The sequence below is a fragment of the Platichthys flesus genome, chromosome 12 (assembly GCF_949316205.1).
Source record: "Platichthys flesus chromosome 12, fPlaFle2.1, whole genome shotgun sequence".
In the NCBI taxonomy this organism is placed as follows: Eukaryota; Metazoa; Chordata; class Actinopteri; order Pleuronectiformes; family Pleuronectidae; genus Platichthys; species Platichthys flesus.
Genome location: NC_084956.1, coordinates 20,824,810 through 20,896,898, shown reverse-complemented (window position 1 = coordinate 20,896,898; position 72,089 = coordinate 20,824,810). Strand labels below are relative to the sequence as shown.

The window sequence follows — 72,089 nt, the reverse complement described above, 5'->3', positions numbered from 1 at the left end:
ATAGACAAAATCTACCACTCATTGGTCGTTGTGTGGTATAAATGATAACCTTATGGCATCGATTTGAAATGGCATTATTCGAATATAAAAAAGTCAGCATTGTCTGGTTGGGGTATACAGGGGGCATTCACAATGCAAAGCCCCTTTTTCATTTAAAGTTTCTAAGGGTATTGAAACTTTGTATGTATGTTTGTATGTAGGGTCCATCTTTTTGTGCGTGTGTTCATAGAGTGTGTCCACTTGTACCACCCTTAACTACTGTTCAGTCAGGATCACTTTTTTAAATCTAATCTGCTTTCAATAGTTGCAATAATCTATATTTAGCAGCATGGCTCTGTTTTGGACCTCCCTGCCTTGCCATGTTCATGGAGAGCCTACGGCAGGGTAAACGTACCTCTTACTCTTCCAAGAGCCTTTGTGGAATGTGACACTAGGAGAGCAGCAGCTCTGGGCCCATCCATAAGCATATGTGGAAAACCTGAGGTAGAGAGAGCAGCAGCTGAAGACCCCTAAACAAAGCTGCTCAAGTGAAGCGCCAACCGAAACATTAATATTATTTTAAAATAAGGCCCATAGTGGGCTTGGGTACTGGCTATTCACTGATGCTGTGAATATAAGCCCTTCTACTTGCGAGAGCTGTGGCAGATGGATGGATTCTCCTGCTTCACATACCTGAATCCTTGATGCAGTCATCTGACAGTAATCTTCATTGAGGACAAGGGTCTACCTGCGGGAAGCAGGGCAGTTGAAATACAGACACAAACAGCTTGATTGTTCTCATGTGGGATAGTCTACAAAGTGGCTTGCAGTGGAAGGTGAAAGGCAGTTAAAGGGGCTGAAATCGAGCACACAATTTAAGCTTTGCCAATTGAAGCCATTGGAGGGGATCTGCTGAGCTGTCAGTTGATCTGGGCTAACACAGAGGTCTGCTGCTGTTAGCTGATGTACTAGTTATACACTGCTGTCCATTTCCCAGAGGCTCACCTAAGTTTAATATTCACTATTAGCTGTCTATACAGATGTAACGACAACACCACTGATATAAAAAAGTGGACCATGATAGAACATGTACAAGTTCTATCATGGTCCAAATCGTCTTGTGTCTCAGCCTGTATACTTTTTTTCGTATACGTTTTGACTTAATAATCAGCATAAAAGACCAGTATGTTTCACATGTATTCATCCTGACATCCAGCATTATGTTTTAGGGTTATTTTAGTTTTGTGTACAGGTGTATTTCATAGGAGCAGTTAAGATTTACTTCAGAATATGTTGTTTTAATTGTTGTTATTTCTGTAAAGTGAAAGCTTCCAGTGTCTCATCTTGTTACTTTGTGCTGCACCTGAAAAATAATGTTTCTTGATCTATCCTTTGTCCAGACTGAGCCCATAGACTTTACAATGGGATGACATCACACACATTAAAATAGTTTTTCAAGACCCTGGGCGAATGTTTCAAATATAAAACCTTCATGGTTTAAAAATTCAAAAGACAAACAATATGACCTTGTTTCCAGCTACAGACATCCCCTTTACCGCCGGTAAAGGGGATGGTCTATAGGGAAAATGTTTAATGGGTCACAGAGGATCTTTTAGGTTGAATACCTCAAGAGGCGCGTTGGCAGTGGAGCTGAGGGGTGGCATCGTATCCAGCTCTCTTAATAACTCAAAAATAAAGCTTAAAATCGAGAGAGATATCTTATGTTGCAAGATCATATGGATTTGGGACCTCACCTTGTCAATCAATGGACATAAAGACAGAGTTAAACTGCTGAGCAACTAGAGGTCTAGAAACAAGAGGATTTAAATATAATTTAAGTTTTCCTTCAAAAAGACAGGCACTCTGTTCAAAAGCTTTTCTTGAGGCTTAAGGTCAAACTGAAGATACTTAAAAGTCATGTTGTAAGAGTCCGAATCATAAGAGCTTAAGCTGAAATCTGTTGAAGGTTCCAACCAATTGTAAAGGTTGTGAAAAAAAATTAATGTATTGGACGAATGACTGAAAATCATGCAATCCGGGAGTGTACATAAGGTAAACAGGATAACAGTCCGGCTCATGTAGCGTAATCATCATAAAAATTGTAATCGTTAATACCCTGGCACAATTCTTTGGAGCATCGGGTAACCTTTTGAACATATCTGCCAAGTCTAGTGTCTCTAGTTGTTGTGGTATCTCAGATAATTTATAGCAGACAATGTTGATACAATGTTTCCAGAATGTGGGGAGCTAGGACCCCTAAATATTGTGATAAAATAGTCATTGACCGACTGCAATCCTGTATTGTGGTTACATATGTTACATATATTACCCAAATTGGGTGTTCTGAGAGTGACCCTCCCAAAGCAGAAAGGTAGTGGCCCATATGATAATCCATTTGAATATTTTTTTTTTTACCTTAAATCACTGCCACACACAAACACTAGTACTCACACAGACCATAGCACTCCACTGTCTGGGGATTATTCGAATAATTATGAATAATACATGAGTGTCTCCCCTCCCCCTGGCTCCCACCGCAGCCTCTTATTGGCTTTGGCACACCGCCACTCATTCACCACTGCCTGCCGGTCTGTCTGTCTGTGTAGCTGTAGGACCTCGACACAAGACGCGCCCTCAACAATCAGACCTCATTTTCCCTCATAAAAAGAAGATCAGTGCAGGCCCATGACCACATGATCACATTAGCGGGGCCCTTTCTTATGGAAACAAGCCAGGTTTATGGTGAGGGGTGAGAATCCGGGGATTGGTCAATCACTGAAACAGAAAGTTTTTGTTCCAAGACTTGGGTTGAGTTTGTATGGATTTTTCAAGTCCATGATCTTTACTTTGTCACTGCACCTGTTATCAAAAATGTTTTACCAATTAGTATTTTCTTTGCAACTTGGTCTGATTTGTAATGGGATGATTGCATAGTTATAAGACAAATTGGTCCATGAGGTTAGTTTTTGCTTAATGATTTGAAGCCTAGCTTTAGCATCTTGCTTCCCATCAGCAGCTGACCTAGTGTACAGGCCAACTTGCTGCTGTCTTCATCACCTCTTTATAACTCCAAAAACTCTTAGCCTTGAGAGAAACGGAACACACCGTGATCTGTGTACAAATGTCCTTGATGACTAATATTGCCACATAACCTCTCTTTTCATACAGTTGCTTGAATGAACAAGTTCAAAAGGAAAAAAGTCTGACAAATTCCTGTCAGTGGCTCTGTGGGGTGAGTTTGTGGTGCTACTTCCGCTTAGTCCCCCATTCAAACATCTGGAGGAAAGAAAGACTCAGATTAAAATGTTTTGGTGTTGAGTTCTGTGCAACGTTTGGTTCAAGTATACAGGAGAGCACTCCAGTGACTTGGGTGTTGACCTTAGCCCAGTAAGCTGGACCGTGGACATTTTAATTTACATGACTCACAATAATCACCAAACAAAAGTAATAGAACCTGACAAAATCTGATAATGCCCTAAATTATACTCAGTGACTTCGGCTCAATTCCATTTGACCCTTTCTCCCTACCCCTCGATTTAGAGAGTTATCTTTTCCCTTGAAACAGGGTGGTAAGGGGTAGTGGTGGAAATCTCCACCCCCGAATGGGGACAGCGCTTCAAGTAGCCGCTATATCATCAGTTGTCTTTGCGAAAATCCACATTTTTTTAAAGTTTATTGTCAAAAAAAGGACCATAATACATTGTTTCATGTATTATGTAATATGGACCTTTAAACTAAGATATTACAATTATTATGGTAATTTTAAATCCTTATTAATGGATAATATACTACATTTGTGGGTCTCCCAGCTTGCCGGTGATTTGCAAGGTATTCTGGGAAAATTCTCATCGCCCTCGGTTTGAAGTATGGGTCTGAAAAATCTCCATTTGAGGGCTGTACAGCAAAAAAACTTTGCCTTACCCCTTCATCCAAATAAGTATCGGGACAGCCTACCCCTACACATGAACGTGCAAAATAGAGACGAAGGGCTAAGGGGAGAAGGTGTGAAATGGGTTAGAGCCTTTGAGTGTTTATCATTCAATGCCACTTTTTGGGGGTATTTTTTCAAACTATATCTGTAAATCTGACACAATTTGCAGACTAGCAGGCTGGACAAGTCACTGGGAGCTTGACATGGGCGGGTTCTTCCTCAGTGGCATGATCTAAGGTTATATTCTACTAGTCACCAAAACCTAGCTGTGTTTTTTGAAGACATCATGTTCAGTTTGCTTAAGGTTAAGTCATCATACGTTTTTATATAGTAATTTATATTGGACCTGATGATAAAATGTTGTCCTCTGTTGGTAATTTTTTTATGTTTTGCAACCCTTTTTAAATTTAAATTTAAAATATAGTTATAGGCACATGTAGTTCTGTGGATTTGTCATATTTGATACTGTCTCAAGAAAGAAGTGGAAAACATTTAGGATTAATAGGAGGCCAATGCACTGCATGATCTTGTTTCAAATAGGGTTTTACCAACTCCACCAAATGTATTTCAATCGACATTTGCTTTGTTGGCTACATTTTCTTTCTAAAATGTACTTTGGTAAATGTAAACCCAACTATGTAACATTGGGATGGAGTACCACTTTTCCATGAGCGCACAAAAAGATGTGTTCAAAGATTCTTATTATATTTGTCAAGAAAAGACGGTGTGTGTGATCTACTACCATGTTGGAAACAGGCAGGAGGGAGGGATGAGAGGTTGGAGGGGAAATCAATAGCTCCTCTGAGCACATCGCCGGACATAACCTTGTCAGACCCGGGGAAGGATACACCAGAACGCTAATGGGAAGGAAAAGGGAGTGCTTTGTAAAATGTAACTAAATATACAATGTACGCATTTGAAGCAGAAAGTGGGGAATTTATCTTTTCTACTGCCCATGAAGAAACGTCTCCTTTTTAATGACCACATTAAACATAAATCCTGCAGGGTCTTCTGGCAAAAGGATTTATGCTGCCTTGGAAAAATTGTCCCTATGTCCCTCCACCATCTGCCACGGCCTAAAAAGCTCAGAGCTTGATCCGTGTTCTCTCTGAGAAGCATTAGCGTCTTCTACTGTGAATCATTCTTACATGCTTCCCCTCAAACTTATACATTTTTTTTACATGTGAACAAGGTGCGCAGTCCTGTGTATCAAACTGTATATTTCCGTAAGTACACTTACATGGAGTACACCGTGCACACCATATACTCACTCAAGTGGTGCAAGAATTTGGATAGAGTTTTGTTGTCCCAATTTAAACATGGCTGTGGAACATTTAGCTGAAATTATAATAAGCATAATTTGAACACAATTGTTACCCACCAAAATATCTGCTGGCAGCTTTGCACACTTTACAATGGTGCAGAAATTGTGTCCTCCTTCATTGACAGATTTATTTAGCCAAGATGGCAACCGATTTGGGTAAATATTGTTCATTGTTTCACACGCAACACTTTCACCAATTTGAGTGCACCTCCTGACATGAAGACAATTATACACTGAAAGTAACAAGGGTACGTACGGAAGTAGGCTACGGCAATTCAAGCAAAGCACGTTTCTTGTCCTCTTCTGTGTCTGAGAAAGTGTTTGGTCAAATTAACTAGTAGCCTCAAACTGATAATCTGTTGGACGTCACTGTACTACTTCCTATTGCCTTGTTCATGAGCACACACACACACACACACACACTACATAACACCATTGCACACAGTTTACAGTCCTACTGGTCAAGGACCTGATATCACTCCCACGCCTGCTCAGACAGCACCACATGGGGGATTTGGGCCAAAATCTTGATCGAGGTGAAAGGTGAATTAAGGCCATCAAACTGTCTACACACATTGTGTGCTTGTGTGTCTGTGCTGTGCGTTGGGGACAGAAGAAGCTTGTATACAAGTTTGCACTCCCTCAGAAGGTTAACTCGGAGGCTTTAGGAGGCAAATCGGGTCAGCCATGTGACCAGGGTGCAGGCAGCAGTCTGGCGTCTGACATGGACACACACACACACACACATACACACACACACTTTGCTGCTCTCCTTTGTGTCTCTCTTTCTTCCTTTACACCTACACTACCTTCTAAGAAGACATCATTATGCTGCAGGATCCATCTTTTCCATTGGCAAGACCATGCAATATACATGGCGCTTGTCTTGTCTTAATGTATTGCTATGGAAGCAGAGGAGACCAGTTTAATGACCACATGGCTTCATTATTTCAAATATTAATGCAATTTCCCTCCTTTGTGTCTCATTCACATTAGGCAGCAGACCAGTGCCCCGGAGTGGGACTGAGAGGAATCAGGCCATTTACTGAAACTTCTCCAACTTTCTTATGTGGGTCAATAAATTCATGCTGCACCTCCATCAAATAAAGAAAAAAGAACTGGTGATCGTTGTGACTTCACAAGTATCACCATGCAAAAATTATTATATACATTTAATTATCTTTTAAAGCTTCTGCCCTCAGTCACCACCATCTCATACTGGTGCATAACATGAATGTGTGATTTATGTGGCATTTCGCTGATTTTAAAGAGGCACTGAACTCTGGATAATCTCCTGATATGATCTAGAGGGGCTGTATGTGAAAACCGAAATGTCTGAGGTCGTTGCTGCAGAGACTCTCTGGAGTTCTGTCTAACAGCGGCTGAAGTACAATACACACACTGCAACTAGAATAACTCTCACATCAAAAATCTTTGTAGTCCTTCCTCCGTTTTGCCTCTACAGTCTCATTATCTTTCTTTCTCCTTTAATTCTTTTGATCTTTTCCTCCTCTCATTACCTCTCCTTCTCCCTTCTCTTGCTTTGCTCCTCCTGCCTTTCCCTTACTTCTCCTTGTCTAGCCAACAGCTCCCCATGCCCCTGCCCGTCGCTCCCTCTTCTCCTCTTCTTTTCACCTGCACCTCTCCCATGTATCTGCCTCATCTCCCATCACCTTTCACCCCCTTCCTGTCCTTCCTTTCTTCCTGCTCTTCCCGCACCTCGTGACCTTCTGCCATTTTTCTTTTCCTCCTCATTTCCTCGCCAGAGAATCAATTTCTGCCCCAGGCACAGCCGACGCCCTCTTCGCTGCCACACAGACACACACACACAGACACACACACACACACCTGCTCACACTTGAATGCAAATAAGAATATGAAACACACTTACACAGAAAGTCATAAGCACTCAGATACACACATTCTGGTGCAAACTCAAACTCAAGCTCTCTCCCTCACACACACACACACGCACACACACACACACACACACACACACAAACACTATCACACCATCCCCTCGTTGTGGTCAGGCGACTCGAGCTGACCTTTTCACTGATTCCCGTTATTAGAGAAACTGACATTCAAACCTCCCCAGCCCCCAGGACAGTGAGACCACTCCTAAACCACGCACACATGCAAAGTATTGAGCTGAGGTTTTTTCCCAATCTGGCGTACCAATAATTTTGTTTATCTCATTAATGGCTTATAAGTATCTTTAAATAATTAGTTAAAGATGTAGTAATCATTGATATTTATTATCATTATTAAACCTTCCTTATTAGACAGTGGCATGTATATTCCTTAATCAAACAAACTTTTTGAAGATTGTGGTTTTCAGTTGGGAAATTTATGTTTTTCCATCCCATTGTTATGTCTGTTTTAAAAAGCTGTCAGTGTGAAAATAAACATGGTAAAGATGTATGATCTTGTATTGTTTAAGATCAGTAAGATCAGTGGGGAAACAACTCAATGCTTTCAACTCTAAATTACCGTTCCTAAAATATCAACACATGTGAACAGTGGAAAATGTGCTGGGTGCTTAACTCTCAGGCTCATTACAGTCATGTTTGGGTTTGGAGGTGGCACCATCACCACATCACATGCACACTTCTCCAGTGTTGGATGGATTTTTTTGTGCGTTTGTTATAATAACAACACAAGGCAAAGCGAGACCAGTTGGGAAATTAAGTACTTAGCATAAAAGTTATCTTCTCATATGTACTTTGTATGTAAAGAACTTCAAAATTAAAGATCGTTGCATTATCATATTGTAATAATGGTTTATTAGTGTAGTAGGGAGCTATGCTTTTATTAAAGAATGAAGCATCCAATGATAATGTAATGTATTCAGATTATTTGCTGCTTCGAGCTTGGCCTTTGTTTATTAATGTGTCTCTTGTGAGTCTCCTATGATTACAGAGCACACAAGTAAAAGACAGGGGAGTCCTAAGGAATTCTATTAAAAGAGATGCAACAGATTCAAAGGGATATTGATGCAGAAAATGCAGATGGATGTCGTAATGAAGTGGATCTATTACAGGTGCTGGCATCTTGCTATTTGTCATTGGTTTTGAATTTAGTAGCCAAACATTTTGTTTTAAATGAATGTCACTGTCATGTGGATACAGCTTATGTTGCTTTTGGGGAAAAAAAGAAGTTTTGTCTCTATGATGTGTTTAACCTCTGTAGGCCACTCGGTACCCACCTTTGTGATTTACATTTGCAAAAATAAACAGTTGAGTTCTGCCATAACCCTCACATTTGAGCAGCAGATTAGGCAAAATGCATAAATACAGCAAAGGGATTAAGCATATATACTGTAGGTATATTTGTTTTAGCACAATCAAGTCCCTAACATTGATTGAAAACTTACACTTAAATGTTATTACAGTGGAATGGGGCCTGGAATAGTGGAGCCGGCCTCAGCTAATTTGGAGAACAATACACACTTACACTCACAGATGAAAATATACACAATCAACTCAGGCTGCCTTCAATCTATCATTACTTTGTTACTGTGTTTAATAGGCTGAATTGATAAATGGATGGAAGGAAGAGATGAAAGCAGCGAAAGATCATATCCTCCCTTCCAGTGTTTGTGTATGTGTGTGTGTGTGCGTGCATGTGTGTGTATGAATGTGCACTAACCTGTCTATATTTTTGATAATCCCAACAGTTTGGCCCTTAGCAGCATAATAGATGCAGATTAGAGCTGTCAGTCATCTAATAGATGGCAACACAACAATAACCAACCATAACCTTTACGCACACAAACAATTCTTGGAATGACAATAAAGCACTGACGTACAGTACCTGCTCTTGTAATTATGAGGTGAGGCCAGTGTGTATGTGTGTGAGACCTCTTTCGAATGATACTTGTCCAATTAGAAAAAAAAAACATGATATTTTGGTAGTTGATTTTTGTCAGGAGTAAACTACGTCTCCAGAAAAGGAATGGAAGTGTCAATTCCCAAAAATTGCCTGTGTGTGTGTGTATGTGCAGGCGGGCGTGTGTATGTGTGTTTGTGTGTTTGCTTTACAGAGAGGTTCTCAGTATCCCTGTACAGTCACTCAACACTGTGCTCACCTGTGGGTGTGGTTGATAACAGGTCCGTGTGTGTGTGTGTGTGTGTGTGTGTGTGTGTGTACCCTGCCGTATATGTCTGTCTACAAAGGTGTGGATGGACCAGGAGAACAGGTCAAGCATAGGACCACTGCTTAGGGGCATGTGGTGTGTGTGCATGTGAGTGTCTGTTTGACAGTTTCTGGGAACACAAAGAGACGACTGGCACCAAGCCAAGTGCGTGTGCATGGGTGTGTATGTGTGTGTAAGCATGTGGAACTTATCCAGCCAGAGGAGGTAGAACAGGTAGCATACCATACATGTATACCTCCTCTCGCTCTATCTCTCTCTCCTTTGCACTGACATTGTTTTGCTGTTTGCATTTGTGATTTTAATCATTGACATCATATAACAGCTATAATTGGCTTGATTGGGTCTTTACATATGGTGCTTAGTACCACCTTTAAACAGTGGAGATACTGTGCAGATCTTTCTGTTGAAAAGTTGTCCGTGCCGCATTGACCTTGTTCTATTGTAATGTAAGTGTCACATGACTGTAGAGTCGTGTGTCTACACATACAGCACAGTGTGAGGAGCAGCTTCAGCAGCTCTGGGTCCTCGTTTGTGTCTAAAGGGGGCATCCAAGCACAACACTGAGTTTTGTCCACCAAATTTAAAAAAGGACACTAATCACTTTACACAGTTCTTGTAGTTATTTACAGAAAATGCAGGGTAATAGTGTAAAACCCTTTTCAGGCCACAATTTCCAAAAAAGCCTTGTAACTGCTAATTCTCCGGTTGGCCTGGAAAGACCTGCATATGCACATTGGTTACTTATATTACAGGATTTAAGAGATATGCTGCGAGTTGTGAGCTTCTCTTGGAGGTGCCCCCTCTATGATTTGCTAAAGCCTAGTTCACACTGCACAATTTCAAGCCCAATTTTCCAGTTGCAGATGAGTTTTGAAGGTCGCCATTGAAAGCTTCAGATCACAGGCAAGTGGGAGTTATGTGTGAACTCTTTACAGGCACGAGTTGGTCGCAGATTTGTGTCAGACTCCGGATAAATATTTAGAGTTCTAGCAAGTTAGGAAATCGATACAACTACAGCCAATCGGAGCGGGGGGGGGGGGGGGGGGGGGGTTCATTTCTTGCAATGCAAAAGTCTGTAATTAGGGAAAACATGCATGTGCAAGACAGAGCAACACAAACTCCGTGCAGCTAACTGCATCGGGCTAGGGTCGGGTCCATGGAAAGATGCAGCCTGAGTTCTGTGTTCTTTACAACTGTGATGTCCTCTGAAGCAACCCTGAGCCTCTCACAAGAGACAAAGATGTGTTTCTTGAACTACACAGCAATCGGATGACTTTGAAAGCCATGTAATGTGAACTTGGTTTAAGGCAACAGAAACTTCAATAGAACCCTCACTGGCCAAGGACATATCTGTTCTGAGTACATGACCAAGCCAGAGGTACAACCACCTGGGTTCAACCAGGATGAATTCTGTGGGGATTGATAGGAAATGAAGCTATATCGTCTCTTAAATTCAAAAAGTAACATGCCAGTGTTCAAAACCATTTTGTCCTGCACAATTATAAATTGTAATAATAAATAGAATCTGTCAGGATTTTAATTTGTGTTAAACTCTGCTGGGGAAAGCTAAAATATTCTCCCATGTGCTCAATAGGGGGACTTGTTTTTAAAGTCTTGTAGAAGTAATACAAATGTTATGGTTGTTCCTTCTCCTATTCATGTTAATGTAGTTGTTAATGTACTCTTTTATTCTCTGTGCAGTTTCTCTGTTTTTGCCTGTTATACATTTACATAATGTTTGTTTTATTGTTGTGCTAATCATTAAGTTAATATCTGACATTAATAAACTGTTGCACATGCTATGTAAACGTATGTTTGACTATATGAATAAATAAAAATAGAAACAAAACTTTTGTTATAAAAATTACATCTTAATAGATTTTAATAAATCATTATTTGATGAAACTCTTCAAAAAAAGGTCCAAGATGTTGTGACATCTGTACTGTGATCACATTATTTGAGGATTTTAAATATGCCCTGTACTTTACCTGCAATTGTACAGAATGCAGGAAATACGTCCATGTTCATCAGGAGCTTGGAGACAGAGCCTATATATGTCAGGGTTCTTGTCAAACTCAGAGTGTTAGATGGATTTTGTTACATTTTTTACAGTGTGCATATTTCTCGCTCTCCCTTTCTCTCTGAACCAGAAGAGAAAACGCCACCTCATCAGCTCCACCCTCCACCTGTAGGTCCAAAATAGAGCTTGTTAAAAAGACAAATACACACACTACTAAACGAAAATAAAGAAAACTGCTAGATGAGGGGTTTTTCACCTGTACTCCAGCCAGCCAACAGGGGTCTATCAATACTCTTCACTCCACTCTTCAGGCATCACTTTTGGGAAGCACTCATTTTGTTCAGCTCCCAAGTTTTATCAAAGCAAAAGGTTTTGTCCTCAGGGAAACCTCGTGTCCACAGTGTGAAGCCTATGCTCACAAGTGGAGGTTACAATGGTTTGACGTTGTTTAATGTAACGTTTTTACCATTGGCACGTTGGACACTCAGACTGAAGCCAGACTCATGAAATTGTTGCAGGTGAGAGCAGCTCCTGGAGGCAGAGGGAGGCCGACTTCCCTGCACTTTACCAGCTGCCTCTCCCTGCAGCTGTTTGGAAAAAAAAAAAATCCCCAAATGAGGCGACTGTGTGTGACTACATGTGTGAGACTCAAAACTAGACACAACATACCAAACAAAACCCCACCCCACCACACACACACATTTAGTCTTCCCCTCTCAGCGAGCAACAAAGGTGTTCAGTCATGTGAAACCCAACCCTCAAACCCACAGGTTGACCTCTCACCTTTCGAACACACACACACACACCAAAGAGAGATTAAAAGAGAGGATGTAAGAGTAGTGTGTGTGTGTGTGTGTGTGCGTGTAGTAACACACTTTCAGACATGCAGGAGGGTCACAGACACATGAACACTTTGGTTCCAGCCATAACAATCTTACAGACAATGTATCCTCACCCACCGTGTATAGGTGGGTGTATCTGTCAGTCTGTCTTCTGTCTCTTGGTCATACACACAAACACACACACACATACACACACACACACACACAAACACACACTCACACCACTGTATCTTGAGTTAATGCAGCAGTTCTCTCACTTTCTTGCTCTCTCTCTCACACACACTTTACCATTAAAGGTGACCCAACCCCCTCATCTGTGTAGCTACAATTAACCTTCACAGCTCCTGTGTGCATATGTGTGCGTGTTGGAAAGTGCGTCTTCTGAACTTTGTTACAGATTACAATCTCAAGGGCATGTCATCAGACACATGCACACACACACACACACATGCACACGCACACATACACTCACATCCCTCAGACATGGCAACTGATAATCCATGTCTCTCCTGGACATCCTTTTATCCAGCTCAGGCCCTGGGGATTTTCCATTGGCCCGGCCAGGCGAGGCCTCTTACTGGGGTCAGAGATCAGAGAGAGGCCCTTCATGACCCTGGAGGAACCAAGCACGGCTCATCCCTTACAGCCGCCTGCCATCACTGCGCTGCGAGGTCACAGGGTCAGAATGCAGTCAAGGAGGATAATACAATGCAGAACATCATCTTGTAGTCGATGAGTGAGTATTTTTTTCCCCAAAAAGGATTCAACCAGGCAGTTTATATATCTGTATCTGGTGTTTAATGACTCTTCATTTCACCATGTTACAACAATGAAAGAAGACAAAATGACCAATAGATAACACTGTCCTTGGAGTGGCACTCATTAGACATCATAAACAGTTTAAAAGCACATTGCTTCCTGATAATTGTTATAATTAGAACAGGAGGTAATATACACAATGTTTATGGGTGTTAGATCATTTATGAGACAAGAGCAAAGTTAATGACACAAAGCTTAAATTAATTTCATCCTGTGACACTTGTCTTATGATTAGATTGTGTGGTTTTTTTTCATATGGGGTTGAATGGGCTTAAAACTTCATGTCAAATGTGTATAGCATAAATTGGCTTCAAATTTTAATTTCCCTACATTAAACTGTAACTCTAAATATCACAATTTAAGGGCAAAGATTTGAGCTGAACAACCACATACACACATGCACAGTGCAGGCCCATTTGTCACTGACCCTCCCCCACACCCCCCATTCATTCATTCCTTCATTCATTCGCACTCGCTTTGACAATGAATTTGAACTTCAGACCGAGTTCGGAGCAGAGGGACAGAGAGAAAAGAGCGGAGAAAAGCGGGAGGGCACTCTCTTTCTTCCTCTAAGCCTTCTCTCTGACCTTCTGACCTGCACAGGGCCAGACAGCCCTCCCCCGCCCCTGGCCTCCTCAACCCTTCACATTCTCTGTTACAAAACCGCACATACAATTCTCTTCTTTTAAGACTAGAGGATGTGAAAAAAACACAGGCATAAATCACCATTATTTGATTTGTCTTTATCTACACCTTACACTTCAGGACTGACGACCTATCAACTGACTTTGACCCCTTGTGGTTTTGTGTATAAGCGTGTGTGTGCTTGTCTGGGCTATAGGGGCTGCATCCCTATACTCCTACTACTGCTTCAAATAGGACAGGTAATCGTGACAGTGTATGAGTATCAGTATGAATATTTTAGCCACTGCAGGATGGATTTGATACAAATTATTTTTGCTTTTGCCTCTCTTTCGTGACCGAGAGACAGTCAAAGCACTGACTGCAGGAAAATGGTTTTAGGACACCACAACAAACAGACGTCAAAAGATAACTCCTTCATATTGATGTCTCACTGTGTGTTCTCCGAATAGTCTAAACAGATCATGTTGCTACACCATGACATAACATCAGCAAGGTCAGATTAGAGAAATAGAGCAGTAGACACATCAACTCTGACCCTTCCTGTCGTCACATCTCATCCACGACATCCGACAGTGACATGCACCCACTGACAACACACTTAAGCTCTGACTGTGGCCAAAGGATTACAGAACTCTACACAATTTACACAGTTTTCAAGCTTATGAAACAGAGAAATCCTCCAGTGAAGTCGATACTCATATCGAAACACAGCTTGTAGTTTCAGCTTGACTATGTGAAATCCGGCCCTTAGTGTTTTGGCTGGATAGCTAATCATAAGCGCACCATTGTTTTGTAACTTATGTCGGCCGATATGATGCAAGCTGTTCTTCCCACCTGTGGCATGGGTTTGTACGTCAGTCCACCTCTGACAAATGTCTTTGGAATTTGGCACCTTGTCAAATCGTTGCACTGGGTACTTGGTTACCAGAGCATTGTTTTTTTGCCATGGATCAAGACATATCAATCAATCAATCAATCCTAACTTCTTTGTGTAGCCCATATTCACAAATCACAGTTTGTCTCGTAGGGAATAACAAAGTACAACCTCCTTCATTCTTAACCCCCAGCAGGAGTTAAGGCAAAACTACCAAAAAAACTCAGGAAAAAAAGAGTAGAATCTCAGGATGTGCAGAAGTGCAATAGATGCGCCAATATATCCACTTTTACATTGTGACAGAGGGTTTAATATACCTGGTCAACAGTGCACTTATTTTAATAGTGACATATTTTAGTGTGTACGGCAACAGATTATGAATGTTTTCATAGTTTATCCATTGCTCTGATCAGAAAAGGTTATTTTCAGCCACCAAGTTGCGGCTCAGACTGGCAAAGACCTCGGCACAACTTCAGAAAACAGCTCAATAAACTGTGGAAAAAGAAATGTGAATACATTTTACCATCATCTGGCAATACTCAGTGACAGTCAAATTAAATGCAAGACACAGAGTGTTTACCTGATAACTGATGCAACAAAACGCCCAACATTTCATTCATCAGGATGACTTCTTTAAGGTGAGCTGGCCTGTTTACAACCTGTTCTGGCTGCTTGTGTTTCATGTCTCGTCAGATTTGATTGAAGCAATGTCACCATGCTCCTACATCTCAGCAATTACTGTGATGAGTGCAAGGTTATCATCCATCCATCAATCTATCCATCCATTAGCTCTACAGCTTATCCTTTTGAGGGCCGGGGAAGGAGGGGGCAGGAGCCAATCCCAGCTGACATTGGGTGAAAGCCATATCTATCACTGGGCCAAGTGCAAGGTTTTCACATCCCACAATAATGATGCCAAAGAGAAGCAAAAAATATGACTAAAAAGTTTCCTTGAGGGAACATTGCTTAAATTCCAAGAAGTTTGAGTGTGTACACTATGTTAGTCCTTGTCTGGACCAGTAGACATGATGGGGACCAGGGCTCCATCCTAATGATTCAAAATAACATTTCTGAGGTCTTGGTTAAGATTATGGTTATAATATGAATAGTGGTTGGGTTAAGGTAAGGATTACGTATGAATTGGTCATGGTTAAAGTTTAGGATACGTCTTTGGTGAGGTTGTCCACAGCTAATAGAAGTCAATGCAAAGTCCTAACAAAGATAGTTTTGCAAAGCTGTGTTTTCATATTTTTGCTGGTTTTCTTTTCCTTTTGTACAAAGGATTGATACCTGGTCAGAGATGCTGTTTATTTCCCCCTTCAGTTATAATTGCCCAGAAGATAAATCTGATGTTCTTAAGTCACTGTCTTAAACCATAACTTCTACACAGGGGTTAAGTGCATTGTGGTCATGTCCATGCATTATTCCTTTGCTGGCTTTGATTGGAATGTTTTACATGCCTTGTGGCCATTACATGTGCTAAGTAATGTTCAATGATTGTCCATTACAGTAAGAGGCATTTACTTTGCAGCTAGGTCCTATAGACCGCAGGGGTCAGCATGTATTAAACCACTCGATATGTATAGAAGTAGCTACTCCTCTGTATGGCTGACAGAAGCGAGACAGAATGTACTTCTTTGGCATAGTTCAGTATAAGCACAGATACCAAAGAACACTCAGAAATACAGACAAAACACACTCTCGCTCTCACACACACACATACACACACAAATTCACACATACATTCTTTTCCTTTATCTAGATTCCATTGGAACAATGTTGTGCCAAGGCCATACAGTGACAAAAGCAGTGGATAACATGCTTTCTAAAGTCGTTGGAGAATCTCTTATTGTTAAAACCCTGCCGGCCAAAGACAAATCCATGGGAGTTTATGGGGGACTGCAGGTCATGGTTGTATAGATTTTATAACGGTGACAAATGCATTATGTTTTTCACATAAACCAGCACAGGAGATTCACAGTAAAGCAGAAAGGCCTGAATGGTTCATGGGTTTATAACATAATGAATTTATCATAGAAAGGGAGAGAGAGAGAGAGCGAGAGAGAGAGGTTGTGAAAAAAATACAGTGCTGATTTGTTTTATTTGCCAACGCAGCTCTGATGGTTGCTTGTCGCTTTACTTATCAGGGAGCAAAGAGGAAACTGCTGCCACTTGTGGGTCCTGAGGTGGGAAATAAATCTTTACAGTCTTTGAGCCTTTCACAAAATTGAGTCCCCACAAAGTCCTTGGCTCTTGGGGCATCAAAATATCGTGGCATCATTACCTAGAATTTGAGTTATGCATGTTCTTTCTGACCTTTTGTATCATTTGTTCAAGGAGGGAAATCGGACCTGGTTTAAGATCAGGAAATACAACATGTTCATAGTCATGGGAGCTGCCCAGTATTCCAACTGGAACTGGGAACCTTTAGCAGACGAAAGTATTACTCCAATGCTTCTCAACCCTTGTCTTCGTTTTGTGTAACAAAATAAAAACTGCAGCACCATGAGAAAATGTGTTTGTTGTATACAGTCAACTCAAACATTTAAAACCTTTGACTGTAAACTGGCAGCAGAGAGCATACTTTATGGTTTTTACTGATAGTATCCTCACAGAAAACCAGTGTATTGAATATTCAAATTTGGACCCACAGCAGGTGAATGGGTGCAGGCCACGTGTGTGCGAGCTGAGCAGAGGGGTGCGGTGGCTGGAGGACACAGGTCTGATTGATCCTGACAGCGTTATGAGGCTTTTTGGACTACCGAGCAAACAGAAGAAGATAATGATATTTACTTAAGTACAGTCTGAGAGGACAAGCGAAAAGGTGTCCGTATAGCGTGTGTGTATCAGGTAACAGATCCTGTACTGTACTTTGAGGAGTGACATAGGTACATATAAGTACAGTATGTGCTCTGAGCACTCTTGACTAAGCAAAACTGCTGTGATGTACACCCCCCCCCCACACACACACACACACACACAGACACATAGGCATGTACTTAAACCAGCTGCCTCAACCAACAGGTAGGGTGACACTTCACACAGTTTTCATGCACTTGCATACTGTATGCACCTGCTCATCCCTCCCACCCTTCCTGGGCAAGACAGTGGTTACACACACACACACACACACACACACAAACACACACACACATAAAAGTACATACAGAAATCTTAAAGTACATATAGTACAGGGCCAAATGGAAGGGTGAGGTTGGGGGAGGAGGAGGCTTAAGTACTGTATGTTGAGAAAACTTCCTACACAGCTCACCATTGACTCATTTACCACACAAAGACATATATACTTGGGACGTAAAGACTTTGCACTCTGAACTTTATGTTTGTACATTCTAACACTTGACAGGGCTGCCAAGTTCATCGTTATCATATCTGGAGATGTCAGCACTAGTGAAGTTGCAGGTAAACGATACCAAGGGGCTGTAGGGTGGGGTGTAACTATACACTCACACAGACCATGGACACACACACATTTGAGATAACTTGACACACATGCCCATATATAGTGAAGATAAGCAACAAGAACTGTTATGCTTTCATTTTTTTTTTTTATTAATTGTTTTTCGATAAAGGGACAAAATGGGTGTGTGAACAGGATTATGCAGACATCTGCCAGAAAACACAGACAGTGGTTTTCCCAGTACAACTGAACAGAGACCCCAAACAAGTACATCAGAAATTAAAGACCTATAGTTTATCAAATGACCATTGGCCATCATTACAAAAGGAAAAAAAAATGATATCATAGCCAAAAATAAAAAAATAAAATAAAAAAAAACAAAAATAAGGATCCATTCCATGGCTCTGTTTTAAACAGAGCATGTAGGTTATAATAAATAGTAACTCCCATAGTAAAAGATAAAGTTCAAGTTCAAGTTACAACAAACAGCTCTCAGAACAGGAATAGAAAAGGCTGATAACAAAATATTCCGCATTGCCATTTACAAAAAAGTCTCAACTCAAGCAGGCTTCTCCACGTCCCCCAGGTCATTTTTAAATATGCTTTGCATATGAAAGTATACCCAATCTAAATATAAAGCACCATTTAGTGTTTGGCAATGAAAAAAAACTGCAAAACATTTAATTTCTTTTTAAATGTATTTATTTTTTACGCTTTTTCGTAATCCATGTACTGCATATGAAGTTTTTTTTTTCTCTCTCTTCTTGATGTTGGAATGTCGTCAGGTGGGAGGGGTGAGAAAGACAGAAGCACACAACAGAACAGGCTGACGTCAGCTTGCATTACTGCATACAAGAATGGCAGCAGGGGGGGAGGAGGAGGTCTGAACCAAAAACCAAAGAAGATATGTACAACCACCTCTGTGGACAGGAAACAGAGCGGCAGCCATCTTATGGCCTGCGACACCTCCAAATGCCACATATTTTAGCTGCGTTTTTATGGGGTTTTTCATTTTATTTCTTTAAACATACAAATAATTCGCACTATATTATCCTGCCAAATTAAAAAAATATACTGTGGCAGCTTGAGATTTTTTTTTCCACTACCAAAAAAAGGTATGGTAAATACCTTTAGAGAGCACAAGCAACAGTTAAAAATACGAGCCTCAATATAAATACTATAGTGCCTATTCTAAGTGAACATTGAATTCAAATACAATTCTAGAAATACAGAAAAAGTAGACCATAAATGTGTTTAAGCATAGGAATTGACATGAATGTGCATTTTCCTATATTTTAAGTTCTTTATTATATATTCATATATAATCTTAATCCTTTCACCAATGCAAATTGTATTTTTAACCTGAAGAGCTGTGAAGAGCCAAGGCAAAATAAAATACAAAACCATCACAGAATTTTTTTTTTCGTTTGTGTTTTTTTCATCTTTTTTTAATCATTTAATATATACTGTGATCGGAGTCTTGAACACCACCAAGACGCTGAGGAAAAGAGAAACGACAACAAAACTTAAATACAGTTTCCCCTAAAAAAAGTGAAATGTTATTTTCAAAAACGTTTATTTTCATATCTATAATCAAAGAAAGATTTATACAAAAACAGATTCTGTGTAAGCAACAGGATTTGAGTGTTTGTAGTCTAGTCGTCAAGGTCTATAGATTAATCAGGTGGCGATGGCACTACAGCTCCTTAAAAATACACATCTTTAGTGCTGCTGTGGCCAATAGGTGCTGCATCCATTTTGGGATCAAATCGCTGTTATGGCTACTTATTGTTAAACCATCAAACCTTTTAATTTACAGACCTCGAAGACATGGTCAATTTTCAGCCCAGGCAAAGCTCTGAGGTTTCTAGGGGTAACATACTGACAAATGGTCAAAGGTGAAACGGCAAGGGTACAGAGGTCAAGGGTCATGAGGCTCGAGTTGCTGACAACAGTTTATGTATCTCATCTTTTAATGCTTTTAACTATGGGACCCTCATTATCTAACAGCATTTCAACAATTTTTCCCCCTTTCAGCATAAACTTGTAAACTGGGAAAATCGAAACAGTGCACTTCATGTCCAATAAATGTCAAGCTAGCTTTGAGACCTAACCCATGTACCAACATTGCATCAGTGTGGGACAATGAAAGAGAGATGTCAGCGTGACAAGTGCTATACTATAAACAGCTTGAATGGAACTCAACAAGGAAAAAAATACCCTCCTTTTGGGTTAAAAGCAAACAGCAAACAAAAACATGTGCCCTGCATTAGCCTATGCATACTGATTAAAATTATCGCATTATCACTCTTTTCAAGAGCCCTGGAACACAGATATATAGTTTTTGCAATTCTTTCTTTCTTTTTTCTGCAATTCATAGTGAATGACCCTGTTTTGATACTACAAATGTGAATGAAAGTGTGAAAGAGATTGCCTCTGATCCCCGTAATAGTTAAGTAGATTTCAGTACTGTGTCGCTGTCTGTCTATTTTAATGCTCTCAAAAAAAGTTAGCCTCATTTGGAGCTCATATGTTACTGTATGCATTGTTCCTCACACTGACATATCAAAGCAGCGTTGGAGTTTTGTGCTAACGCAGATGCATGACACTTCTCAGCCATGCGTTTATCCCTCAAATTCAGGATTGTACATTACAGATTACCTTACTCAAAAGTACCTCCTTACCAGAAACAAAACTACAAATAATTCAGATATACACAATACTGCTTGTACCATGCTTGCCATGAAATCCACATATTAAAGATAGCCTATTGAACATGTAATAGGTAGCTAAATGATGATTAACAAGAACTCTCTGATCTTTCAGCATGAGTTGTCACAGCCTATTTTTGCAGTCAGGTGCTTGATGCAAGGACCTTTCCTGGGTGGCTTAAGCCTTTTAGCTTTATCTAGTGTGACCCAAAACTTATAGCAGATAAGATTATGGCCAATGTGGTCTTAAGATATCAAAGGCACTCTTTCTTACTCAACCAAATGATAGTACAAATTCATAGCGCACCCTTGTCTTTTTGAAAGAAATTTGAAGGCTGTCATTAATTTAGTCATCAAGCTAATGCATGATTATTCAATTTTTTTAAACCCTGTGCGAACATGGTGTCTTTTAGAAAGATCAGTATAAGTGCATTTCCAGGGTTGTGAGAATAGGGTAGAGACTGTTCATCTTCCATGTTACAAGACAAAACTGTACATGATATGTGTTACAGAATGTATGCAGCATGGATGTATCTTTCTTGTCTTTTCTCTTTTGAAGAATAAAAAGAAAAAAACAGAACAAGAGAAAAACAGCAACACATTTACTCAACAATTAACCAACCAGGGACAAGTTATTTTCTTTTTTTTTTGATTAGCAAAAACATACTATGCATGCTGACTAATTCTTAAAAATGGAAAAGGAAAACTCAAAAAAGAAAAATTGTACACAACATGTAAATTATTGCACAAGAGAAAGGCTCGAAGTTTTGCGTCAATGCAAGAGTATTGCCCCGATACAGATCATGCATTCAATGGGTAATGGAAACGGGGTGTGCTGGTGCAGAGCACATGGTCTTAAGCTTCCACCAGACTGGCGAAAGTGGAGTGTTGGGTTTAGGGCAAATCTACAAGGAGCTGGGAATAAACAGGGGACTAATGGTGGACACAGCTGAGGGGAAAAGGTCCCATAGTTCGGCCTTCTACTCTGACTTTATTTCGGTACTCAAAGGACGGTCACTGTGCCATTTTTTCATGTGTTTCTCCAAGGTGCTGTAGACACTGAAGGGCATCTGACAAATTTCACACTTGTACACGTCTTTGCCCACCTGACCATGGGTCTTCATATGGCGTGTAAGTTTGGAACTCTGGGCACAAGCATAATTGCACAGGTCACATTTGTATGGTCTTTCCCCTGTGTGGCTGCGCCGGTGTACTGTGAGGTTACTGCAGTTCTTGAACACCTTGCCACAATACTCACAAGTATCACTCCTGCGACCATCCTTGGAGTTGGGCCGCCCCAGGTGAGGAGTGCTGCCCCCACTGCCTGTACCACTTCGGCCTGACATCCCACCATCCAGTTCCCCTGGCGGGGTCGAGAAACGCAGACTGCCATTCTCTGAAGAATGCTCAGATGAAGAGGCGAACGGCGATTGTCTGGAATCCCCAAAGTTCAGAAAAGGGTCCTTGAGTTGTCGGGAGGCAGCATAGCCAGCCAACCACTGGGAGTAGACGTTCTCCGTATTAGGGATTGTTGGAGTGGGCAAGTCAAATTCCTTTTCCAGTTTGATGCGTTTAGTGAAAGGGCTGAGTGGACTGGGGCTACCCAGAAGCAGTTTCTTAGAGAGGCCTACAGAGGCAGATTCATTAGGGGATGCTCCCCGCCCATTCACTGTTGAGACAAAGCAATCCTCCCCACGTTGTGTTTCAAGCACAGAGTCTCCATCACACATCTCGCGATTGTGGTGGTGGTCTCGGTTGAGGTGGTGGTGCAGGTGGTTCTCCTTGGCCATGGCATTACATTTGTGTGCATGTAGGGCTTCGCTGAAGTGCTGCATGCTGGCAGCGAGACCCATTCCCTGCATCACCTCAGGCAGGGACCGAGGGATGGACACTTCCTCAGCCAAAGCTCCCAGTCGACTTCCAATACCGCCATTGTTTTCATGCTGACGTGCTGTTTCCAGGTTCAAACCACAGTGATAGCTGTTGTTTCTTCTGGGCACCCTCTCTCCATTTTGCTCTTCTTCCTCCTCTACCTCCTCTTCTTCTTCCTCCTCTTCCTCTTCCTCCTCCTCTTCTTCTTCCTCTTCCTCCTCTTCCTCCTCCTCCTCCTCGCCATTCTCACGAAGCATGCGGTTATTCTCACTTTTCAGCTTGGCCACCACTGACTTAAGGGCATGGCTTGCGCTACCCAAGTGCTCGCTGGTACCAGGCTCTGGAGAAGAGGCTGTTGAGAGGCCATCTTCAGATTTTCCTGTGTTTGGCGAGGAGGATTTGTGCATGTGTGTCTTCATATGTCGTTTCAGTTTGCTAGCCTGTGTACAAGCATGATCACACAGATGACATTTGTAGGGCTTTTCTCCTGTGTGGCTGCGTCGGTGCACTATTAGATTACTCTGAAACTTGAAGGCTTTGCCACAAAATTCACAACATTTAGATTTCAAGGGGTTGGTGGATGAGGGTGTTGTCCCTGCTGAGGGGAGAGGAGTAGTAGGAGTCGTCTGAGAGCCCACAGGTGACTGCAGGGAGCCTGGAAGAGGTGGTGGGGTAGCAAGATATGGAGGTTTGCTGCCCCCTGCTCCTCCTGTTCCTCCACTCCCACCTCCTGTTTGGAATGGCTGGAGTAAGCGCTGCATGGGGCTTGGCCGGGTGGGTGATAGCGGGGGAGTGGACCCTGAGGTGTTGCCCGCCAGCTCCCTTAGCCGCCTTGAGAAGTCCATTGTTGGAGGGGGGTCCAGGGGCATAGGAGGATTGAGGCGCAGCACCCTGTCAAAGGCACTCGGGTGGTGGGCTGCCAGCGCCAGCTCTTCTGGGCTCAGGTGATGGTGGTCCAAGTGGTTCCTCGGAGGGGGGCTGAACAGAGGTGGTGTCGGAGGGAATCTCTGATGATGACCCCCACCAGCATGGCTACCTAAGCCAACTCCACCCCCCATTCCGATGCTATCCCTTCCACCTGAGCCAGAGCCAGGCATGCGGAGGAGGTTGAAGGGGCTTGCATTTGGAGGCAAATGGAGACCATGAAGGGGAGGCTGAGAAGGGCAGTCTGCACCCCCACCCAGGGAGGAAGGTCCACCCATACGTGGTGTGAGAGGGCTGCCATGTTCACTTTCCAGGTAGATGCGGAATCCATGGGAATTCTGAGCATGCTGCAGCAAGAACCAGGCGCTGCCATACGACTGCTTGCATGTCGTGCAGGTATAGGTGGTCGGCTCCTCCTTACCTGTTCAGACAGAGAAGATAAAATCATGTTAAGAGAGTTTTAACTGACCAATCCATTACTAATCAGTAACATCAGACAAACTTTATGCTTTACATTATCATATAAATCAACCAATATGTGAGTCGGTTTAGAAAGAAAACCGATTTTTAAATGCTATATTGCAATTCAATTGAAAGACATTGCACATAAACAGTACATGAAGAACAACTCTGTTTAACTTGGCTGAACCAGTCTTTTATTTGAACCCGAGGCCTAACTCTTACAGCTTTTAAAAGTGGTCGGCACATGGTGTTGAGGGCTTGCAAATACAACAGTAGCTCTTATTGAGGTCATGCCCCACATGAGTAGCATGTGAGAAGTACTGTGTGTGTGTATGTATCTGTTCTTCTCCCAGACTGCTCTGGGACATCATTTCTCCCTTTAGACTGACTGTGAGTCCTCCATTGTCAGCAGGAGAACAAAGAAACAGGGCTGTCCCGGCGGACGACCACTTCTCACTGATCTACCAAAACAGAGGCTTGCTGACAAACACACTCTACACACACATACACATACACGAGAGGCAACATGGGAGAATCTGTTCACGCTTTCGAATTTTGCTTCCTCACTCCTGTATGATATCAGATGCATCAGGAATTATGCTTCTAACACATCTGAGAACAGGTTAATTTTGGTGATTTTTTTGGTGAAGTACAGCCCAATAAATAAAAAGTGGTTTCACATTCTCATAACAAATATATAACATTCAAATGTATTCATGCACACTGTGCTTTTGAGTCCTCCGCTCTTATGTAGGGTTCATCCTCCTTCCATCACCCCACAGACACATACAAACACACACACTTGTTCTTTTTTACGTACAGAGCATAGGGCATTGTGGTTGCCTGGGGAAAGTAAAACAGTACGAGTGTAAAAACATTTAGGCCTCGTCTGGAGAGACTAGCCCCTTCAGCCTGCCTCATAGCTTCCCTCAGTGAAGCATGCAGAGTCACTTTGAGATGGCGACAAGAGGAACATTAAAACAATAATTGCCTTTGAATGGCCTCGGCAACGATGACCTGTGGTGGGACTCAGAATGCATGTGTAATCTCATTAGAGTACAGAACGGCTGGCCATCAGCTTGTTTACAAGATTAGATGACAAACGAAACGTCGTTGCCGCCTTTCAGAACCTTCCCTTATTAAGCACAGTGCAATGTGGGTGACAACTTGAACAAGCAGAGATTCACACACTGACAAATGGATAAGTCAGGCAATCTGACAGTAATACACAGGAGCTTAGACATTTAATGTCACTATCCCCAAGCATGAATGCAACTAAACTGAAGTCAAACGTCCGACCGATCAGTGTATTTTTCACTAAGGACATGACGCCATTCAAAATAATAAAAGAAACTAATCAATACGTTTTCAACCACATTTTAAATCACACATATACTGACTCAGCCACCCATTTTTTTATTTGAATTAAAATTAAATAATTACCAAATTCAAATGTACCTAATCAGTGTATATAGATAGTATATAATATAATATATGTATATATAAATGGTAACTATGTATATATCAACATTTATATCCAAAACAAAAACAGTTGCAACACAATTAACTGAAACAAATGCTGCAAAAGCAAATAAACTGGTGTCACTGTAGGGTCGTGGTATTGATGCTAATTATCTCAGTTGATTTTTGGTAAAAAGCCATATTACTGTAACATTTCATGAACAATGAATTACAAATATTCCATTAATATGTAAAACAGGTAAGGTGGATGGTAAAAATATGCACAGAACCGGGACATATTACCTGCTAATTACTGACAGAACGAATTTGCCAAATTAGCAGTGAAAGAATCTCATGGTTTACACAGAAGCTTTTATACATCGGCACTCTGCAATTTACTCCCGATGGCCAGAAAGAGAGAGTACAAGAGGTTGTAGTGGAAAAAAACGGCATCAAAACATATTTGAAAAGGGTTTCTGTGTTGTGTGTTTGTGTGCGTGTCTGTCCATAAAAGTAGGTGTTATAAGCGATGTGATTCTCTTGAGACTATGGGGCTTACTTCATAACATACACAAACACTAACAGTCATTTGAATTGACAAAAGAAAGGCTCTTATTCACTTAAATGACACTGAACGTTGAAAGAATAGCATGCTGTCATAAACTAGGCACGTACAAGTGTTTAAGCGTGTGTGTGTGTATGTGTGTGTGTGTGTGTGTGCGTCAACAGGGATCCTGTCTGTCTATTCATGTCCGTTCATGGTTGGAGATTCTTCCCCTTCCTTAATTTTCCCTCATTTTGTGCGTCTGCCGTCTGTGCCTCCCTCCCTGCCCGTCTCTCCTACTGTACACACAAACACACCTATCCTACATGACCAACAGCTAAATTATGGATCATTAAAATCGCCACAAATTGGCACTAATTGTGGCCACCTGCATCGGATCTAACCTGCGAATATAATTTGCATTCTCAGGTCCGGGGAGGCTTTAATTATTTATTCCACTTTGTTCTACTGGTTGGTACACTAATCCTGAACACTGACAGCACTGAAAATAAAAATGCAGTATCTTTTCTCTTTCAGTCTAAATGATAGGGATGGGCTGATGAGTTTTTTCCTGTGCAAGATGCTATCCTCTATATGCCAACCTTTTTTCCTCTTATCTTTATTTTTCTGTTGTGTGAATTACTGGAGGCTTTTGAGCATTTCAGGACTCAATAACTCTGAAATGCCAAAATGTGTGAAAACCCATGGGTTTAGTTAAGGCCCACAATTGTTTAGATTCAGAGCAAAACAATTAGCTGATACTTAAAATCAGGTCTAACAGATGTAAGTGGCGAACAAACCTTAAGAATCTCAGTTATTTGTACATGCATGAAATCTGATGTAGTGACAGGCTAAGAAGATCCACTAAGGCTGTATACAGAACCAGAGCTTGTAGATTTTGGTGCTTTGCCCCCATTCAGCTGCATCTTCCCAACACAGAAAAACACTACCAATTGTAGGCAATCTGAGAATATGATGAAAGCACAGTTATAATACAGAATAAAGGAAGAGTTTGTCCTTTCAGCCAAAAGTGGGCAAAATATTGAGCAAACACAAGCACGAGGCACAATAGTGTAACTCAGCTAATACGCTCCTTTTTGACTCGTAGCTCAGACTTGTCTGCGCGCTGATTGAAACTGTAAGGTTAATGGATTTTAGAGTAGGCGACCGCTCCACTCTGTCTCTCTGTAATACACTCCCATCAGCCACTTCATTAGGCAAACTCGGCAGCACTCTGAGGTAGAAAAATCAAGTGAGAAAGTATAATGGAGAACAGAAGATGAAGACAGATAACAGTCAGAGAAAAGGGAAAGAAAGAAATAGCAGAGGTAATACCGCTTAGTTTAGGTGCCGTTGACAAAGACTTGCTGCAAGTGTTCAATTTGGATACAGCAGGCGTGTGGTATAAGAGGAATTGGAGGAGGACAGAAGGAAGAAAGGAGATGTGGATAAATAAATAGCATCCAGCTCTTTACCTGGGGGTAAATGTCAAATCCGTACAGTCACGAGTGAGAGGCCCGAAAAACACACACACATGCTCAGTTTCAGAAGTGTCCCAACACTCGATACCGGCGACGCTACGGTGACAGCACAGGCATTAAGTCCTATTAAGCCAGGGCCATTGCTTGGACACTTATGTGGTGCTGGATGGGAGAGGGAGGCAGTAAGGCTAGCTTGACTCATATTTCACGACTCCTTTGTGTGTGTGTGTGTGTGTGTGTGTGTGTGTGTGTGTGTGTGTGTGTGTGTGTGTGTGTGTGTGTGTGTGTGTGTGTGTGTGTGTGTGTGTGTGTGTGTGTGTGTGTGTGTGTGTGTGTGTGTGTGTGTGTGTGTGTGTGTGTGTGTGTGTGTGTGTGTGTGTGTGTGTGTGTGTGTGTGTGTGTGTGTGTGTGTGTGTGTGTGTGAGCGAGCGAGAGAGAGCGACAGAGTGTGTGGCCATATCCATCCCTCTCAAAAGGATTTGCAGCACTCAAAATCAGCCAGTGAGACACAATGTAAATCCAGGAAAGGAATAAATGCACAAAACATTTTTGTTTCTACGAATTCTAGATTTAGTCAATTAGCATGTAAATCTTATTGTCATGAAACACATTGTGAAAATGTCAGTGTCATAACAGCACGAAGATCTCCCCTTCGTCATGGCGGAGACAGTGATCATAGTATGTACAGAACTATGTTCCCATCCACTTGTTTTGGAGGATATCAGGCCTATTTGTGGTTGTGTGTACATCTAAGGTGACTGCGCAAAAGATCTCACAACCCACTTACATTATTTATACATTTTGAATCCACCCCAGAACATGTGAGCCTGTCAAACTGCCTGTTCTTCAGCCAGTCATTCTGTCCTGTAGCTGGACTGTCCCCACTACATCCCTCTCCGACCAGCTGGGAAACAAAAAGTGATGCCAGGTTTTGGCGAGGACACAGCTACCAGTATTTGTTCTCCTTTTATTATCTTTCTTGTGTTAATTTCTCTCTACAGCATAACGTCTATCTCTTTATTTAATTATCCTCCTATCTCCTCTCTTCCATCCTTCTTTCTCTGAACCATATATGACTCTCTCGTCTGCAGCCATCCCTCCCCTCCTCTCCCCTCCATCCTCTCCTCTCTCTCTCCACACATCGCTGGCTCTCCGGTGGTGTCCTTGGCCGAGTCCACCTCTGGGTGAGATGATAGTAATTGAGGTAATGGAACATCGCTGAAACAGGATTAGGTACGCATACTGGGAGTGAGAGACAATGTCCCTTAATACAATTTGGGATTTCTATCTGAGCCTCAGGCTTTCAGGACCTGCTGCTTATATTTACATCTGGGTATCACCGCTCACCCCGATCACCTCCTGCTTTACCTTAAAGGGATACCGGGCCATTTCACCAGAAATTTTTTTCCCACTATTTTGAACTCCTCACCACACATTTGCTTTAATATCTGGAAGAGCACGTTCATTTCTTTCCATGTCTATTTAGCACACACTGTTGGATGTTTTAAGTTTAAGAAACTGAAAATATGGGACTTATTCGCATTATATATATCAATTTTGAAAACTGATATAACAAGACTTCATATTTAGAAACATGAACTACAATGTCATACATTTAGTCTTGCAGCACACATGAATTTCCCTGGTTTGAGTAACACCATTTCATCAGTTGAAGGAACTGTGCTTTTTCTAAACCTGCTTTGTCACAGAATGGAATAAAAAATCCCACCAAAATTGTTGCAATATTCCTTTAAAACCAGCAAAATTACTGGGAGGTGACAGACTGTCAAATGGGCAATTTATGGCATATGAATATCTCTGTGATATTAATATATGAATATCTCTGTGATATTCATATTGCACAGTAATTATAATGGGGACATGAATATAATCATTGTGTGATAATGAGTTCTGTTAATGCTGTTTCACCCTTCCCCTCCCTCTATAAGAATCCATATTTATTTTCAGTGACACATGCGGTACCTCATATCTCATGAACGTACATCCGTGCCATAACTGATGCACTGCCCTCGGACTGGGAGCAGACCAAGAGCAAATGGTTACTGCAGTACATGGACATTATCGACTTCACCGTCGTAACCCAGCCTTCCTCCCTACCTCCCTCACTCCTCCCTCCATCATCACCCACTAGAGTGCAACAGTTGTGGCTTTCTGCTTCTGTTACTACAGTCAGTTATACTGCCCAAAAGCACTTAACCACATCATTGTTGTCACGCGAAAAAAACGTGTTGGCCTAATTATGGTTCTTTTTGTGTTTTCATTTCAGAACTGCATGTCCTTGTTTGAGCAGAGGAAATTCAAAGACCCTTGGGCTCGTACATGAAACCATTTGAAAGTCCTGTTTGTTAAACTCAAAAGCATAAGGTCAAGTATAAATCAAGGCTCTTTTAAAAAACCCAGGCCACCAGCAAAAACGTGAACACTGCTACAGACTTGAGTGGCATCGTATTAAATTGTCACAAAATTCCTATAACTGCTATTTTGGCATCGTTAACTATCAATGCACATCCTGCAAAAACCTCCAGTATGGTCCAGAAGGAAGGCGCTGCACTATCCTCCTTTCCCCCAATCATCTTCCCCTCCATGCAAACGCTTTCTTACTAACTGGACAGCAAACAATTGGAATGCAGACAGTGGCAGCTGGTGTCCTGTCTGCTCACTCAGGAGAGGCGCAGTCAAATAACAACATGACTGCAATTGCTCAAAAGGGCAGTGTTCTGCTGGGAAGAAAATCAGCCTCTATTACTGGTTACTAGTCGGTGGCTAGATCAAAGAAACGTCTTAGAACACAGCAGTTTGGAGAGCATGTGAATGCCAAGGCAGAGAATAGTTGTGTGGTCATTGAAGAGGGCCGAAAAACTGCAGGAGCTCCCTCACAATATATGAATAAGGGGAAAGGATGAGTCCTGCCAAGATTTGTTGCCCTTACCCTAAACTATGAATGACTCTCATTCTTCTTCAAATCAGGCTTTATTTTTGCATCCCACAGATGTTCAGTGGTGTTTATGTCTGCCGGCTGGCGAGGCCCATGACCTCCTCACTAAACCATTCTTCGCAATGTTATTAGATGGCATAATGAGGGAACAGGGGTGCAACAAGAAGACTTCAGTAGGCTTCAACTTTCTGAATCAGACCAAACAATCACTTGCATTTTATGCAGCAACTTTGAAAGAAGGCAAGGACTTATCTTTGGTTTTAAGCCCTTGTTGTACAATTAATATCCTCAGGACTACAAACAGAATGAAAAGACAAAGAGTTCTTGGAGAGAGATCAAGGAGGCTTTGGAAAGCATGCAGGCCCTTGGTTGTAGCATAAATTCATCCTGGCCAACTTTTTGGGCTGTACCCTAGTTATCACCTGTTTTTCTTTGAGATGGTTCAGTTAACAATTTTCTGATGGTTTTTATCTGCTGGTATGATGCTGGTTACATGTCGGGCTATTTGTCAGAGTATTTCAGCTCAACCTATGGAGCAATTTTCAATTACAACTGGAACTTAAAATAACTCCAAACAAGTTTTGCCAATGGGAGCCCACAGGCCTGACAATAATGATGCGGTATTTTTATGGAAGAGAGAACTATGAACGCATTTGAATTACCAAAAACAACAATGGATTATCCAACCTGTCTGATTACATGCTGTGTGTGCAGGGATGTGTGCGAGAATGTGTATCTGTGTGATTCTCCAGCACGGCCATACACTCGAGGCTGATGAGCAAAAATATCAATACCGTCTGTCCCAATATGTGTGTGTGTGTGTGTGTGTGTGTGTGTGCACGTGTGTTTATGTGTGGAATATATCAATACCTTCTGTCTATGTGTGTGGAATCCCTGCTGGGCTACAGACTGTGCTATCTACAACTCTCGCACTAGTCATCTACTGTTGTTTGTGTGTATGTGTGTGTGTGTGTGAGAGAGAGAGACAGAGAGAGAGAAGGTATGTGTGTGTGTGTGTTTGCGCGTGCACATATGCATGCATGCAGGCTGGTGTGCATGTGTTCAAATATGTTTGTGTGTGTGTGCGTCGGCTGCCCATTATATCTGCCGTGTGACAAATTTTCTTTTTCTTTCTCTCCATTGGACACACACACACACACACAAACACAGTAATGTATCTCATAAAGTTCTAATGACACAGCCCGGGCCCTTAAACTGTGTTTATAAATGTAATTAAATGGACTGGCCTTTGTAGAAGCATCCGAGCGCAATGTAGCAATGATCCAGTGTGTGTGCATGTGTGTATGAGTGAGTGTGTGTGTCCATTTGGAACAGCAGTACTCATGATGGCAGGGACAGCCTCCACTTAACCCTAAACCACCATGGTGAAATTACAGAGCATCCAAATTACAGCACTTATGTGAGCAGAGAGACAGAGAGAGAGAAACAAGGGTTTGAAAGAGGAAACTTGGTCCTGACACACACACGGGCAGTTCTCAATGACTCAGCTCGTGGACTTCTACTTGAAACCCAAAATGCAATGCAGAAACTTTCTTTCAACTGTTAATCTGTTGCAGATTGGTGACCTCCCTCTGATTTAAAGTGGTCATTTCCGGGCTCATGCAGCTGTTTCCCAGATTACATCCTATGTCAAACTCATAGTTTACTTACATAACGGATATAAATGTATATCTGTACCCCAATTTGCAATTTTTGAATCATTGAACCTTAATACTAAGGTTTCTTGAAGATACAGGACATACAGTTGATTCTGCTCAGCACATGAGTCAGTCTAAATATTGTGACATTAGATGGACATTAGCCCACATATTCGTTCGGGTTACAGCATCTCCTCTACAGGGACACTGCCAGACAAAAAAGAAAAGAAAGATCACTCTGGCTCAACTTTGAGGCAATGCAATACAACTTTATCTAGCGGCGACAGTAAAGGCCAAGTGGCGGCACATTACTAGTAGATATGTCACTGAAAAGGGGTGACTCTACTTATTGTATCGTGGTGATCTCAACAGAGGGTACTGTTATACGGTTCCAGTAACTGTGGCAAAACCACTGGATGCTGTGATGGTGTTTGATGAGCCTTCAAACTGGTGGACTTGTTTCTCGAACTGCCCCGAGAGCATCAACAATGTGACTAACTGAATCCACAGAGAACAGTCATGGTGGAATAACTCTTCACAGAGGTGGCATTCAAACATGGAAACAGTTCAAACCAACCAAGGAAAGATCAGCATGAGCTTTACATTTATTCTTGGACTTGAAGTTGCAACATGAGATAAAAGGTTAACATAAGGTCCACTTTTCATAATATATCAACAGGATTACTGAAGGCAATGAAAAAAGCCAGTAAGTGAAAATTGAGTAGGCTTGAATATGTTTTGTTAAACTATATAATCAGTGACCTAAAGCCTCAATGAAATCAAAAGAATGATTTAAATCAGTACGATACTCTGCTAGGTCAACTTCTGCTGAATTTCATCTACAATTAATTAATGGATTTGATTCAATTTGTCCTTTTCCAACATTAATCTGATCTGTTATTTCAGTGAGTGTTCCATGGTAGGTTCTTCAAAAGACGTTATTACAATTTAGAAAAATATTCAATATTCTTCATCAGCTATTTTCAGCTTCAGTCCAATAGTAAAATGTATCTCAAGTGTAGGAATGTAAATTTTATTTTAATTTCTACTAAACAATCCTGTTTTATTTTTATGGGAAACACACAATTCTTTAGGGCCATAAGCAAGAAGCTGCTGGTCACTGAACACATACGCATACGCACACACACACACACACACACACACACACACACACACACACACAAACACATACGCACACACAAACACACACACAAACACACACACACGTACATACAAAAAGCCAGTGAGGTATTGAGTGATCTGCAGGGACCTGCAACAGCTGCCAAGAAGGACAATTCAGTTATGTGTGTGTGGTGCGTGTTTGTGCGTGTGTGTGTGTGACTGTGTGCGTCTGTGTAAGTCTTGCAGTGACCACAGTGGGAGATCCCTGTGAGCCGAACAAACACCTCAGCTGGCCGGAGGCCCACACACACACACACACACACACACACACACACACACACACACACACACTCAAACACATACAGCGCTTTGCTTCCTCTCTTCATCTAATCCCTCCTCCGTTCAGCTGGTTTCATCCCTCCATCTGTCCATCAACATTGCATACAGGTGGCTGTCCTCTCTCTCTGTCTGTCTCCTTTTTCTTGTTTCCATCACTCGATCCATCTTTCTCTTTTCCACACCTCCCTCCTTCCACACATTTAACTGCCTCTTTTCTTCCTTATGATTTGGCAACATGACATAATGGTTAAGGAGGAAAGAGACAAGGAATCATGGAAATCAATGAGGGGAGGGGATATTGAAAGAAGACAAACAAATACACACATACACAGACACACACCGTACATTTACAACATGTAGGCAGGTTGCAACTCGACCAAAGAGGCCAGAAATGTTTGTTCATTCAGTCCATCCATCCCTCCCACTTTCCCCTCATTGTTTCTTCTCCCTCTCTCCCTCCGTCCGTCCATCCCTCCCCTCTTTTAATCCTTTCATCATCCCATCCCAGGTGGGAAGCACTCAGCGCCGTCTCTTTAATTGTATTCATCCAGCAAGGCCAATCGATAAAGGACATATTTAATACAAATTTATGACTATTAGCCATCAGCGATAAAAAGGCTTTTTTTCCTCCTAGATAGCTCTTGCTTGTGGTGAAAGAGAAAAAAGAGGAGGAGGAGGTATGACAGGAAATACAAACCATTCTGCTTTGAAAACAAACAGCCTCCCACTGTATCACTGTACAACCTTGGAGAGATACAGTTTAAGCTGCGGCCAAAAACACGAGAATTATTTTTCTTTTCTATTTTTGTTTTCAGACAAGGCTACAAACTCAAATGGGTCTACCGTGCATTCAGGGAGACTTTTTCAGGCATTTGATTTTACGGCACAGTTCACAAGAGAATTTCAAGACTGACTCTGTGACAGCAGCATGGATTTTTGGCAAGGATAATAAATAATTACATCAACCGGCTATTTTTCAAATTTGAGTGATGAGCTGCTTGTGAAGATAGAATCATCTGAACGTACCCAGGATTGAATAGTTTCCAATTTAAGAGGCAAGCCGCTCAATGCCGATTCTAGTTGTCTCCACAAATAATTTTCCTGCCAGGAGGCAAAAGAGGTGAACTATGTGACAGGGTTGATATTAAATTTCCTATCAAAGTTCCCAGATTTGGTCACTGTTCTGTTTCTCACGGAGACAAACAGCAAAAGGAGTGTTGCGATGAGATAAAGCACGAAGACAAACTCCCCTCCAGCAGTCCTTCACAGCCACGTCTACTTAACAAACACTGTAGTCTTGATTCATTAGAGCTGCAGTCACTACACCCTGAGAGCCCTATCGATCCCCCAGACGTTTTCTGCAGGCCGGGGAAAAAAAAAACCAAGAGCAGAGGGAAAAGACAGAGATGGGAGGAAGGGGGAGAAGAAGAGAAAAAAAAGCCGGCGAGACAGGCTAAATATATGGCTCTGTTAATGCGAAGCGAGCAGCAGTTTACCTGCCTCTTTAAATTCATTCTACTGTGCAAGGCAGCTGTGACGGCTCCCGGAGCGAGAAGCCCGCCGCTCGTCGCCAAAGGAAATCTTTCGCCCTCCAAGAGAAACAAGGTGTGCATGGGCTGGAACCAAAGTCAGATGATGGAGAGATTTCTTTTTTGTGGGTGTGTGTGTTTGTGTGAAACCACTCGTCCCTTCCATTGGTCAGGGTTAGTTTTTGGGAGAGTTCGATTCATCCTCAATTTGAAATAGATTTGGGTTAACAAGTACCTTTTTAATCTGATAAAATGATTTGACCAGTGTCATAACCAAGAGGTGGAAAAGGAGAACTTGTGTCAGTTCCAAAAGTAAAATTTGACTCCTTCTGTTGCCATATGGGTATTAAAAACCATACGTATACAACAGACAAGCTTATGCCTGAGAAAAGGTTTAGTTTAATTATCTTGTGCCTGGTTTCGAATATATTATAAACTTTGTATTTTATTATTTTCTTGTTTTACACAAGTTTTGGTCTTCAAGGGAGCTGAGCATCATTGTTCAATGTTCTTCTAGTTTCTGCCATATATGTCACTTTGTCTCGTAAATTATCCAGATTCTTTCCATTATGGTCTCTGAGTAATTTTCTGCAAAATCAATGATACACAAACAGTACCCCATCTTCAACAATTGAAAAGTGCAGCACTGACAGTGTCAACACACGATCCCCACAGTGGGGATGTGAGGAGTGTTTTCAACACGCTTGTGACTGGTCAATGTCTTCGTGAGCGTACGGCACACACAGCATTTGTGAATGATAGAAGACCTGTGCTGGATGCGAGGGCCACTCCTGTTTGTGTGTGTGAAGTGGTGTTCATTTCATTTTGCACACACAGGCTGACATATGCCTGGGACCCGGCCACCGGCGGCGGACAAAAAGGCCAGTAAATAATTAAGAAGTGTGAAAAGCAACAGAGGGGAAAAGAGAGAGGAGGGGGGAGAGAGAGAGGTGGGTGGGTGGGCATCTACTGTACATGCATGTGACAAAGTTGTGTGAGTATTTTTGTGTATGTGCGTCTTTATGTGCGCCCAAAGATGCTCCATTAGTGATTTGGAAAAGTGGTATGGGGGGCCTAGCATTCCCATCAGGCCCAGCATGGCCTAAGTGCTGCACCACACACACTCCCAAACCCTAAACAACCCCACCCTCATGGGCACAGCCTGGGTGCCCCACCCCACCCTCCATCGAGCCTTATCCCACCTAGGACGCCCTAGCAGCGCCTCTCAGCCTGGTCCAAAACACCACACACACAAACACACAAAGACAGACATAAAGTAAGCAGACACTCAAGGTCCACTAATGACCAAACCCGAACAGCTCCCAAACAGCTCTGAAAAGCTATTAGGAGAGGGCATCTTGTTGGGGAAGTGATTTTTTTATATGCCATTAAAACCCATGGATTAAATGGGCATTCGCGTAAATACAGCCACAGGTCGGAGGGAGGATAGCCAAACAAGGATAATTGAGAAACCATACTTCCCCCCCTGAGATCAAGGTAGAGGAGTGTCCACATGTTGCTCTCTGTCAAAGTGAAGAGGATGTGGAGGAGGTCACAAAAAAGTCTTTAGATTACTTTTTAGTTTTCTGACCTCTTTGTATTTTGCTGTTGATGTGGATATGTGACTTTTCAAAATTCATTTACCTCCAGTTGTTACACTTAATCTGGATCTTCATGTGTTCTTTAATACTTAATAGCCCATTTAGAATGGGATTAGTATTCCCAGGGCTTGGGCGCCCTGATGGCGTGGGCGGCTCGTTGCATCACTCTCCCCCCTGATGTCCCGTCAGCTCTCTACTATCAACTCTCTAACAAAGACAACAAAACAGCAAACACACAACAGACTCTTAAACATGCAACTTCAAAATACATGTCTCAGTGTGATGTAGGTACAAACAAGCACCAGAACACAGTATAAGTACAGAACTGAGGAGGGTAATTACCACTCAGGTAGAGGGTTCAAATTCCAACATCACTGACCAGTTCCGTGCAATATTCAAACGAAACCGCCTCCCCAGGAGGATTAAATATCACCCAGACAGGATTTATGTCCATACACCTGAACTAAACAACTTGAGCCCTTTTCAGCTGTTGTTGTTGTCGGTTTATATTTTCTACAAACATCTGTCTCTTTCACGACCATTTTTGGGATCCGGCTTTTCAACTGTTACAGACAGCTTTCAAACACACCTTAAACATCTGCCAGCTGTGGTCTACACTTTTCATATCATCCCATGCTCTGTCTTATGTCTATAATTTGGAATCCTCTCTACGCCTGCACCACCATGTTGTCACTTGCTGTATTTCTTTTGACTATTTTCAGGTGGAGCTGACACCCCACACAATCTCCTGAATACTTTCCTATGATGTGCATTTAACAACCCTGAGACTTGGAAGCATGTAGGCAGAAAATAGCCCAGGACCGAGGATAAACAGGCCCCAGTCCCTGCATGTGAGCGCTGGTGATCACGCCAGGTCAGGTTCAGACACGATTTCGAGCAGAATACACGCTGATGGAACGTTTTCCTAGAAGGAGACGCTAAGCTGGGCATACTTGTTTGTTTCCAGCCCTCTGCCTCTTTCCCTTCTTTTCCTTGAGTCTTCACTTTTTTTCTATTTTACTATTCAGTCTTTTTTGTCTGTCTTTCTGTCTTCATCAGAGGAAAACATAACGATCACTCATCATCGAGCAAGTGCCCTGAACAAACACACACACACACACACACACACACACACACACACACACATGCACTCCTGGCTCAACCTTATTCAGGATTAGCAGCAAGTCATTCAGCACCTCAGCAGTCGCCTCATGAGAAAAGAGCGTGAAAGACCACAAGTGAAAAATAGGAAACATTCAGAGACTCTCCCAGGCTTTCACACACAGAAACACTCACACACTCGCTTCACATAAAGTATCTTTAGGATGTCTTTCTCCTCCGCATTAGCCCTTAACAATCTACAAGGCCACTTATTCATGCTGGGCAATCTTCAGAAAAATGCTTCTTGATGAGAAGGTCACTCGACCCATCGGAAAAAAACCTGCCAGTGTTCACTGGCCTCAGTCCCGCAGGATGAACGGCCACACAGCAGAAGAAAAAATAAGATTTCTATTTTTGGCAACAAAACCTGCACTGATGGCAACCACAGTCACTCATCACCCTATGAGACTAGCAGTCTAAATGTGTTGGACTGGTCAACCCCGTCTCCTGGAAACGTTCCTACAAAATGAAATGAAAGGTAATGTCATTGTTCTTTTCTGATTGCTCAACTTAATTATGAAGTGATGACAGTATAGACACCAGTGTTTCCACTGTGTCACTGGAACATTACCAGCTAATCATTAGTTTTCGGAAAAGATTTACTGGGGCTGTCCCTGACCGGCTCCTGTCCTGTCAGTAGTCTTTTGAAAAATAGTCTCACTAATCACTAACAATAATTACAATAAATATAAGAATTTGTGAAAAAATTTGGGATGAATACAATGCATATGGTAGACATGTAATTGGCCCCTGTTTGTAAATTGTGGCCCCTGTACGGCCACTGATTAAGAAACATTTTAGACCTACCCACTAAGGATTTTTATTATAAGATTTATGATGAAAGGACCAGTTCAAAAAAATTTGAAAACATGAGTTGAAGCCAATTTTCACATTTAAACCTAATATATCTGTGTCTTTTTTTCAGAGCGGACATCTTGTCATTGCAGGAGACCTCCAGGTGTATCTTCTACTTTGATGATGGTACAGTTATCTTACAGCAGAGATATGAACACTGCTGAGGGGGAGTTTTTTTTCTAGAGTAACAAAGACACAGAAGAACCATATATTTAGAGTTATCTCGGAGACGGATAACTCCAAACCTGGATAAAACCAAAACTATCAGTGTGGCGAGGTGGAGGGGAAATGTGGAGCCTTGTATTTTATAACTTGTAACATGACCATGGCTGGACTTATAGCGGTGGGTCAGGCACATAAATAAATATTTCCTTACCACAAACTAGTTGTTTTTCTCCTACAGGGGGGCCACTGCAAAATCCGGCAGCACTTGTGTTAAAAACAGTTTTTCATTTGATGCTTTCTGCTTTTCCTAGGTCTGCTACCTGCCCTCTCTCTTTCTCTGTCTATGCCCCCCGTCCTCTCCCCTTTTCCCATTCCATGCAGCTAAGCCTTGTAAATCAAGTTGAAACATAGCTCTGCATATGTGCATGTGTGTGCGCGTGTATGTGTGTGTGTGTACATTTATATTTATCCATATATTGCCTACTGACTGCTGCCAAAAATGTGTCCCAGCTCCCCCCCTCATCGTTACCTCCCTATACATCTGCCTATAAGAGGAGGAAGAGCCGGAGCGGAGGACGGCGTGCATGCATGTGTGAGTGTGTGTGGGATTAAGTCGGAGTTATCTGTCAGGGTCACACGGGTTGAAGGAACATATCCTGGACGCTTATCTCAAGTAGTGCAGGGAACACAACTTACCATGCTGGGACTTCTGTCACAGTAATAGAAAGAAAGAACAAATAACTATATTCTTCTGGGCTGTAGTTTATCTTTAGTTTTAGCGTTCTTTGCAAATTAAACACTGCCTGGTACACGCAGTGATAAAGCACAACCTTAATTCTATTGAGGCATTAATGTATTTCACAAATTTTCTCAAAGATTTGCAGATGAAAGCCAGAGTTGTGGAAGGAAATTAGCTATTTTTGCAATGAAGATCACAGTCTACGACCAGGACCAATAGATAAAGTCATCTTATAATTATAGAACATGTTTTTGAAAAGTATCAGACTTATAGGACGGATGTGAGGAAGCATATCACTGCCCCAGGTTGATGGTTGTTCAACCTTCAGTAAAGCAGGAATGGCTTTAGGAGCTCTTTGACTTATAATAAGACATATGCTTTTGGATAATAACTACAAAATGTAATTTATTTAGCATTTATTACACGACTGGCAAATGTTATGGCCACCATTATTTTTCTAAATGTTCCTTTAAAACGTATGCTTTGCAAATTACTGTTGCTTTTATCACAGGCTAATATTAATATAGTTACTGGTCACACTTTGTATCTCATGCAAGTGTCAGGGCCGTGAGCCGCAGCTACTGTAATTCAATAGAAACTTAGTTTTCTGAAAAAGATTCCGCACTCACAGCTCCTATGTTAAAACCAACAGCTCCTATGTTAAAACCAATTTAACCCAGCACTTGTGTATCTGTGTGTGTGTGTGTGTGTGTGCGTGTGGAGGAGAGAAAGTGTCAAAAGCGTGCCATATTTAGGCCAGACTGGCACACAGTGAAGACACAGGCTGGTTGTTACTTTTCACACACCGCACCGACTCTTTTTACCATCTGCCCTCCGTCTTTGTCTCAGTGTGCGTCTCTAAGTCGCTCTCTCTTTCTCTGTCCCTCTTTTCCTGAACTCTCTCTCTCTGCCAGGCTGATACCGACTTGACAACAACCTCCCACCGCCTCCTATCCTCCTTCTTCTCTCTATTAACAAGTACCTCAAGGCGGTGGCGGCGTATCTCGCCAAAACCCCTGACGGCCATCACAGGTCGGTAAATGCCGTTACAGGCCTTAAAATGGCTCCTGTTTAAATGTTTCCCCGCCGCACAAATGGTGTAATATCAGGAGTGAGAGGCGGCGACAAAGTGGCGATATGTGTCAGAAGGCTGGTGGCCACAGATAAAAACAGAAAGAAACAGAGAGAATCTTTCTCATGGTCCGCTGGTATATTTAGACTAGACAACCCAAGAGCACAACACAAACCACTGTGACTCACACACACACACACACACACTGAAGAGATTACAGACACACACAGACACACTCGACACGAATCACACTCATTTAAATCCCATCCCAGGTCGACATGTTTCACCTCATCACACTTTTCACTACCTGTTTCTGTCAGGCCAGCTGTACGTGTGAATGTAAAAGAAGTGTGAAAGAGGAAGTGACCGATATGTGTGACAGGATTTGGCAGGTGGCAGCAGTCAGCAGAATCTTACTTTAAATCTAGCAGGCCATGATTAACTTTCATCTAAGATGAAAACACAAAACATCCTAAAATTCTGAGGTCATATGTTTAGAGTTGAGAAGTGGCAGGTATTGTTACACACACACACACACTCACACATACATAGGCACACACACACACACACACACACACTCACTAAGACACATACTTGCACGTTCCCATGAACACACTTTGTTACACATGCATGCACTGGAAACCCCATCCCCTTTTATTAGATCAAATCTGTACCAATCACCCAGATGGTGAAGACTTTAATCAAATTAGTGGTTTTAAGTTCAATTTAGCTCGAGCGTGCTCTTTAATGATAAAACAACAAAAAGTTGTCAATTCCTTTTTTATAGAAAAATAAATAAAATGATAATTTCAAAATACATTTTGTAAATAACTACAAAATGTATTTATACTGAGGAATTAACTAAATCTCAAAAACACATATATACAATACCACTAACAACAAATACAGCAGCAGATTTAATGTGGCACCTCCATAAAGCTGCATGGGCACTTGAGAGAAAAACATTAGGATAGAAATCTTTACCATATCATTTAACATAAACTGCAGCACAACACAAAGTGTCATCACACACTCTTTCAGTTCAATGCCCTCATGTTTTTTTCAAATGCACCCCCCGCCCCACCCCCCACACACTTTACTATAAATTTTATATTGAAGCCTGAATCTGTGACATCATTTGGGTTTATGATCAGAGGAGACATTACACATCTAAGCAGTCATTCTCCTCATCACAACTACAATTAGCTTAAAATGTGATCTCTAAAAAAGGGCCAATTGCACCTTTAAACAATGAACATCACTGATAATCAAATTCAATAAATAAGATAAACAGTAACACTAATATACTTAAAACAAGTTATCAGCTCTTTTTCTGGATCGAGCTCTCATGCTGCAACCCATGGGCGTCATTGACTAATGACCACTAAGGCAGATCAGGAGATGCTAATGAAAGCTCCTGCACAAGTAAGTGAGTGGACCTTCAGTTCGGTTTAGTTTCTTTCACATGACAGTTTCTAAGGCCACGGACACCATCCACCGACTCATTTCTATGAAACCAGCCCATAAAACTTCATAGCTGTAATAAATACGAAATGAAGTGTGGTGTGAAAAAGCTGATATTTATGGTGAATACAGCATGTCACCAATTAGTCATTTATCTTCATGTATTAATGTCCAGTTAATTATACATTTACTTGTATTTCTTTCAGCCTTTGTGTACTATGTGTACTCATCGCCTCATTATACTGCGATACAGATGATCAGAGATAAGGTGAATATCGGTCGCCTGTAACTGTGTTTGATACACACCTGAAAGTGTGTGTTTTTCTCATTAGCACCAGCAAACTCCAGTTTGACCTCCGCGGCCAACAACATTATCATACCGCACATAACCCCTGTCTGAGACCAACGCCCCACTGCTGTGGCCAGGTTTGTCGAGTTAATTAACCCTGTTAATATAAATGGTCTCAGGGTCAGTGTGTGTGCTTGTATGTGTGTGTGTCTGTCTGTGTGGCTATAACTGGCTAACCCCAGCAGATGAGCATTCACCCCATTCACAGCCCCCTTTTCTTTTGCTGGCAGCCTGCCGTCTGACTTGGCAGACGCACAATCGCGAGGGGTTCTGGTGTGCATGTGTGCATCTATGGCTGTGTGTGTGTGTGTGTGTGTGTGTGTGTGTGTGTGTGTTTGAGCCTGTGCGTGATTGCACAGGGGATGGAGGATTAAAGATGTTGAACATACACACGGAAATGAGCACAGGGCCCAACTGGTCTGCATGGTGTGTGCGTCTGTGTTGTAATAAAGCCAGCAATGTTTTACTGGCCCGCTGACACAGTGCATAAAAAGATCAGTGGGCCAAATCCATTAGTGGTATAATTGCATTACATGGTAAATATTCCTAAAAGGTCAATATCTCCATTTGAAACATCACCATCATCACAGAGCGGCGCAATAGAAACAGGAACTCTGGTTTTTATTGAAGCCGGGGGCACAAAAATCCACTTCTATGCATCTATTACAGCGAAGGATTTGGCCTCCATGTCTGATTAAACCGGCGGCAGCTTGAGGTGGTTCAACAGATGATGGTGTCGCATGTGAGAGTTTGAATTGAATGCCATGAAACATGATTTGTCTTACATTGGTGTTCAGCCCTTTCCTGTTTAGCTCTCCAACCAAAAATCATTAGAATCCCTTAAAAAGGCAAAACAAGAGGGAAGTAAGAGGAAATATTTCTTAAATATTTGTTTAATGTGGTATCTTAGTGGTCCAGAGGAAAGACCAGTCTTAACTTCCTCCTTCATATCCTCTTCAGATTCTCGCAGTGGTGTGGGCTGATCAATGCACCACTGCTGAAAGGGTCGGCCAACTCTCAACCTTGGCTGCGCACACTGGTCACACTGGTCAAACTGTGTCCGGCCCGGATGAGTATTACAGACAGGGAGAGCAATTTAAACAATGTGAGACTTCAGTGAGATAAAGAGGCACAGAGGCGCAGACAGAGAGAGGGCACTGAGTGGGCGAGTGCGAGCCGCCGAGCGTGTGGGGAGAACTCTCTCTGCTGCTTATGTAAAGTCATCCTGTGTAATATGGAAGCACATTGAACAGACTCCACTGATGATGACAGGAAATTAAAATACTTCAACACGTAATGCATGGACTGGGAAATAATAAAATACATTTGGGAAGTAGCTGCAGGACAATGTCAGGAAATAAAAACACATAAATCAAATATAAATGAAAAATTACAGATCAGAAAAGGTACCTGAAAATGAATGTTATATATTTTGTTGACCTGATGGACTTCATCGGGTGTTTTAATCAGGGTAACGGTCTCATGCTTACTCAATTAGTTTCATTTGCTCGCCTGCCAGTGGCATCATATCCTGTTTGCTTAGACGAGTCAAAATGGGCCTTTTCTGCTAGTTTTTTTTTTTACGATTCACTTTTTAGATTTTTGTGGTTTTTAATTGTGTATTTTAACGGGAAGAAGGATTTTAGTCTTCCGATGTCTGGATCCTAAGGCATGAGAGAAACAAGCCGAGTGAGCCCCTCTGAGACGCCCTGTGTCCGCTGTGAAACTGCTTCATTCAGTGTTTGGACTGGTTTTAATCAGTTGGTCCGTTTGTTTTGCAGAGGAGACCTCACAGGAGAATTCAGCTCCTGGTAAAAACAACCTGGAGAGTGTGACTCCAGTGACGGGGGAAGACGGTAACTCCCATTGTAACTTTTTGTCAAACTCCTTTAATGTTTTGTTATATGCTATGTGAATCATGAGTAACAGTCACACTGTTTTTAGAAAGATATGATGCTGTTTGATTTTTAAGCCTAATGTTTTAATTCTATTGGCACCGCAAAAACTACATATTAGCTCTAGTTTCATTGTGTTGAAGTATAGAGGCAGAAATCTCACAGAGCACGGTTTCAAAACATGGACACACAAATCCAAAACTATTTGATCCGATTAAACGTAACTAAGGATTAATGTTTCTTTTCATGTAAGTTTGAAAAGCCAGCAGCAATCGGCAGGGAACTGGCAGACACTGTCCACATGATGAATCCAACAGATAAAAAAAGAAGATGTGACGCTGCTGGGTTATGAACAGAAGGAGCGGTCCAGTCTGAGAGTGTGGGAAGAAAAAAACAAAAACCAGCAACACACCAAGGCAGCAAAGAAGACATAACATACTCCAGAGTATGTACACACAAACACACACTGCCTCCAGGCTATTGTCCTCCACATTTAGGTCAGGTTGCACCTTCACACACACACAAACACACATACTCCCCAGGAGGCTCTCCTCACCTGCAAAGAGGCCAGTTTGGACACAGTGTCAAAGACTAAACCTGTGTTTTATCTCAGAGAAAGGGGCTGCTTGGGGGACAGTGTGTGTGTGTGTGTGTGTGTCTGTCTGAGTGTGTGTGCGTGTGTGCGTGTGTGTGTGTGAGCGAGTGTGGTGTGTGTTCACTCAGTCCTTTAAACCAGAGGGCAGAGGGTCACTGGAGAATACACTTTTTTTCCACTCACTCACACACATGCACACGCACAGCTGCCCTTCTCTGTGTGCGCGGTCAAGTAGAAAGGTGGATCTGTGTCAGGTAGCGGAGGTATTTACTGTTACTGACAAAAGGAGGCAGAGAAAACACAGACACAGCACAGGGGGGGTTGGGGAGAGAGAGAGAGAGAGAGAGAGAGAGAGAGAGAGAGAGAGAGAGAGAGAGAGAGAGGAGAGAGAGAGAGAGAGAGAGAGAGAGAGAGAGGAGAGAGGAGAGAGAGAGAGAGAGAGAGAGAGGAGAGAGAGAGAGAGAGAGAGAGAGAGAGAGAACGCAGCGTGTGTTAAAAGGGCAGAAACAAAGCTGACAACTTATTTCTGGCAAACCAAAAATAAGACATCAGGCCTCTGTGCAGTGCAGGTATGTCATAAAACCAGTTTTATAAGACACACACACACACACACACAAGATTTGGATGATTTGGGAAAATACATAGTTGCACAAAGCAAAAGACACCGGTGTAAAACAGAAATCCAATGAGAGTGTGTGTGTGTGTGTGTGAGCGCTTGTGCTGATGAGGAATGAATGGGAGTGTGGCTAAGAAACACCAAAGTCCTGATCTGTGCACAGTCCCGCCAGCTACACTGTGACAGCGGCCTCCACACACACACACACACACACACACAAACACACACACAGAGTCACACTCATTTATCATTCCAAACTAGCGCCATCACATCTAAACCAGTAAAAAGCAGCACAACCACATTTTTCCTCCAGTTTCTAATCCACAAAATGACGGTTCTGTCCAAGTGGAACAAGCGGGGGCCGTAAACCAGAACGCACGTACTCCTCCTCTGATATCGGACAGTTTGATTAAAAGGGACGTTTTCCTTTAAATAAACATCTGTATTGCCGCTGCCCACGTGAAACACAACAGTGAATCCCCCTCTGATGCGCACTCTGTCCTGCTTTGAATATCCTCTGATAAAATGTTTCTTTCTACAGGTGATTAGATTATCTCCATCTGCGTCTGATTATCTTCATTACTCAGTTCAAACAATAACCTGCCTGTTCAGAGGGAGCTCTCTTTTATCTGCAGACACTGGACTTCATGAAGCCATTGATAAAGACGAGAATGATGACTAAGTGTCCAAGAGTGCTCTTCTGTGATCGGGGGCAGCAGATTAGCTAAAGACAGAGGGTGAGAGAGTTTGAAGACTATCTTTTTAGTTTGGGACGGTTGGGACACAGCTGGAAGACGGCACATTGTGCTCTGAGGAAACTGTGATTTATATGTATTATAGACCCCAGAAAGTGAATCTGTTAATTGAGAAAAAAAACCCTCAGATTCATTGATGTAAATAATCCTAAATTGCAGATTTACATTACCCATACATGGTGGAAAGGCCTCCACGTTTAAAGCGAGGGGAGTACAAGCCCTGGAGGGGGAAAAAGTAAGATCCCTACGAGGCCTTTTTGTTTATCTTTCACATCTCTTATTTATTTATTTATTTATTTATTAAGTATTTGTGCTCTCCTGCCACACGGCTGGGGGGGAGCGAGGGACCACAGGTGCTCGGGTGAATCCGATGGACATCCGCAATTTATCATTCATACGCCAGTGACGGCAGGCCAGGCCAAAATATGGCACGGTAAACACAAACCATAGATCATTCACAGACACAGATACACACAGACAGCCGCGGTACGCAGATAAACACACACACACACACATACATAAAATATATCTTTGAAGACAGATGCTTTTATGTGAACACGGAGCTGGACGTGGGTCACATCACAACATGCCTCCTTCAGCGTGCTGTAGATATCTTCTTCTTTGCGTCTCTTTATTCCACTTTATCTTTGTCTCTCTTTGGGAAGCTTGTCTCCCTCCCTCACTTTCCCCTTCTTTTTTCCTTTTTTCTTTGCGGATTTCTGGCAGACTAGACACTTAAAAGTGTAGCGATGCCACCCTCCTATTCATGAAAAAAAATAGATCTGGCTTTTTCATCCCTGCGGAGAGCCAACATTTATTTCTCCTGCACAATTATAGCTTTTTGCTTTGGACTTTCGTGCAGAGTCTGAGCACATGCACATAAACAGCCTGGACTCCAACCAACTCATGAACTTACTTCTGTCTGCCTGTCTTTTTTCACAGGTATAAATAAAGTGAGGAGATGACAGCAGCCCCCACCCCCAGCCCCAAACCGCCCTGTGCCTCCAAACTTTTAATCCAGGCTTTAGAGGGATATATCTCAGTGGGACATCACTGCTGGCCTGCATCTGCCAGAGAGAGCTGGGAGCTGATTTCTGTGTTTACATAAGATTAGAGCACAGGGAGAAAAGAAGGTAGCCCATGTGGTTGCTCCGAGCCAAGTAGCTCTCATTTTTAATGCAGCAAATACTGCCACAAACAGCCTGCAGACGCCGGGCTGAGGAGAGATTTAGCCAAAGGTAGGAACAATACGTTACACCACTTACTCGCCTTAGGGCTGCGTGTGTGTGTTTGTGTGTGCGCGTGCGTATGTGTGTGTGTGTGTGTGTGTCTGTGTGTGTGTACACTTTCGAACAGTGGTCAGGGATCGTAGCCACCAATACAGGTAACACTGGTGACTTCTAATAATTCGATATCTCACTGCTGGATTGCGAGAGGTCTCCAGACTGTGATCTTACTATTTAAAAGGGTAAAAATATATATTAAAAAGTTATGTCCTAGGATTTAGGATGATCACACGATTTTAACTGCAATTTTAAACTGAGTTTTTTCCGCAATAGTCATTTGCTTGTGAAGGATCAGGCCGAACAACGTAAACATCAAGTTTATCAAGGAATTTAAAGATATTTCTTTGGGGGCACATGCGAGACACTCAAACTCGGTCACGTTTTCCAAGAAAACAAGTGCGCCATACAACTGACAATTAGGAAGGTCTAAATTAAAACAATGAGCTGTTCAGTAGCCAGTTCATCTGCTTTAAAGACCTGGCATTGAGCAAGAATCTTATAAAATTGATCAACACTGTGAGACACAATTTTCAGTGTGAGATTTGAACATGAAATAAAAAAAAGAGTCTGAAATGCGCTGCGTCAGTTGAACTGGACCTCCAACATGGCTGCAGGAGGGCACGTTACATAAGCTGACTGAGCCGCATTTGCAACATGTGTTTTCAGTCTGAACTTCCACGGTAGGTGCAGGTTCATGTTGCATGTACTTTAAGGGCCGACACTGCAAACATGAACTCCACACCACCACTACCACACCCTATCACATGGCACACACACACACACACACACAGATATACAGTACATCCAGTATACACCCACTGAACCCTGGTAAATGACATAACCATGTGACAGCTCAAACAGCCAAGCAAACTGCTGTATGCACCATAACAAAATTCCAATGCACATTTTAAATGTTTTTGTATCTTCAGGGCATTATTGTGAAAGTCACCTGGTCTGATATGTGTTTGCATTGGCCACAAACATCCACATGGAATCTAAGAACAGCACTGACACAAATACATGCAAAGACACGGAGAGACGCTGAATCCAATCTTGGAAAATCCACACGAGGAAAATCGTTCTACACTAAACTAAACTGTACCTCTGTCATCTACTGGTCTCTGTCCAGGTTAAATACAAAGAGATGAATGATCATAAGCTGTACTGAGTTCAGCTGCAATGTCCCAGGTTATTTTTATATTTAAAAAGTCATCAAAATCAATTGGCTGGAGCCCCAGCTCTGCAACCCTCAAAGGCTCAGCCGTACAGATAATGGACTGATGTTCAACATTTGGAGAAAAAATCCACATCCTATGTAAAATAATTACTTCAATAATCTTAGTTCTAGTTTCAAGATACATAAATGTTGTTAAATAAAGAAAAGCAGAAGCTTTAGACAATGCAACCACCTTGAATGTGTGAAGGATCAGCAAGAGATATCCAATATAAAACTCTCTTGTTAAACTTTATACGATACGGTCCCACTAAGCTTTCAGCTTTGATCCAATATTAACAATTCTTGGTCAATAAATCCAGATCCTTGGTTTTCTTTGTTGTGCTTGTGTGTGTAATTCAGATGTGCGAAATAAAAAAAGAATCTAAATCCATCTACTTCCTCTTGGAGGTGTGAGTGTATAAGTGTACGACCTCGTAACTGGTTTAACTATAGACTTTATGGGTTGTTTCCTGCATGTTTGGTATCACATGACTCTCACTTTCCACATGTGACCTTTGATCTTGGCTACAGTGTGTCACGTACAAGATGATAAATGGGAAAGTACATGTCATTTGTCATTCGTGCAGAAAAAGATCATGCAGCGGTGGGTGCAGTGAGTTTGTGGCAGATACTGACAGTTACAAAAATCCTTTTACAAAGGGAAAACAATCTATAAATCCTTATAAAATAATAAAAACAACATAAATTAAAGTAGACGTAAAGAAAAGAAGAAGAAGAGTCGGAAGCGAGGCAGTCAGCTGCTGTAGCTGCTCGCTGGACAACAAGAGCAGCCGCAGAACAAACAGCAACACAACACTCGTCTTCAAACACAGGTATCGACTCAAGACCCCAGCGCTCAGAGCGGCGGCCCTATCAGTCCAGGGAAAGAATGCTGTGACAGCTACGGAGATAAAAGCTCCCCACCGTGCTGCAACCAGCACCCACTGACGTGAAAGTGCCCTTCAGCAAGGCATCAAACCCACTGAACCTGCTCGGCGGCCAGCAGTAACCTGGCAGTGTACATTTACAGCAAGCGTGTTCCCTCCCCTCCCCTCCCTCACTCCTGCTGCACCTCCTGACCCCGGCTGTTGCTGTAAATATAAATGTGCTCCTGCGCCGTCAACTCGCTCAGTTACACAAGCAACACTTCCACAAAGGTTAAAAATATGTACATTTTACTTCCTCCGTCTCTCTGCCTTGTCTATCTGACTTTCACTACGTGCTGCTCTCCTTCTTTCTATCGCTCTACTTCTCCGAGCGCAGGGCTCGGCAGGTCAGGGGCATTAGTGGAAATCTGCTGTAATTTCTTTCTTTGTTCGGTGAACAGTTTCTTTTTCTTCCTTCCTTTCTTTCTTTCTTTCACTTTACTGCTCTTCATTTTCTATACTTTCCTTCTTTCTTTCGGGTTATAACCCTGCGTTGCACACGTTCCCTGCCAGCAAACCAGTCAGAACTGGTCCTGCTGAGCTATAAGTGCGTGTGTGTGTGTGTGTGTGTGTGTGTGTGTGTGTGTGTGTGTGTGTGTGTGTGTGTGTGTGTGTGTGTGTGTGTGTGTGTGTGTGTGTGTGTGTGTGTGTGTGTTTGTATGCAGGTAGACAAAATGAGAATGATAGCTTTTACGGTGAACGTTGATAGTGGGTTAATATGTAGAGCCATGAGTGAGGAAAGATGTGTGTAAATAGCCGTGTGTGTGTGTGTGTGTGTGTGTATGTGTGTGTGTGTATGTGGTTGTGTAGCCCCCCCGCCCACCCCATCCACACACACAGACCTATGACACCCATGTCATCAAACAGTTGGATGTCTGCCAAGTTCATCTGTTAATGGACGGCCACCACCAGGACCCAGGCTTTCCTACCTCGCTCTACCCTCCCTCTCTCTCACATCCCCTATCCCCCTAGGGTGCTCTACCCCTATATGCCCTCTCCTCCTCATCCCCCTGTCTCTCCCTCTTTTTCTTCTCTTTTTTGACAGCCCCCCCCCCCCCCCCCCCCCCCCCCCCCCCCCACTGCGTCTTTCAACACCTCTCAGGACTGCAGATTGGGGCCTGCATATCCCTTGTACAGCAAATGATAAGCAGTGTGGATATGCACGTGTGTGTCCCTTTGTTTGTCTGTGAGCCTCTGCTCTGAATGTGCTACATGCACGCACAAATAAACACACAGGCTACCTTTGAACTTTTCAACAAGCACAGAACTAAAAAAGTGAAGAAAAAATCTAACAAAAGCCAAAAGTGAGCTGAGGTTCCATTAAAATATGTGAGATGAAACAGCGTGTTTAGGTGTGTGGGTTTGTGTGTGTGGCTGTGTGTGTGTGTGTGTGTGTGTGTGTGTGTGTGTGTGTGTGTGTGTGATAAACTGTTTTAACTACAGTCCAGAACATGCTGAAACACATTTGCCGTACAACGAAAAAGTGCAGCACTGTCTTTCTTTCTATTTTCTTTCTTACTTGATTTCCTTGTCTTTCCAAACCCACTCACACAATTTGATCCTGGATTATTTGTGGCAGGACAAAAGCTCAAGGAATCCCAGTGTCTCTCACTCTTCGCTCTTTATTAGACATGATAAACTATGTCTTAATTCCTTTAAATGTTTGGCTTGAGAGCAGAGGAAAGGTTGAGGGGGGACTTTCTCATTCCAGCTTCACTTAAATAATTGTGTTGTTGCTTTACAGGTTGGTGGAATTTGACACACTGTAAAAACATAGTTGACTTTCTTACTGATGACGTTCAGAGCTCAGCATTACATTTAAGCATGACTCTTGATGAGCACTCAACGCACTTTACAGTTTAACATTTACACACAATCATACAGTGCAACTATGTGCAGCACCTTCACATATTTTGGGGTTCAGTATCTTGCCCAAGGACACTTCCGCATTCTGAATGGCAAAGACACGGCTCTAACCGCTGAGCCACACCCGCCCCTTAAAGCATTGATGTATTCAAATATATTTATTTCAGATAAAACACGTATTATTGTTTACTTTTCATGCACAAGCGGTGCTGTAAGTTATAAATACATTAGCATAGTTAATTTCATCAGTAAAAATAGGCAAAGATAATACAATTCATAACAGCATGGCAACCATCTTAGACTGACCACACACCTAGAATATTTGTGCCTATTAATGTATTTATAACACACACACACACACACACACACACACACACAACGCCTATTAAGTACATTTTAGCAGTTCTTTATCCATTTTAGGGAGATAAATTATCCATTCGATTTCATCATATCTTACTGGGGCAATTACATCAAGAAAATGATAGCGGGCACAGGATCAATTATGCATGCCCTTGGCCAAAGACCAAGCATCGGGCAAGGGGAGAGGGCACGTACACACACACACACACACACACACACACACAGACATACTTACACACACACATGAAGAAGAGGAGGATCTCATAGATGTGGCCCATCAGTTCATCTTACTGCCGAAAAAGTTCATACACTTAATAATTTAGCTGTGCTCTGGATACAGTTTCCCAGTTGAATATTAACAACTTTGAAGTGAGTAACAGCAGCCAGAGGTATACAGGGTGTGTGTGTGTGTGTGTTTGTGTGCGTAGAGAGGGTAAAAGAGACCTCAGGAAACGGGCCCTGTGATTCCCACCGGAGACAACCCCTCAAAACACGCACACACACACACACACAGACTGCACGCGCTCACGCTCCTTCCACTCGGCTATGTCCATTACACCGCCATTTGTAACATTGCTTATTTCTGGGCAATTAAGAATTCCTTTTCATCGCTATGAAGGTTCACATATCTCCCTCACAGCGCTTGTACACAAACAGCGGAAGATGTGAGGAAGGAGACAAACGTATGTGTATGTGTGTGTCTTGGGGTTGGGGGGGGGGGGGGGGCTGTCAGAGGAAAGGGAGGGTGAAGAGACGAGGATAAAAGCAACAAAGGGAACTGAAGAAGAAAACATAAAAATTGGTGCCTGCGCCAGTTGTTCTTGTTTGTTACCGCTGCTTCCCCATCTTTGTTCTCGTTTTTTTTAATTGTCCAGCATGGTTATTAGCTGAAAATTTATCTATTTTGTTGACTTTCTTCTTTTGTCTTCCCATTACAAAAAAACTGTGTCAGAACGGGTCGGTTTTGGAGTACAAAGGCAGCACAAAGTGTGTGTCCGCAAGTGAGCTTTCTCGCACAGGTGCCTACTTATTGTGTGTGCTGCGATTTTTCTGCAGAGGACACAACAATTGAATTCATTTTCTTCCCCCCCACCACCCTCTACCAACCCGTTTTTTTTTCAGAGTTTTCATTCATGTTTACAGAGAAACTCACTTAGGAGGACGAATCACCGTCTCCAAAATGGCAGCCTCAGATAGAGTTAGGGAGGGACGGGGAAAGAGAAAGGAGACGTAGCTGACATCTGTTTGTTCAAGGAGAAACAGAAAGTGTGGTGTGTACGTTTGTGTGTATGTGTGTGGAAGGGGGAGTGTTGCACCAAAAAGGAACAGGCTGATGGAGAGAGAGGGACACAGAGACACAGAGAGATAGGCATTGAGAAATCATTTTACCATGTCAGGACCGACATGCACAGGACAGAGCCAGATGGTTTGCATTCGGTAGGTTTTGTGTGTGCATGTGTGTTTGCGTGCTTGTGTGTGTGTATGTGTTTGTGACAAGCAGTGTAATGAGTGAACAGACAAGACATCATGTAAATTAAAAATGTCCAATCTCTGGCTCGGCTCTCAAGTCTTCACACAATTAAAGAAAAAAAATGCAACTTTCATTTATAAAGCGCACACACACACACACACACACACAGACATATCTCTCACCCAAGGCACAGATGAGAAAACACACACGCACACATATTCACACACACACAAACACCCCTTGACATGCCGGCTCTGACAAGCGTAGCTGATGTGCACCACGAAAGCGCATGGTAATAGGCCAATCAAAAATGCAAAACAATTGGCAATTACTGTGAGGGCCTAATGGTCATTAGAATTTACAACTAGGTAATGAACTAAAGTCTGCCCACTGCATGCATATTCATAAAGCTGTTTGAGCTTTGAAGATTAAAGTAGCGCTTAAAATTCAAATAAGCCTCCGCAAATTATCGAGAAAAGTCAGTGCTGCTGCTGCCGATGGGTGTGTGTGTGTATGTGTGTGTGTGTGTGTGTGTGTGTGTATGTATTTATGCGTGTAATTTTTTTAAAGGAATTATTAAACAGTGTATTCCTCGGCATCTGCAGACGGAACAAGTGTAATTATGGGGTTGGGCATAGCAGATATTTGTGACATCATGAGACTAAGTCGTTTTAATTACAGAAGTGTGTACATATATATATATATATATATATATATATATGTGGTGTATAAAAAAAAAAATATATATATACATATATTACAGGAAATCTGGCCTGCAAATTGAAAACACCGGTGTCAAGATGTGATGGAAGTACTAAAGATGCTATATTGAAGCTAGATCAAAAGAGTTCCCAACTTTTTGGGCTTTGGTTTCCACCAACAACCCCATCACCAGTGTTATAAAGGCCTATGGTTATTAGGTTTGAGTTATCATTTCCTCTGCTTTTAGTTGAAGCCATTTCAGATGGTCATTTATTCTCAATGAAACAAAACAAAATAAAGAAACATGATTTGGTGAAGTAGAAATCTTTTTTTTTTTTTATCTAATTAATAGTCTTGTCACTTTTGTCGGTTGTGCACATGCACGGTTGTGCACTGGGGCATCTTTGTGAGTTCTGTGTGTGTTTAGTGCCTCTCTGGGGTCCAGACCTCAGGTTAGGAACTACTGTGCCAAAGAGTGCAGTATAAGAAACCACATTATCACCATTGTCATAGACACACACTCATATAGGCACATACAAACACAGACAAATACACACACACAGTGAAAAGGGTCATCAACGCCTCCCACAGCTCAAGGTGACGTTTTCAGATTGGTTTTGTCCAACTGAGAATAATCAGGAATAATCACATGTGAGATGTCGTCAGGGTTGTCTGGTCTGTTTGCAATGAGCTGTATGTTTAAAAAAAAAAAACGTCCTGCCTGAGATCTAGGGAATTACATATGTTATCCTGCTTTGAGGATGTATTAGACTTAATTTGGCACAAAAGATGCTTTACATCTGCTGAGCAGAAGGATGCAAGGTGGTGGGAGGGAGAGGAAGACCCTGACCATGCCAAAATAAAAGACTTCGACCAACTCATACACGGTATGTACTCTACTTTATCAACACACACACTTTCAGCGTGTGTGTGTCTACAGTTGTAGTAGTAGTTCAGCCAAACGGGAAACATGAAACCAGAGCAAGGAGCCAGGCCCCTCTACACATAGTGGCCGCACACACACACACACACACACACACACTCACACACAAACAGACACACACACACACACACAGACACACACACACTGCCAGCTCAGCCCTGGCACACTTAACCAGCGGATGTCCTGCATGCATCCACAATGCCAGCACACAATGCCAGCACACACACACACACACACACACACACACACACACACAAGCACAAAAAAAAAAATATATAAACACACATACATACACATACATACATATGACATGAATGTAGGCATGTTGTTATGGCAGGTGCATAAGAAGAGACTGGTGAGTGAACAGATATTGAGCCAATGGGATTTGAAGTGTGTGTCTGTATGTATCTGTGTGTGTGTGTGTGTGTGTGTGTGTTTGTGTGTTTGGTGTGTGTGTGTGCGTGTGTGCGTGCGTGCATGCTTGTGTGTGTGTGTCGAGCTAGTCTGTAATCCAATGGCCTATATAAATAAGCTTTGTAGAGTATAAACAGTTTTATGAACAGGCCTTCAACATAATAAGAGAGTTGAGTTACACATGCACCCCATGAGAAGACCAGTGTGTGTGTGTGTGTGTGCGTGTCTGCATGTGTGTGTTTGTGTGTGTGTGTGTGTGTGTGTGTGTATGTGTGTATCACGGGAATAAACACTCACACACAGCGAACAGCGAGGGAGCCAAAAACAGCAGCTTTCCCTCTCACCACCAAGGAGTAAATGTAGCGTGGATGTCGAATCACTCGCATAAACACAAAGAGCCAGATCAATAAACAGTCCTCCATCACCGAGCGCGTACAGTAGTCGGCTTGACGTCACACACTTCACCCTACACACTCCCGCCGCCGCTGTAAATAGTGCAAACAGGGAAATAACACATGGTCGTTTTAATGTCTTATTGTTCTCTGCTGTTGTCATTGTGTCGGGATGCTTTGCCGACCGCCGCAGCCTGGGAGATCTTTTGTTTTCTACAGATCCGCCTCCATCATCCGGTCGTCGTCGCCGTGGCGTGTTTGTGCCGCACTTCCCAGGGACCAGCTGTCAATCAAAGCGTGTGGGCAGTGTGATGTCTTTCCCTTGGATTTTTTTTTTTTCCTTCCCCCCCCCCCCCCCCCCCCGCCCTTTGATGTTGTTGTTGTTGTCTGCTCATCCGCGGTGGAGGTGGTGATGGTGATTGCTGCCCATGCCTTTGCTCGTCTTCTATTTATTCCAAACTCTCCATGCATGCAAAACCACCGCCGCGCAACCAGGGTATTGGTCTGAGAAAGACTCGTCGGATTCTGTTCTTAAGGGTTTGCATTTTGTAACTTTTATCAATATTAAATCATATTTTGCCTTGATTGATATAACTGTCATTGTTAACCCTGATCAAATCACTAACATAATAATGTGAGGGTCATTTTCTCAGTCCACACAGAGAGGCAGTAAATAGAGTAAAAGGAAGTACATTTTCACATGCCCCGCTCCTCTTCTGTTCACTCCAAACCCACTGAAAATGTAGTAAGCATCACTTCCTGTGTCACCAGGCTGTTTCGCAGAGTGATAATAGCAGCTATTTTGCGACATTAATCCATATGAAATAATTTGCCAAATGATTAGTGTGATTCGCACGGGAAAAACAGAACAATGTGGTGACAGAAATAATTTGTTGTTAACATCCATCCACTAAAATAAAAGGGTGAGTGTATTGATCCCCACAGGGAGACTGTTTTCTCCAGAACAACTTCTCCATAATGAGGACTGCATCACACCAGGAAGTCAGATGACAGAGTAGTGACGAAGTCTATGTTTCTACGACATTCATGTGAGGCGGATGAATTTCACACAGCAGACTGACGTGTGTTTCTCTAGAACCTAACCAAGTAGTTTTTGTCAAACCGAGACCGTTCCATAATCTTAACCTCGTGTCTGCTGCAGCAGCCGCAGGTTCTCTCCGCTGGGTCGTATCTGAGGTCAGGGATTAACTACCTACATGGTCACTTAGGCTGGAGCAACTGTTTCCACAGGGAAAATCTCTTTCCTCTTCTCTATCCCTCTGCACAGAAAGGTCAACAGTCTCATTAAAGGTCAATAGCTCTGACCCTCTCCATTGTCTTGCCCAGAGGAACATTGGCAGGTCCTAGGTCAGCCCAGACTAATTTTAAGAGGATTCTCCGATAAAAGATCAGTTTACTCATCTGTGTTCATTCTACAACGCCTGACAAAAGAGTGGTATATAGTCTTCTGTGGCTATGGAGGAGCTTTGTAAAGTCCTGGAAAATGAAGTCTGAGGCTGCAGAGTTTTAAAAATGGAGGCGTTCACGGGACAAGGAGGATTAAAAGAATATATTAGCTGCATTACGGAAAATGTAGGATGCATCGCTTTCTCCTGCTTTGATTTTTGACGATTCCTTTTTCAGTCTGCCTCTCGTGGGCCCTCGTAACTTCATCAAAGTGCAATATTCAATTACTGAAGGAGGGAAGAACCAAGACGGAAAAAAAGGACTACATTTCAATTTAGCTTTTGAATGTCGCTGCTCTAATACGAGGGTGTGTGTGTATGTGTGTGTGTGTGTGGGGGGGGGGGTCTGTGTGTGTGTGTGTGTGTGTGTGTGTGTGTGTGTGAGCATTACATCACAAACAGGATAAGGGATAAATCAACAGGCTCACAGGTCTGGACTTCCCCCAGCACAAGTTAGAGAAAAGCGGGTTTGAACTCAAATAGGTGAAGTGCCCCACGTTCTATTCTCAACAATACAAACCACCTTTTTTTTTTAACAATTTCGCCGATACGCAGCTCACAGAGGGATTGTTTATTTTTTCCTTATTTTTTTTTGCAGGCGCAGAATATAAAACATTGGCCTTGGTGACAGATTATTAGCTTCTCCAGTCATTCCTGCGGCCGGCTGAATTCGTTATCCAGCCACTGGTATTTCTCAACACAAAGGGTGGTGTTTACGTTCGGCAACGCTCCGTCCAAATGCCAACGCAGTCAGATTGTCAGCGCGCTCTGGGAGAAACGCAAGAGTTCAAATGCTGCACTTGAGTCCACTAAATAAAATCTTACACGTTGGGGGGAAAAAAGGGAGACAGACAGAAAAAAGGGAGAGCAACAATAGATTAGTAATGGCAGCCAGTGTGTGAAATCTCTTTGTAGGCTGGTCGGGATGTGCTACAGCATGAAAGCACGCATACCAAACATACTGTAATTGACTCAGTATGAACCGGCTGTCCCGGATTTGCATTGACTGCTAATGTTGCAGTGGGAGAGAGAGAGAGAGAGAGAGAGAGAGAGAGAGAGAGAGAGAGAGAGAGAGAGAGAGAGAGAGAGAGAGAGAGAGAGAGAGAGAGAGAGAGAGAGAGAGAGAGATCTGACACCGAGCCAGACAATAAACGGGTGTTAAAAATGTACTAATGTGTATTGAGGTGCGTGGCATTAGCCGATGATGATAAGCTAATTGCTAATCACTAGATCATAGAGTAACAATGAGGCTCAAAGCCAGGACCACTCTTCAGTGAAATGACCCGACGAACGAGGGAGGGGAAACCAGATATTTTAGAGACAGAATAAAAAAGTGCAGATGATAAAAAAAAGACTCTTCAAAAATGTCTGGATCTGTCATCACACACAAGCTTCGATAACATCTCTGGTAATGAGCTAATATTGGTGGGCTAATATAAAGTTTATCGCAAATCACTGGTCAATAGGATGAATAATGGTGTGCACTGGCCGCATATCAATTTCAGCTCATTAACACACATATTACCGCTGATTTTTCCACAGAGGACAGGATTAAATTCTTGATGCTAATTATGAGAAATCAGGCGGCAAACTGGACAGCAGAGATCGCATGGGCTCTGGAAGTAATCCACAGAGAATTAATTCTAAATTTTCAATTTTCAAGCCAAGATTTTTTTTTCTTTTTTTTTAAATCACATCCACTTTTGGTTTAAAAGGAAAAGAGGGAGAGGGAGATGGCTATTCACACACACACATGCAAACCTCTCTCTTTTGAGACATACATTAGTGATGCTGTTTCTGAATGAGGGGCGCCTCAGGGATTATAATCAGAATTTTCATCTCGGTCAGGGATTAATAGAATAAATGGGCAAGAGAGATAGTACTAACGGTGTGTGTGTGTGTGTGTGTGTGTGTGTGTGTGTGAGTGTGCGTGGGCGGGTATGCTTCCTTTTTGCATGGCTGATCGTCTATTTTCCTGTACAGTGCTCTCTCTCAGACACACACACACACACACACACACAGGTAATGTCTCGGCTCCCTCGATCGGAGCTGTTTGATATGTAAATAGCAGCGATCCGGCACAAGTCCAACGCTTTGTGTTCCTCTGAGCCTCGCAGCAGCCGGAGCAGCTCTGCAGCCCCCTGACCATAAACGCTGATACACATTTCACAACAAACAGCCACACGCACACACACACACAGCCATCACATTACACAGGCAGATGCATGCAGGAAAAAAAAAAGGCGACATTTGTCGAGATGAAGGATAAGATGTCCGATTTCCTGCAACATGAGCTGAAAAATACTCCCTGGCTAATTCAAAGAAGTTGTGTTTGATTATTTGTATTATTGTTAGCATAATTATTATCAGGATTAGGAAGTAAATCCCTCGAAAATTTAGGAGGAATTGAAAAATGATGCGTTTGGGTTAGATATTTTTACCGATTAAAATCACTAGAGATTGAACGCTGACATTAAAACCTAACCCCAAAAGAAATAAGGTTACTTTAAAACAGTGAGGACAATGTATTATAAACAGGCAAATGAAATATCTATGGGGTAAAAAAAAAAAAATGGAGGCATGAACTGATCAATTTTCTAAATAGTCAATACATTCTTTAAGTGCATCTCACTGGCTGAGTGGCTGAGGCCTCACACACTGTAAGGAAAATGTACGAGACACACACCATGCAAGGCATTTATAAAAAAGAAATACATACACACACACACACACACACACACACACACACACATTCTTCCCTCTGCTCCTTTTTTTGTCATTAGGAATGCTTCTGGATGGTTTTAATCGCAACTGAATTTTTTTTTTTTTTTTTTATGTCTTTCACATATTTACTTCACCGTGACAGTTTGGGGTCAATTAGGATGAAAGCTGGGGTCGATGTGGTGGAGGAGGAGGAGGAGGAGAAGAGGGAGGAGGAGGAGGAAAATACTGGCTTTAATTAGCGGCTACCAGAATTAACATGTGGCGTAGAGGTGAGCTGGTGTTTGTGCTGGTGTGTGTCCAGCGGCCGAGAGAACATCCAAGGGCAGCATCGCTTTACAGGGGACGGGACGTAAATGAAACGATGAATTCATTGCACAGATGGACAGTTTAAGATCTGCTCCCTTTTTTTCCTCGACGGGCTGAACGTCTCAAACAGCAAACATTTAATAACACTCGGCCTGTCTGCTGCTCAGCTTGATGTCGACATCGGACAAGATATATAACGCTGCGGCCCTGTTTTTCTTCTCCTGTCTGAGTGTACAGCTGTTCCTACCAAGACGTTCCCACACACAACGCTATTGAAGCAGCCAGACGCCTGTATTATGATGTAAATCGCTCTAATAACCCAGTTTAGCTGGTGAGTGTCTGAGTGTGAGAGAGTTTGTGTGTGTGTGTAGGGGTGTGTGTGTGTGTGTGTGTGTGTGTGTGTGTGTGTGTGTGTAGGGGTGTGTAGGGGTGTGTATGTGTTTGTGTGTGTGTGTCTGTGTGTGTGTGTGTGTAGGGCTGTGGGTGTATGCCGAAACATATAATCGCAGCCGAGAGGGACAAGCAGGTTTGACTTTTAAAAAAGATGCACGCTCTCAAGTTGCATTAACTCCTTCCAGCTGACGCATAGTGTCTCCCGAGAGACAAAGGTCAAAGGTCAAAAACATCTTTAATTGAGACCCATTTTCCCCTCGGCTTCCCTTCCTGTAACTGTAGATTTTAACAGTGGGAACTGAAATCTGAAATGATCGGCGAAGCTTCCTGCAGCTCACTGTGCTTATTTTCACTTACGCATAAATGCAAATAAATAAAAAAAAAAGACAAAGTGGAAAACAAACTACAACATTTGTGATTCCTGAGCTGCGTTCAACAACCTAAGTGATAAAAAGTGTGTTTTGCTCGTGTGTTTCTGCCGCTCTATTCCCCCCCCCCCCACCCCACCCCCCCCCCCTCCTCTCACTCTGTAACAGCTAATTTAGTACAGGCAGCCCGCCACTAAAAACTACTGCTAATTAAAATGCACAAGGAAGAAAAAAAGAATGGCACTGCAACAAATAATTAGTGGTGTTAAGACGCTTTAAATAAATGACTTTCCCTCCATGAGCAAAACTTAAACTGGCTCTTCCCTCGCTCCTCTCGGAAGATCCTCGCGACGGAAGGGTTGGAACTGAATCGTGTATTTTACCTATGAAATTTGGTTTGAAGATAAAGTCAGAAAAGGATAAGAATGAGAGAGATGGAGAGCTGGGCTGCATTTAGTTGGGTAAGATGTGGCAGTGGAAGGGGGGGGGGGGGGGAAACCACACCGAGAGCAGGACACATCTGGTAGGGCCACATGAGAGAGAGACTCGCACAAACACACACACACATACGTACGCACACGCACACATTCTGCGCACCCAATCCCAGGAAGAGGCTACAGTTACTCCCCAGACTGAAAGTCACACACAAAAACACTCCTTCAACCAGCTCTAGTGATACCCCTGCATCTACACACACACACAAGCACACATACACACACACATCTCCAACTGCACTAAAACACTGACCAGTTGTACCACAAAGTCAAGGTCACCCGTGTCTCTTTGCATGTGGGATTTGGTCACCATGGTCAAAAGGGCGAAACTGGGAGAACTGGGAGAACACACACAAACCCTCTCTCCCATGCGCACATTCAAACACACACAAAGACGTACACCCTCACACACAATATCTGCGTTGAATTCATTGAATCGGATCAAAGGCGGGTTCGTTATATTTTCTTACATTCTCTCTCGCTCCTGCTCTCTCACTCACACGTACACACTCCCCTCAACGCGTGTTAGTACACAAAAAGACAATACAGACACACAGACAGAGACAGCTATCCTAAATCAAACCAGTGTGCGTGGTTTTGTGTCATCTCTGGAAGAGAACGGAGGCGTATTCTCGTAGGTTTCCTCCCCACCTGTGACGTCCCTTTGTTGTTGTTTGTCTGACACCCACCCTCAAGCAAATCTCAGCCAATCACATCTCCTGCCATTTGTGTGTTCCACCAAAAACATTCTCAGACGACTACAGCCCCCACAAGGCATGGAGGAACACTCGTAGGCAACATGTATAGACTGCAGACTATGCTGGCTTGTTGGACAACAAAGCACGTACACACAATGCATCAGGGAAACAACAGCTAGGACCTGACGTTGAAAAAAACACACACAACCACAACCATCCGGCCATCCAGGGCAACACTTACGACCAAAATGACAATGTGCCGATAAGAAAAAAAGAATCTGGACCTGGAATGCTTCTTCCAAGCTGCAGGAGAAGGTTTATGTCGGGACAAGTTACAATTCAGATGTTTTAGGGAAAGACTGAACTACTTATCATCTGTGTCAGATTCTAATCTGAATTTACCCCACATAAACAGATACACATCTGACAGCCCTTGCTTCAGTAAAGCTGCTGCTTCTTTGTGCAGCTGTTGTTGTACAAATCCAGCCAGAGGTGATCAGTGTTGGCAGGTGTGAGAGCAGCATTATTACCTGGGAGGGGCTCCTGTTTCGGAAAAATCCCTCTGGGCAACAAGAACCGGTCATCGTCATCGTCTGCCAGCGTGGCCTGGACGCCCACTTCCACAGGCCTGCGACTGCGACTGCGCAGGGAATTCATGGCAGGGGACGGGGTGAGGGCCAGGCCAGGGGAGGGCGAGGGGGGCTTGTCCAGCCCACGGCCCACGGGCAGGCAGGGCGGCCCATGGCATCGCTTCCTCTTGTGCTCAATGAAGAGCAGAATGTCCGCCAGGGGGAAGGTGGCCTGGCATTGGCCGCAGGTCAGCAGGTCCTGCTCCAGAGACGGGTGAGCATCGTGACCCAGTCGGGCTAGCCGGCCCACGGTGGAGCCCGGGTGATGCCCGTTGAGGCTGCTGCTCTCCTCAGAGAGCTCCGAGCAGCGCTCCGACAGCTCCTCCGATGAGACGATGGCCGCGGAGAGGGGCTCGGCTGCTGGTGAGGCAGAGGGGGGGAATGAGCAGGGAGGAAGAAGAAGATGGGAGGGTGAGAGAAAAGAGAGATTTCAAAAAAGCATAAATGAGAAGGTGACACTTACTCTAAGCAGAAAAAAACAACATGTTTTTATTTCCTATTTCTCTTCTGTAATTTAAACCTATTGATAAAGGCATTTGTGGGAATGGATGACAAGGAAGAGTCTGATTCTGTCTCTCAGAGGATGAGATTTAAGAGGCTGAGCTAAATGAAAGCCTGCCATGTGGTACACACAATAAGGGGGTGAGAAAATGTGCCTTGTAATGAGAGAAATGCATGTAATGCAGGAAAAATGATTACAATGCAAACAGATCTGGAACACACATCATAAGAATACATGGTGGGAAATAATATCCTGAATAGCTGCAAAGCTCAAATCAGATTCATCAAAGATAACAATTTCATACCCAATGAAAGGGGAAACTTAGAAAATGATGGTTCCACACAGCGTTCACCAAAACACTAACTATAAGGATGAGTTTCACTTCCCTGACCTTGTTTGTACAGGGTTTTATCCTGTAATCAGCAGAAGGGAAACTGTCACAAACATGTCCAACACATGTGCCGGGATGAAGGGGAGAGAATGCAGGCGGAACAGAGAGAGCGTGTGTCAGGGAGAAGAAAAACTCTTCCCCCGCTCTCACTTACATGTGCCCGACTTATAGTTCTTGGATACCGGCTGCTTGTACAGCGGGAAATCGCCCCCGAAATGAGCTGTTCAACCCGATTCCCCACCCCTCCGAGGCCGGATTAACTCCTGACTACTTTTTTAAGGAGCCTTTTGTCAGGCTCAGTGGAGGAAGATGAGTGTGAAGAGAGCGGGCCGCTGAATTAGACGAGTGAAACGGGAGAACATAATTCACTGTCCCTCTTTTAAGGAAAATCTTGCAGTCCAAGGTGAAGAGTCTGACTCTGCGCTAGCCGCCTAATGCATGTTGACCTTCTTTACTCAGCAGCCAATTTCACTTTTTAATGAACTTAAAACCACTGAGAATCAAAAAATAGATTTTAATTTTCACCGTCTGGGTGATTGGTACAGATTTTGTCTGATAAAAGGGGATGGGGTTTCCGGTGCATGCATGTGTAACAAAGTGTGTGTGGGGGAATGTGCAAGAGTTTGTGTGAGCGTGTGTGTCTGAGAGAGAGAGAGAGAGAGGGAGAGAGAGAGAGAGACAGTGAGCTAGAGAGAAAGAAACAAGAGAAAGAAAGGGGGAGATAGCGTCTGAATTTGGACGACATCCCCTCAAGGAAATATCACTTGAACGCTGCAATCCTGCGCGACATCTGTGCGCAAACTGGGACATGGAGACAACATGAAAAATTCCTGGCTTGCACCAACTCCACCACCCCCACCCCCCCCCCCCCCACCTCCCCTTCCTCCTCCCGTACCCCTCTCCACTTTGATTTAACTTCAGGTCACCACAACGCCACACAGGGGGCATTCAATTCGCAAAATAAAACAAGAAGAAATAACTCAAAAAGGCTGGATGAGCCACTCACTTTTACAGTTGAGCCGACGAGCAGATAAAAAAAAGGGTTTGATAAAACGGCTTGTTGCTAAATATGGCTTTAAAAAAATAATAAAAAAAAGCTTTTCATGCACAGAGTTCAAATGAAAAGTGGAACACATATAAATCTATCTCTTATTTGTATCTATTTTTAAGGCAGGGCAGCTAAATGGAATAATGACAGATTCTGTGTCTAAACTCAATTCACACATCAACACTTCAGATACTAATCACATTTCCTGAAGGAGAGAGAATAAAACTAAAAGGTGTAAATGTCCTCTCAATTAGAAATCATTTTATCAAACAGTTAAATGTTCCACCGGACGATGGACCCACTAAGAAATCACAACTAAAAAACTTAGCAGCTGCACTCTCTGAAACTGAAATCTGTAATTTATGTCCATTGTGTCGAAATGTGGAAATCAACCATAATATAAATTATTGTGGAGGAGGAAATGTAACATTGGAAAACACAGATGAGCATATCGAGGAGATGTTATAGATGTAAAAAATATGTCGTGAAAATTTAGAATTGTGAGAAATGTAGAACATTTTAATATGGGACGATAAAGAAGAAGACAAGAAGGGCTGGATGTTTGCTTGAGAGACACAGGCCTGAAATCTGAGCTCCACTGGTAACAAATATGAATCTATATGCAAAATGAAATGTGTGTGGCGCGTGTGGTTGTGTAGGCTTGTGTGAGTCCGTGCGCTTGCGGTGTAAGGTTTAACGGGAGGAGGGGGTGAAAGGCGAGGTCTGCAGGAATATTACAGGGAAGCTGCATATGCTGATTTGCCGCCTGCATGTTGTTGAGATGTGAGGAACAAAAAGGGAGACACTGTGAGAAGAAAAGTGGATTTTAAGGTAATTAAAGAGGAATGGGAAATTCGGCGATGGGGTCCCCCTCAATCCCCCCCCCCCCCCCCCCCCCCCGACTCCCCCGCCTCCACCGTATCCTGCCTCTCGTGCACTCTCCCTTTATTCTGAGGAGATCGCCAAATAGTAGCCCGTGTAGATAGGGGTTGCGGTGAAACTGATCAGGTTCAAGTTCAGCGCTGGGTTTTCTGATCGCGCTCTGCCTCCTAGCGACGGCTCATGGCCATGGTGACTGAGCTGTCACCCAGCCGCTTCCACACGCTCACACATACACACCCACACAGTCACACACACACAAACTCACTCTCTTTCCAAAGCAAATAGAGGCGACAGCTAGTCAACATATCGAAACATGATCAAGCAACGGTGCGTAATCATGCCCGAATATATTCTTGATTTATGTTTGGAGCCACTTGCAGAGCCGCTGGAACGCTCCGGAGAGGCGCACGGCACCGACACATGGTGCGCTGATAAACGCCACTTTGGCTCTCGCCCCGCAGTTTCCAAACACACTCATCTGCACTATTGGGTCTCAATGAATCCAGTTCACTAAAATAATTATGCTGAAAGTTTGTGGGAGAAGAAACGCCGTGCGTAAAAACGGATCCTCAACTAAACATTTGCTGGAATCCGCTCGCTTCTCCTCACATGCTGCAGCCGCACACTACCTTGTATTTGTGTCTCACCTTACATGTGCAAGAAGCAACGTAATCTTTAGTTACATGTTTGCTGTTGTATAAAACAGGACTGTGCTTTCTGTTGTCCTGTTGCTGTGTCTCTTACTCTGAGCTCCAAAGACTCTGGAGTGTTTCAGGAAGAGAAGCTCTCGTCTAAACTAAACAATAAACATGCCTTTACATAGGAGGTATGAGGATTTTTTAAAGTGTGTAAAACAAATCGATCTGTGTTGTCTCTGCTGCCAATAGAGGAGGGGGCAGTTGTAACACACTTTTCCCCCCATCGATCCAAACATACACCTCCAAGTTGTGTTTATGTTTGTTAGTTTTTTTTTTTTTTTTGAAAATAATCCCCAAATAGAAGGAGGGAGCAGATGAAACCTGCACAACTATCAGACAAATATTCCGGTGGGGGAGGTACGGGTGAGGAGAGGGAGCCGATCCTCCACGAAACCTCCGCGGAGAGGGACGCGCTCTGATACCGAGAGCCCCGCGCGTCTCCACTGACCGGGGCGACCGTGGGGGGCACCGGAGCCACAGCAAGCGAGTGCACGGTACAGCCCGTGAACGCACCGTGTACCAGAGAAGGTACAAACAGACACACAAAACTTTTTCTCTGTCTTGCGAGGGGGGATCTCCGATCGGCTTTTTACGCACGAGGATGTCGCACTTTCTCTTCACGGTGTTAAGTCCAGTTGACCGCGGGTCCGAGCGCAGCGTCCGGTGTCCACAAGCTCCTGCGCTGCTGCTGCTGCTTCCCCCCCTCCCCGTTTGCAGAGTGCATTGAAAAGGAGCCAGTAATGTGACAATTGTGTTTCTTTCCTTTTTCATCTTTACTTACGCGAGAAGTCCCGTTTGCTTAAGTGCTGGGGTTTGCCTTGCTTGCGGCGAGACATGGTTGCTGGCGGCGGCGTTCAGCGCGGATCACATCGGGGAGAGCCGGGGTTACAGAGGAGACTCCGGTGGGGCAAGAAAATATCTTCATCCAACGCGTCTGACATCCACGGGACCAAAATGTAAAAAAATAAAAAATAAAAATAAATTAGAAATAACACAAAGATGGCGCGGAGGCGAAGATGGATCGCGGGATCGCCGTCATGGCTTTTTTGAGAAAGGAGAGCTGAGGAAAAAAGAGAGAGAGAGTGAGAGAGAGGTGGATGGAGAGAGAGAGCAAGAGAGAGAGAGAGAGAGAGAGAGAAGGGGAGAGCGATGGAAAAAATGGCAAAAGCCCCCCCCCCCGCTACCACCCCTCCCCTCACCCCCCCCCCCCCCCCCCTCACCCCCCTCCCCTCTGAGCCGTGCAAGTTCAAGTGCACGGACGTGACGTTCCGGGCGAACTTGAACGTCAGGCAGTGGACACCCGACATACAAAAACATGGGCAGGGCTGAGCCACCCGAGTGGGAGTGGGAGTGGGAGGAGGGACGGACGGGACGCGCAATAACAACACCAATGGACGGTCATTAGAGAGAGAGGGGGGGGGGGGGGCATGGACATGAGAAATAGACACGGTGGAAGCCAATGGACACAGAGATCAGGGGGCCGGACAAGAGGCATTTGGAGGGAGGGAGGAGTGTGTGTGTTTGAGTGAGAGAGAGAGAGAGAGAGAGAGAGAGAGAGAGAGAGGCAGAGATGTATAATGAAAGCAATATGCAGAGAGAGAGAGGTGGACGCAAAACAGGGCAAGAGAAGCCGCGGACAGGAGCGCACTGGAGGGGGGATATAATACCGCTGCATATACTTCAGACCATAGAAGAGCGTGTGTTCGTGTGTGTGTGTGTGTGTGTGCGTGTTTGTGTGTGCGTGTTTCAGTCAGCGAAAAGCGCTCAAAGCGGCGCACAAACTCACCTGGACGCACGCACGCGTGTGCGTAAATGTGTTTGTGTCCTTAAAGGCTATGTTGAAGAGACAGGGAGAGAAAGAGAGAGAGAAGATGCACGTGTTTAACAGTGAAGGAGCGCGCGGGCTGTAAACTCTCCGGCTGCAGCGAACAGGACAGACAGGTCGAACAAGCAACAACAATGTAGGCACAGGCTATAACCTGGGTGGTTTCACATATGCTTTTCATGCCCCGTGTGGTCTGCGGTGCACTCAGGTAATACTCACACCCAGCCCCATAAGGCACGGAGAATTATGTTCAATGTATACATGTATATTGTAGTTTATTCCTTTCATGATCCAGATAAACATTCATCAAACCTTATAATAAACTGGGGGTAAAAATGGTTTCGTTTTAAGAGTTGCCTTTAAGGACAAAAATATTTGTGGCATTCTACTTGAAAGAATCGATGAATTTCTCCCAACTCAGCAGAGGTGTGTCATTGTTTTTTCGTGTTGTCTGAAGTTATTTTAAGAAACCGGAGGAATCCGTGTGTGTTCTTGACTCATAAGCACGAGCTTCTGTGACAGAAATTAAAATCGAGTATCTCCACGATCAAGAGCACAAGCGGTACCAGTTTAATGAGTAAGGGTCTGTATCGATGGATCGATGGGTGCAGATTACATTTTCCACTGTAGGTTTCAGAGCCCTCTCTCCGTCTGTCTGTCTGTCTCCGTATCTGTCTGCGTGAAATCCACATAGCAGACCGTGGGAGTGCACGGGCCCATATGCGTGTAATAACTTTCAGATGTGCCTCAGGTTCGGGCTGCGTACAGTAACAGGGGAGGGTGTGTGTTGATGGTGAGGGGGGGTGGAGAGGAGAAGAAGGAGGAGGAAGAAGAAGAAGAAGAAGAGGAGGCGGAGGAGAGGAGGGGGGAGAGATTGTAAATACTCTTGTAATAAAGGGGGTTTGGTAATATAAGACGCTGGGGCTTAAAACGGCGGAGGCGCAGCGCAGCCCGACGAGATCCGCGGGTTTCAGAGCGCACACGTGAAGTGCCGGGACACGGTGCGTGATGGGGAGACACACCTGTGCTGTGCGGACGAGGTGCGGGACAGAGGAGGGGATGATATATGATATATGAGGAGGAGAAGACAGACATTTCATCCGGGCAGGCACCTGCAGCAGCAGCGGCGGCTCCAGCGTGAGCAGCAGCCCGGGGAAGGAGCAGCGGCTGCGGCGGCGGCGGATGCGGGGGCTCCGGCGGCTCCGGCGACTCTGGCTGCGCTCCGAGGACCTGCAGCTACTCACACTGACCGAAGAGGACGCGCACTTAATACCGAGGGGGTGGGGGTGGTGTTAGGGGGGAGGCTAGACAGGGGGAAAAAAGAAGGAGGGGGTGGCGAGTGTGGGAGGGGGACATAGAGGAAGAGAATGGAGAGAGAGAGCCGGATGAGTGGAGGAGAAGGAGGAGGAGGTTGAGCGTCAAGGAGGAAAAAATGCATGACCAGTGAGTGAAATATTTTGCAGGTTGCAACTCGCTGCGTGGCTTATTATAGACGGACCCGTGTGCAGACCAGAGTGTCAGTGTGCTCAGGTGTGGGTGCGCGCGCACGGCGATTATCCCGCAGAGGGGTGATTATCCCGTTAGTGCCCATGCATGCGTCAAGGTTCGGCCGCCGGGTTGGAGGCTCACAGAGAATGTGTGTGATTTAATATAATTTTACGCAAAGATTCAACGACTCTTCACTCGTTCGTTGTGTTTTTTAATCATGACGCCGATTGGAAAAAGATCATGCAAATAGATGTGTGGATTCTTTCACCCATAATCATTTAAAGTAGCCTGCGTGCGTAAAAGGGCCGGGCATAAACTTTTATTATTATCGAGCCGTATCATTTATTTCCTCTGCGCTCAGACGCCAAGTATTTAACGGGAATTCATCCGACGTAGGATGTAAAATTATATAGAGAAGAATAAACGTTTTCAAATGGAAACTTGTTGAAACCAAGTGGCGCTTCAGCGAATCGATTTAGAAATGTGTTCGCTTTTTTTTCAGTTGGGGACGTTGTGTTGAACTTGGTGTTGGTTTGTGTATTTTATTTGCTTAATTTGGACACTTGTGTGTTTGCATGAAAATAAGTTTTTGTAGGGACATTGCGCTGATTTGATGATTTACACAGTGATGGAGACATGGAAAAAAACATCCCCCCCTTTATCCATGAAATAAACGCGCTTTAAAGAGATGCCCATGAACACTTCCACAACCCAGTGAGCTTCACTTCCTGGGTGATCCTTCGAAGAAAGAAGGGTGTGTTCAGGGGTGTGATCGGGAGAATTGTCGCTTTCTTCCCCGGGCTTCGGGATGTCCTGCGCGGCTCGTTGGTGTCTGGGTGGCAACAGGCGGCCACCGCGCCCATGAAACCCGACCCAGTAACCGTAGAAGCCTTTACAGGCTGGGTGACTCGGCGGAGTGTTCGGAGGTGCGCCCGCGCTTTAAAAGCAGCTCAGCAGAGAGAACTGGGACTTTGTCTCGTACACTTGGTGTCTATTTTCAGCTTTTATGGCGTGTGGTCTGTTGACAGGATGCAAAACTGGCGTCATGTGGCAAAACTCCTGGCACCAAAACGGCCAAAGCTGCACGTCTCCAGAAGCACAGAGAGTGATGGGTTTCGGGCCGTGGCGTTTGGATGCTGAAAGATTATCTCATGTCTACTATAAATAACCCAATACGGAAAATGCTCTTAATTTGGCAAGTCGCCTTATATAGAACAAATCAGCAAAGATTTTCACAAGTCACGAATTTCATTCCTGATTTCTCCCGAACTCATGCTTACAATATTAAAACTTAACTGACTATTGCGTTATATTAAATCTTTTTATAGTTCGAATCGGACTCTCACTGCACTTGGGTTATGGTTGTTGACAGATCCAGTTTAACACAGAACATAATGGTGCTTCTTGTTGCCTGAACCAAAGACTTGTGGTGACTGTTGTAACAGTCGTCCTCGTTACGTTAAACGCATTGACTGCTGCAGTTCAGTTATATGGACACGTCATGTCTCGGGAAACAGACTTGTGGACGTGAGCCGCGCGCATCAGAGAAAAAAGTAGAGGAGCCCATGCCCTAACCAATTGGTGCCCATACTTAAAGGGGGCCTTTTGCGCACATACACATACACACACACACACACACACACATCTGAGAGCAGTAACCTTGACCTCTCCATACACCCCGCTCCATCTGTTAACAACAAAGAATGTTTTCTCCCCGTTTCTTTTCCTCCCATCTCCTCCTCTCCATACCTCCTCCTCCTTCTACGACTTTATACAACCCACCCTATCCATCCCTCCCAACATATACACACACACACACACACACACACACACATACTCACACACACGCACACTCCAAGTCAAGGGAGGACATTGATCAAAGCCCGTAGAGCTGCTCGGACTCGGGGAGCGCGCAGGGGAATCTCTATATGTAAATGGCAGCGCGTCGCCGGTTCCATCATAAATCAGTCAGGGTGCATGTTTAATGTGGAGGTTCAGCAGTGTGTGTGTGTGTGTGTGTGTGTGTGTGTGTGTGTCTGTGTGTGTGTGCGTCTGTGTCTGTGTGTGTGTGTGTGTGTCCACATTTAATCTTTTATTTCTTAATCTTGAGAACGCAGGAATTGGGGGAGGTCTGCAGAAGTGAATGTGGAGCCACAGGCCGCACTCAGGTACGATATCGCAGTGTATGTATTCTGCTCCATATATGTAGGCCACACTCCGCCATCTTTAACTTTTTTCCAGTATTCAGCACTTTTAATCGCTT

At 43.3% G+C, this 72,089-nt stretch overlaps 1 protein-coding gene across 1 annotated transcript; it reads right to left on the bottom strand.

Annotated features, from left to right (window-relative positions):
* Positions 1 to 18,140: 18,140 nt before the first annotated feature.
* LOC133966642 (B-cell lymphoma/leukemia 11A-like) lies at positions 18,141 to 67,630 on the bottom strand. The gene is made up of 3 exons (XM_062401636.1): positions 67,295 to 67,630; positions 62,894 to 63,352; positions 18,141 to 23,940 (listed from the first exon to the last, which is right to left on the bottom strand). The coding sequence occupies exons 1-3, from the start codon at positions 67,347 to 67,349 to the stop codon at positions 21,704 to 21,706; spliced, it is 2,751 nt and encodes a 916-aa protein (XP_062257620.1). The 5' UTR covers positions 67,350 to 67,630; the 3' UTR covers positions 18,141 to 21,703.
* Positions 67,631 to 72,089: the final 4,459 nt, after the last annotated feature.

What these genes read in the sequence shown, in the direction of transcription:
- LOC133966642 (XM_062401636.1), bottom strand. Translation starts at nt 67,349, where the DNA reads ATGTCTCGCCGCAAGCAAGGCAAACCCCAGCACTTAAGCAAACGGGAC. An exon ending in AAGCAAACGGGACTTCTCGC is followed by an intron (nt 63,353 to 67,294) that starts GTAAGTAAAGAT and finishes CTGCCTCACCAG; the next exon opens with CAGCCGAGCCCCTCTCCGCG. An exon ending in GAAACAGGAGCCCCTCCCAG is followed by an intron (nt 23,941 to 62,893) that starts GTAATAATGCTG and finishes CTGTCTGAACAG; the next exon opens with GTAAGGAGGAGCCGACCACC.